The 72,089-nt window shown below is 44.4% G+C and overlaps 1 non-coding gene and 1 pseudogene across 1 annotated transcript; both read right to left on the bottom strand.

The window, feature by feature from the left end:
• Nucleotides 1-27,152: 27,152 nt before the first annotated feature.
• Nucleotides 27,153-27,252, bottom strand: LOC116633479. The gene has a single exon (XR_004299742.1). It is a non-coding gene; the product is annotated as a U6 spliceosomal RNA (small nuclear RNA).
• A 10,150-nt stretch (nt 27,253-37,402) lies between these two features.
• On the bottom strand, nt 37,403-37,860 carry LOC116632580 (annotated as a pseudogene).
• Between the last annotated feature and the right edge of the window lie 34,229 nt (nt 37,861-72,089).

Raw genomic sequence — 72,089 nt, 5'->3', positions numbered from 1 at the left:
GGCTGACGGTCTCTCTTCCAGGCGAAGGGCAGACAAGCTATTCGTTGTAAGCTGGTGGTTCCTATCTAGCAGAATCACAGAAGCGCCCTCCGAGCTGCCACAAGTAGAGACTAGTGTCCGTCGCTTCCCCGCCTTGGCATTCAGCAGGACAGCTCAGTGCATGAACTCCAAGGTCGGTTTGCCTGATGATGGTGCCGCCGCTGCCGAGACCACCGAGGGTGCGACGACTGTCCAGAAGGAGGTGCCCAGATAGCCCTCCGCACACGTTTTTGACTTCCTGCCAGCTTCAATTCCCTGCCTCTCTTAATGACCAGCGTTTCTAGGGCCTTCAATTATGTCCAGCTATTCTCAGGTGTCAGGGACCAGGGAGGATTTTATTTGTCTTAAGCAGGCAGCAGACCCACATCCCTCCAGGTGTTCCTAAAGAAAGCTGTTTATCTCAAAAGATCCAGCTTGGGGGATGGGGAGACATTTCTCCTGGCAGGGACTCCTATAAACTTCCCTGCAGTAGACTCTCCTCCTCTCCTTATTCACTCACTCACTCATTTATTCATTGAGTTAATAAATATTTATTGAGCAGCCACTTCTTTCCAGGCATTAGGAACTACAGTCCTGGAGATACAGTGCTGAATAAGATCAATACTGGCCCAGGCTTCATGACGATCACACTCTACCATCTTTGCTTCATCTCATGGTACCCCTACTCACAAGTACCCCTTGATTAGGAGAGAGAACACAGGGTTCTAGAGAGTTTATGTTTTGTTTTTTCTTAAGATTATTTACTTATTTGAGAAAGAGAGAGAGAAGGAGCACAAGTTGGGGGGAGGGGCATAGAGAGAGAGGGAGAAGCAGACTCCCCACGGAGCAGGGAGCCCGATGTGGGGCTCGATCCCAGGACCCTGAGATCATGACCTGCACCGAAGGCAGACACTTAACCGACTGAGCCACCCAGGTGCCCCTCTAGAGAGTTTTGATTTGAAATAGCCGTGCTCAAAATTTGGGGATCATTCCTCCCATTGTTTGAACACCAGTGGAAGCGAAGATGCTGGAGTTCAGGAAAAGGGATGGTGACATTGAGATGGTAGGGAGATTTGCACAGTGTCAGAGCATGAGGGAAACTGAGAAGCCTACACTTACCTGCCAGTCAAGTGGATTGTAGAAGAACATAAAATGATAAAAGAACTGAAGATGAGTTACATTTAGAACTTAAAAGTACAAAATCGCTCTCATAATCTTTCTTTGTATTTTTCTATCCTCACGAAGATGTGATTTATTTACACTGTCATAGAATAAATAGAACCTTGACTTTTATTTCACACATCATCTGATTTTAGGTACCTTTGACTGTTGCATCGGGTTTTCAGCAGAACATTCTTCTGGGGGACTGGGGCAACATATCTGCCCTTCTCCCCAACCCCATTCACCTGTCTCAACTCTGATGCCGCACACAAGCAACAGTACTTTCATTGGGGGTACTCAGTCCCTGATTTGAAGCACGTCTACACCAATTAGCCAACACAGGTCCAGAGCAGCCCCTTATCTGCCAGTCTCCTTTGATCTTCTGACCTGTTTTACAAGGCCTTTCCTTTCCATGCCTAACACAGAGAGGGAAGATGCACAATAAATATTTATTGAACGAGTAAATTTTGTTTCTATTTTCATACTCTTCCTCGGGTAAGAGATGGCTTATTATTTTCATGGAAGGAGCATCCAAATAAATGAAAAGGAAGAGCATGTCAAAGTCTCCATTCAAATGTTCCCAGCTAGGAGTGAAAAAAAAAAAAAAAAAAAAAGTTGATTTTCCACCCCTGTTCCTTTATTCTAGGTACTGACTGGTTCCTAATCTGAAAAGGCACATTGACTTGTGGGCTCGGGTTATCTTCAGTGCACCCCGAGAGAAGAGCAGATGGCTTGCTAGGTCCAGGAATTCCCCGGAGCTCATCTCCATTACTCAACAGATCATTAATCTGGAACTTCAAAACCACAACAGAGCACTAAGGCAGCTAAACCAAGAGCTACTTGATCCTTTGTGCCTTCGAAGACATGGGTAATGATTAGGTTTCTCACCATCAGTAAACTTAAACAATGAAAGCTCAAGAACAAAAGCTGCCTTTCACTATTCCGGAGATCCCTGGCAATAGAACGCGAGTAGGATGATGAGATGGGGATGCCCCCCCTACCCCCACACTCCTAGAGGATAAGACACAAGGAAACCTCTCTAGCCCAGGCCTGTTCTTCTCAGATTCCAGGTAGGACTTACAATCCCAGTCGGAGGGTGGTGCAGTGTGGAGCATCCATTGGCTGGAACGAATTCTAGTAATCGTCTTGGCAATTCTTCTTCAGAAATCTGTGATTTTAAAACCATTGAACAAATCATACAAAACACCTGAAAATACAGCATAAAATACAGCAAGTATTTTTTAAATGCATGGTTGAATTCAGAAGAAAGTAGGGAAATTCCAAGAGGGTGCAGCCGGCCAACCTGGACACCAAAATAGAAGCCCCATTTCAAGAACCAAGAGGCTTGGGTGTGAATGACAGTGCTGGGGGCAGGAGACCACCCCAGAGGCATACGCAAAGCAGGGAGTGGGAGGCTCCGTAAATATTCAGGTCCCTCAAAGGCCTACCCCTAGAGAAGAGGCACAACAGAAAGGGGAGTGTCACCTACAAAGGGAAATAAGGAAGCTGGCCCATCTTGACATGGATTCTGGTCGGAAATTTTACAAAAGGTCTCCTATGATGATCTGTAACTTCGGCCTGCCCTCGTGCCGGTTTGGCATTCTAATTTACTACCTGCGAGATCCAGGCAACCCCTACAAAAATATTTCCCTATCCATTTGGGGGCAAGTGTATACTCATACCGGAGTTAGCATAATAACCTGAGTTTGTGGTTAATGCTTGGGTTAGAGAGAAATGGTAGTTGATGAACACATTGTAATTTTATTTGTAGAGTGCTTTCTTGTGTATCTGTGAGTCTTGATCTAGCTACTTACCTAAGCAGGCTTGTACAAAATGTATCCATAATGTAACTGAGCACCTTCTTTTATTGTCATTCTAAAGCCTGAGGTAGAGAAAATTTCTGTGATTGAGAGATACTTGAGTTGGGGTGGCTGCAGTCAATTCGGTAGGCTTGTCCCTGTCGTGGCGCTTTGACAAGGAGTAGTCCTGATTATACAGACCAGCTTACAAGACATTCTAACAAGTGAGAACCCTTTCAACCTCTGGAAACCACATGCCCCTGCTTCAAGCCAACACAACTGAGTGCTTCAAATGAGCATTGCTTCAGCCCTCATGGTGAAATAAAGCCAGTTTTATCTTCCCAGAAATGAACTTGTTCAGATCACCCAACTTGTCCGTGACCTGTCCCTTCCGTATCATGACCTGGTCCCTCTCTCCCTCTCCCTTCTCCCCCTGCCCTCTCCCACCCTGCATGGTCACCTAAAATCTCAGCTCCAAACCAGGTCGTTCCAGTCGTGACTACTCTGCCTGTAGGCTAGTTCGTTCTGTGCCACCTCCACTACATTGTGTGCTAAAAATCCCATTCTTACATAGTTCTGGTTGAGAGTTGGCCAAAAGAGGAACTTGCGTGGGATTTGAAAGATGGAAATGAAGTACCATCTGTTACCTGCTGAAGGTCATCAAGATCAGATGGGGCACCAGTGGGTTCCAGCTCGTCCCCGCCCTCCTGCCCTCTGCGTGGAGCTCTTCCTCCTGACGGCTGATCCTGTGGACCAGGGATCAGTCCAGGTTCCTCCCCATATACTTGCTGGCAGACCCGTAGAAGCACAGCTACCCACAGACCTCCCATGATCTCCTCGTTTGCTAAGCTCCGTTTTCAAGGCCAGATGTGCTTGGCATCTCATACAGCCAGGATATGGACTCCTCTGATCCTCCAACTTTGCTCCTGGACCTTCACTCCCCCAGATCCGCCCAGTAGTTAAGTTAGGTCTCGTTTCTACAGTAAACCCTGTATCCGGTGATGAACAGTGGTTCTGTCTCTGCGCTTGAACCCTGACCGATTCACCCTGTTACCTGGTGCCCAAGAGAGGCCCGCCATATAGAACTGGGCGATAAGTATTTGATGTGTCAGCATTTCACCTGAGCATCTTTCTCCTCCACTCTGGAGTGAGGAAATCAGACGGGAAAGATGGGATGCACTTCTCCAAAAGGACGAGTATTGGCTTCCACAGTCTGCGCAGCTCCTTACTGGTGCGTTTTACCGGCTCAAACCATCATCTTCATCTGCCGCTGCTTCTGTCCCACCCCTCACACCAGGGCATGTCCAGGCTCGCAGGCTCCAGGGCCAGGCAGGGCTGCCAAGCCGCCGTCCTCCGCGGTCCCTGCGCCCTCGTCCTTGCGTCCTTCCACTCCGGCCCAGCCGCATCTGTGCGCGTGTGCTCTACGTGCCTCTCTCTAACCCCCTCCCCCGACCCCCGACCCCCGCCCCCGGCGCGGGGCCCGCAGAGACTGCGCCGCTCCTCGCGTGCTCTGAGAAGAACTGGCAGCGCTCACACAGTTCACACAGCTAAAACTCTCTCGCTGGCAGCGTTCACACAGTTCACACAGCTAAAACTCTCTCGCTGAGTACACGCCGGCAATTCCCATTTAGACTTTTCTACAGAACAGTTTTGTAGCATTTCCATTTATTACACATTTAATTGCCTTTTAATTGGTGCCCCTGTTTTCAGCATGTTTGAGGCATATTGAAAGTCTCTGCCTTAGCACCCATTTCAGGCTTGCTTCCTGCCCTGGATTACGTTACTGTTGGCCAAAACTCTGTGCTGGAGCCTTCAAGTTTAATCAAAGATTTACCGTCTGGTATAAAGGCTTGTGAAAGTCATAATTCCTACAGGCAGAGGGGGAGAGAACAATACAGAATTTCAGAGGTAATCTCAGGAGTTAAAATTACCATTGCAATACACCAAGTTCATGGTAACTTGTCCCGTAACTATCAGTGGGTCTTAGAGTCCAGACACTTAAATTTGAGTTCCACATCCATTATTTTCAATTTCTATGCCTGAGGCTTGAGGTGGGGCTTTCCTGGAGTAGGGTGGTTGAGCTATGAAGTCCTGTTGGCATTTAATATTCTGTCTGTCTGATTGTAACTTGACAGAAGACCCTTATGATTGTATATTTGAAACACTTAAACATGAATAATGTAGTTTTTAAATTTTGTGTTTGGATTATTTTAATCTTTGGTACAAATAGGCTCTCTGGCTGCTTGCTTGCTTGCTTTTTTTCTTTAATTTAGATATTTAACTTATTCATTTCTTTATTTACATTAAGGAATATTGTGGTTGGGCAGGTTCTGAAGAGCAAGCTCAGGAGGTCTTGGCTGGGAGACCCTCTGAGCCTGAATTTTCACACTTCTGACCTTGGAGTAACCCATATCTACCCCAACAGGGTTGTAGTGAGGGTGAAAATGAAGATAATGATCATGGCAGTTCTTCACAACCTGAAAACTGCTGTAGAAATACAATCATTATTTTCACAAGAAATCTATCCCCAGGTCATGAGCAGAGTCCTTTTTGGAAAAGTCTAGACAGATTACATCAAAACCTGTTTTTCCAGGATTACTCACTTGGCTACTACCTACGTTTTTGTGTTTTGTTTTGTTTTTGTCTCTGAACTCTTTCTTTGCTCATTAGTATCTCTTGCAGAGTAGAAATAAGATGAGAAAATCGAACCCGTTCAGTTTGCTTCTTAAGAGGAACTCTGGTTAAAACTTTGGTGTGGATGCACACAAAGCCCTGGAACTACATGTCCCAGAATCCTCTGCCCTCTATGGTTCCTGGCTGGGGTCAACAACCCTGAGGGGCTCTCATCTATGACCGCAGGTGGGAGAGAAGGTGAGGCCTTACTCTCTGCAGGCCGGGCAACCAGACGTGGCAGCAAGCTCTTGATGTGTTATACTTTCATCATGACCTAGATCATTAGTGGGGATGCTGCAGGATTGTTGAGAATCGCCATGATTTCTGGTGAGCTCATGAGAAGCACCCACTTGAGTTCTTCAGGCTGAGATGGGGGGTGGGGAGGGTGTTGACTTTTCTGACCAACAGTTCGTGGTTAATTGGCCCTAATTCTCTATATTAAGACTTGTAAGTCCCAAAACATGTAGCATGACTTCTATTTTCCCAGTCTGACCCTATCTGATACAAACCTTTCCCTTTTCACCAATGCCACGTGTGACAAAATTTATTAAGCACTTACTATAAGCTACCAGGAGCCAGTCACTTTGCTAGGTGCTTTACGTGTATGATCTCATTTAATCCTCATTATAACCCTTCAAAATCAATCTGATTACTTCCTCCACTTTATAGGCAAGGTAACTGAGGCTTGAAGGGGTTAAGTAATTTGCCCAAGATCACACAATAAGATATACAGAGTCCTAGACTTTCAGGGCTACAGAGTCCTTATGAAATTGGCCAGGTGGGTAGCATTTTTCTATGATAATACATTTTAAAAGTCTAGTGGGATATTAGAATGAGTCAGCATCTCCCAAATAACATGGCCATTGTGACCGAGCAGGACTCTAAAACACCACTGTCAGAATTCGACCGATCAGAGATCTAGTGACTGGTGAAATTAGGAACACAGCGAGGAGCATTTGGTGCTGATGGGCTTTGTGAAAAAATCAGAGCTGGTTTTTGAAGCAGACACAGAGCCAGGAGAATGGTGTCGGTGCTGGCCGTGATGACGGTCACCTCTTCGAGAAGGTCTGTAAGAGGATCCTAAATTCTGATCACCATCCCTTTTCCTACTGAATTGAGACCTAAGATATCCCCTTATCTGACTTCCAAGTTAAGCTTCAGAAAGATCTCTTCACCAGAGACACTAGCTTGAGCCTCAGGACACTAGCTGAGCAGGGGCCCATGAGGATGCTGATGGGATTAAAAGGTTCAGCTATGGTCACAGATCTTTTGAATAATTAACACCATTTCCTGAATCCAGTCAAAATAGTATTCCTCCCCACAGATGACTTTAATTATGGCTACTACAGGGTTGGGTTAGAGGAAGAAGAAGGAATGTTGAAGACAGGGAAACTAAAGAATTGCTTTTGTAGTAGACAGCTGAGTCGGGCTGCATAGAGTAGAGCGTGCAAGACACGTCACGTTTTCTTTAACGAAGCTGACTTGAGGCTCCCATGCACCTCACCTGGTGGGAACTTCAATTTTAGTCATCGTTAGGGTGCGCTCTCCCCCTGCCCTCCCCCCAGGGATGTGTGACCTGAAGTTCCTTTGCAGAGCAGGCTCCATGTGGGGCTCGATCCCAGGACCCCAGGATCATGACCTGAGCTGAAGGCAGACGCTTAACCCACTGAGCCACCCAGGTGTCCCACCATTCGAGTTATTGTCTTCAGAGTGCTTATTGCTCTCTAAATTAACGTGCTTCATTTGGTCCATGTATTTTAATTCTCTATTTCTCACTTCCCTTTAGCCTCCTCCCCATATTAATAACAACATCAAACATTTATTGAAAGCTTACTACAAGCCAGGTGCAAATTCAAGGGTTTTAAAACTAGGTCTTTTAATTCTCAAAATAATCCTATCATATGGGTTCTGTTTCATCAATCTTAGTTTATAACCGAGGCCCAGAGAGATTAAGTAACTCATCTAAGGTCACACAGCTGAAACGGCCAAGGCAGGATTTAGACCCAAAGCATCTGGCTCAAGAGTCCTACTGCTTAATTATGATGACATTCAGTTTTTTCCTATTGCTATCATCGACAATGTTACTTCTGGGTTATTAAGAATATGCCTACTCCTCCCTCTCTCCTTTTCTTGCTTCCTTTCAGACAAAACTTAAATTTCCTGATTTATTTTCTCACCTTTATATCCATAGTGTTTGGTTTTAATGTCTCTTCTTACTGAAAGAATTCTTTTAATGATCTTTTTCAAGCAGTTTTTGTATGTTAAATCTCTGAGGTCTGGTATGTCTGAGAATACCTTTATTTGAACCATCATATTTAAATGATTGAGTAGATCTAAAATTCTGGATGGGAAGTTCTTTTTTTTCTAATACTTCAAAAATACTGTCCGTTTTGTTATATTCAGGATTGTTGAGAATTCTGATAACCATCTGATTCTTTTTCCTTTGATCTGCTTTTTTCTCTCCAAAAGATTTTAGAATTTTTCCCTTTGCCTTTTATGTTCTTGTTCTAGGGGTGTGTGTGTGTGTGTAAATCTGTCCTTCTAACCCACTATGAGCTTTTTCAGTCTGAGTTATTAAATATGCCATATCAGCTTTCTGTTGTTGTATAATAAACACACCAAAATGTAGTGGCTTAAAGTATACCTTTATCAACCTGTATTCCACAGGCTGGCAATTTGGGCTGGATTCTGCTGGTGGTTCCTCTGGAGTCAGCTGCTAATCAGCTAAATGGTTGTGCTTCTGTGTGTCAGCTGGATGCCAGCCGGAAGAACGGGACAAAACTGGGCCACTTGTCTTTCATCATCCATCTGGCTGGCCTGGGCTCGTTCGTACTGTAGCTCGGCTTCTAAAAGCAACACAGGGGGCGTCTGGGTGGCTCAGTCGTTAAGTGTCTGCCTTCGGCTCAGCTCATGATCTCAGGGGCCTGGGATGGAGCCCCAGGTCAGGCTCTCTGCTTGGCGGGGAGCCTGCTTCTCCCTCATCTCTGCTCCTCCCTCTCCCTCTGCTCCTCCCTGCCCAGCTCATTCTTTCTCTCTCTCTCAAATAAATAAAATCTTTAAAATGTAAATAAATAAAATAAAAGCAACACAAGATGGCAAGCCCCAATGGGCAGCACTTTTAAAGTCTCTGCTTGCATCAGTTCTTCTCGTATTCTATCAGCTAACACAAGTCACTCGGCCAAGCCTAGAATCAGGGTGGAGGGGACCACCAAAGGTCATGGGTGTAAGGAGATGAAACAACTTGTGGGCTGTTAACCATTAAATCTCCCACATCCTCCTTTAGTTCTGGAAAATTCTTGACTGCTTTTTTCCAAGAATTTCCTCTCCTTCACTTATTTTTGCTCTGTGCCTCTGAGATGCCTCATACACAGATGTTAACTGCTTTATTTGTCCTCCATCGCTCTTAGCCTTTACTTTTATAGTTTCAACTGTCTTTATCTTTCTTAAAATCCTCCGGGAGAGTTCTTGACCTGATCTTTCATTTCATTTGTTCATTTTTGTGGCTATACCCATTCTGCTTCCAAAAGACCCGCTGAGTCCCTCATTTTATCAATTATCATTCCCAGCATCTTTAGTCCGTTTTTCTTTGACTGTTCCTAGTTCGTGTTTCCAAAAGCTTCCCTTATGCTATTGAGGGTTTTTTCCAATGCTTTTTTTAAATCTGTCTGGTCTATTAAGTCTGCATCCTTTGCCATACATTTGTCCTTTGTTGCTTTTTTTTGAGAGTATAGATTTATTGTCACCTTTCCTCTATAACTCATATTACGCTGGGAGTTTCAGTTGCCTTGGCTGATAGTGGATACCTGGAAGAAAGGGCGGAAGCTCAGATCCTCGCTTGTGCCTCTCCTGGTGAGTTCAGGGAACAGGCAGTGTGTGAAAAATATACCTATGGACTCCCAAGCTCAAGCCAGCCGGATGAATTCTAGAAGGCCCAGTTGACTCATTCTTCTGGCTGGCATCCAGCGAACACCCAGAAGCACAACCATTTAGCTGATTAGCAGCTGACTCCAGAGGAACCACCAGCAGAACCCAGCCCAAATTCCCAAATTGCCAGCCTGTAGAATACAGGTTGATAGAGGTATGCTTTAAGCCACTATTAAACACCTTTTTGGAGCAACAGAAAACTGATAGAGAGTATTTAATAACTCAGACTGAAAAAGCTTATAGTGGGTTAGGCAGGACAGAATCACACACACACACACACACCCTAGAACATACCATTCCCTAAATACTCCCCAACTCCCAAAACAGCAACACTGCCCCTCGAGGCAACTTCCTCTGGTTTTCAAAATAACAGCCAACATTTCTTAAGCGCTTAGTATGTATCGAACCAGTCTTAAGTACTTTTACATGAATTGCATTGTTTTAACCCACCCTAAGGGTTGGTAATATTATTATGTCCATTTTAGAGATGAGAAAACAAAGAGAGAAAGCAAAGTAAATTTCCCAAAGTCACAGAGCAGTAAGTGGTGGAGGCAGAAATAAAATTTGGTCTGTTTGGCTTTAGAATCCACACTCTTAACTTTTATACTATGGGCCAAGAAGGCCTGGAAAAGAGGGAGCCTCAGGAACCAGGCCTTTGGCCCCAATTTACTGTCTGCTCTCGGCCCAGGTGAGTTCCAGCATTTCCCTGATACCATCCTGATACTTCTAGCTGGTGCTGGGCCAGTGAGGTTGTTTTTCTGCCTGGCAAGCAAACTTCTGTCCCGGCAACGTAAGTGAATGAGCAGGAAACAACTAGAAAACTCTCATGTGTTCTGTTCCAGGGTTTGCCTCAGATCCTCTCTGGGAGAAGTGGAAATCCTCTTCACACTCGATCCCCCTCGTCCCCCACACCCCCTAGGACACAATCACATTCCGCCTCCCTAGGATCTCCTTTTTTTTTTTTTTTTTGCCACATTATTAGACACATCAAACTTGTTTATGTGACATCTTTGGGGTTGGTTCAGGGGAGGCAGCCAGCATCTCATATTAGGTCATATTAGGCAGGAAACATCTGCATATGGGATTTCCGAAGTCACTTACTCACTAACCCAAGCCCCAAAGAAAATCTAGCTCTGGGAGTGCTAACCTCTGTTCTTCACCAGATACTTCCTTCCAGCTCATAGTCAGTCCCCAAAACCAACACAGGAATTCTATTATTATATCATTCTTTAAATGTCTTGGTCTCCTGCAGAAATGAATCTCAACATACAGTTGCCTGCCGACATATACACGCTCAGATTCAGGGCAAAACTTAACTTCTTAACAGGCAACATTTGTGACTCTTTCCTACCTTCACCTCGGATAACTGACTTCCTCATTGTCCATCCTGATATTTAACCCCTGATGCTTTGAGCACCTCTAATGTTTTTCGTGAATACTGCAGGCACTGAGCTCTCTCTCTCCAGCCACATTTAAAAGGGCGCCAGATCCATACTAACTACTGTTCAGAACTGCAACTTTTGGCCCCGGCCAGGCCAGCTGCTCCCACTCTTGCCCTAATTCTGCACCACAGCCGTCCTTCAAAGTTCAGTTCAAATGTTCCTACCTCCAGGAAGCCTGCCCTCCGTGCTCAGCCCAAAGTGATCTCTCTGCACTTACACAGCAAAGAGGTTGTAAGGACCACACACGTGTAGGGCTCGCTCTCCTTTTCTGAGAGTGCCCGCATTCCGGTTCTCCAAACTGTCCACAGTCCTTCACGAGGCAAACCACAGAGATTAGAGTTCGAGACATTTGAGTCCTGACCTTCCTCCTACCCTCACATCCCCCCTCCTTTTCCAGCTGATTCTAGCATGCGTGCCTAGTTTCGATTTGCATGGTAACTATATGGATAGGAGTCATATGTTGGATGCCTCCTGACTCATTCACCAATTTGTAACAAAGTAAACCAGTCACTTTACTTACCTGATTCTTATTTTCCTCATCTACACAAAGAGGAGGCTGGGCTAGGTGGTTTCTGAGGCTCAGTCTGTGATTCAGGCTGTCGACAACTCTAGGTCAGGGACCTCATGTCCTGATGACTTTTTTCTCCTACAACACTGTGAGCAAATATTGGTGTTTAACATTGTCAGATGAATCGAGAAATCAGTGATTATCTTAGGTGTGTTTGTAGTCCTGATTCTTTAGTAGGTGGCCCTAATCTAGTGGGTTGCCATCATGGGCATATTTTCAGAAATGGTCTCTGGAAAACAGAGGTTACATTGATCAGCTGGCCTTATTTTTTCAGGGCAGTCTAAATTTCTCATGACTTTCATTCTGAGGAACTTCCCTGGGAAAATGCCCTCTAAGTAGCATAGAGAAATTGAAAGTCCTGCAGGTGGCTTATTCCCATGCCAAAATGATGCAGTCTTCACTACTCCAAAAATTGGAGTCAGGACCCAGAGGAAAACCCAATTCCACCCAAAATATCTTATATTTTATGGCAGGGAACTTCCTGGGAGTCACCGTATGCTCAGATACGGTCTAAGGGTGGTGGGAACGAGAGAAAGTAGTCAAGTCATCGGTTCCAGAAGACTGCTGCCCACTGGGGACTGCAGAGAAGAGAGAAGAGCGGGCCTCCGTGCAGAAGCCCAGCCTCCCTTGGGGATTTCTGAAACTACAAGGAGCAGATCATCCTCTAGCGTCAACCCAGAAAGAGAAGGCTGGAGCCCACTCGGCCACGCCGACCGGTACCTGTGGCTCCTCCCCGAGCCCAGGTTTTAGAGGGAGCTTACCAGGCCAGCCTTCACAGCTCAGTCCCCGCGCGGGCACGTGTTAGAGGGGCTGGCTCTCTGCTGTCACATCAGTTAAAACCCAGCCAAGCAGTGGGAATTCTCTGTATTTTGTTCTATTATTAGAATCCAATTACCATCTGGTGGTATGCTATAGGGAAGTGCTATTCTTCTGCGTCAGCAGACACAAAATGCAGCAGTTTGGTGAGCAAGCTGGCAGCTTCCAGAACTTGGAGCAGAAAGGTGGAGAAATAATTTTATTTCTGCCCAAAGAATCTCATGCCCATTGGGATTCCCCTGGCTTCGGGATATAGCTGGTTGTGCTCAGCCCCATAAAGGCAGAGACCGAACTCTGGTGTCATGCTGGCCTTTAAGATGGAAAACCCTTTGCCCGGGCCTGAACCTGTGTATTCTGGTCTATCTTATTTACGGTGCCCACCTGTTTCCATCCCGCCTGAATGCAGCCCCGGCAGCCACTAGATATCTTTCCTCGCGAGGTAAGAAGCTGCCGCTCCTTCGAGAACTGCTATCTTGGAGGCAAGACTAAATAGCCCCTGACCCGGACGCTCATCCCTCTTCCCTCTTCCTGACTGAGGTCCCCCTGGTGAGGGAAGCTACAGGCTGCTTCATGGTAAATGGTCTGATGGATGTGGAAATAGTCTGATGCATTTTTGATGGCTATAAATAGTTTGATGGAGATTCAGCCCAAATGTTCTCTCGGTAAACTCCCAAGATGATTCGTTCCACCGAGGTCAGAAAATTACACCTCAAATCTCTCTTAGGCAACCTGAAACTTCCTTGAGTGCTTAAAGGGAGTAGAAAAAAGGGAAGTGTTGCTACAGTGATGGAAAAGGAGGAGCCAGGAAGGGAGAGCAGGGGCAGAGTATGGGACAGCATATATTGATCTCCTCTTCGGGATGCCTCTGAATTAAAAAACTTTGTTTCTGCCCCTTTCAGCTGTGGAAATTCCTAATTTGACTCTTCGATTCACTCCATTCTGTCTTTTCCTTCACACAGGTGCACCAGATGTTGCAAATGGAAAGACATGGAACAAGGGGGAAAGGTCAGCATACAGCCTCTGGGTCTTTAAGTCCTATGCTCCGTGGGCTGCCTCCAAGCTGTCCCTTTGTGGCCAGGGAATTCCTTTTTCTAGATTAGAGACAGACTTAAGGCCCCAAACAAAGCAGTACAAGGGGCTACCTGTTCCCCTCCCCCAAGGCTTGCACCCCAGATCTCAGCCCCCTTTATCCTACCTCTCCTGCCCCGAACAAGGAGCAAATGCAGGAGCTAAAGAGCGCAGAGCTTCCGTTCCCGGCGTCTGGGGCAGAGATGGTAGCAGGCCACCCACACAGGTGTCCTAGACCAGGGCAGCGGTCTGAAGCCATCTGATTTCACCTTGGACTTTGTGAATTATCCTTGAGAGCTCTTGATTTTTTCCTTTTACTTGCAGCCAAATCGTCCTATCTAATATAGCCAGAAATTGCAAGAGACCAAAACGTAATTCAAAAGAATCGTAAATTCTCTTCTATCTGAAGGTTTACGACTGGGCCAAGCAAAACTCGGTAAGATTTTTCCTTGGAATGCTCTATCCTCCTGTTTTTGTTCTTGTCTACTTTTCCAAGTCACCATCTTTCTTTGGGTGCACAGGGTCCTCTGGTACATATTCTTTCGATGTTAAATTCTGCTCCCAGAAAATATGATCAACCCATAATGCTGTGTTTTATAATCCATGATGTCTTATAATCAGTGAAATAGAGTATTAAGCATGGGCTCTATATTAGGAATATCACATATTATCAATCATCACAAAATTCTACAAGGTTGGTAATATTCCCACTTAAGAGATTTGAGAAGCGAGGGCCATAAACATAAATCAAATTGTTCAAAGTCATTTCAGGTGAGCAACAGAACTGAGATTTGAACTTGGCTCTTCCCCGATTCCAAATTCCATGCTCCTTACAAACAGCATGCTTCTCCTTGAAAACAAATAGCATTTGCCTCCATGCAGAGAGTCGGCTCAACCATAGGATTGCAGGAACAGTTCTGCTACAAATGCACAGACAAAAGCAGCCTGGGGGGTGGGGGGGGCTGCACAATGCAGAGCACTCTGCACAAGCTCAAGGCAGACAGTGAAAGTGAGGGGAAGGCAGCATGGGTATTACAATGTCGGGGCGGGGGGCGGTCTTATGAGAATTTGTAGCAAGCATAGCAAATCTCCCTTAACCGAAAAGTTGTACATTGAATACCTTGAGGAAGGAATCTTCTGAGTCCCCTGCAACATAAGTTTTAAAAGGACAATGTATTAGTACAAAACAATAGAGAGGTAGCACAGGGACCCTTTACCAGACACTCCGGATAAATGGCTACTGTCAGCTCTCTGAGGGGAAGAATTGGTGGTCAAAATTAAGCTCCAAATTGTTGAAATGCTGATTTGAGGAGTCCAGCAAATCTATTTAAGATTATCCATTTTAATATTTCACTCTTGGAAAATCCCTCTGGGTTACATTATATTTTAAGAATCCTAACACAACAGAGTTAGTGTTGTGAACACGTGTCCCGGGAGAGTTTACCAATCAGGCGTTCTGGGCTGATGCTCAAGCCAGGAAAGAGATCCTCTGCACTCCCACACACCTCCAAGGGAAGGCCATTAGGAGGTGGGACAGCGAAGAAGACTTGCAGGACTCTTGCCCTAATTTGAGCCTATGTTAAAAGAATAATGATGACACGTTTTCCTGTTCTTGACAGGGATATTGTGAGGACAAAAGGAATAAGGCCTATGCCTTCCCATTTGTGGATTAGCATTCTTTATAACAAGGAAGTTAGTCAAGACAATTCCTTTATAGTCAACCCATGGGTAGTATTTATTTTAGAAAAAAATTGTATAAATATGATGTAGGTCACCCGTGTTAAGTGAATGGGGCAATAAAGGATTTGTTAAATACTTTTCTCTGCTGGGCACTGTACTATGTGCTGTTTTTATTAAAGACTAATTGGGCACTCAGTTGCTGGGGAATAGTAATTGCTCTGAAATGTGAGCTGTTTTGAATAATAGCTATCAGTTTAATAAGGATTTACTCTGCAGACCTTATGGACACAGAGGGAAAGGGCTTCAGAAAAGGACTTGAGCTTTTAAGGCTCATGCAATTCCATTAAACACTGTTTTCCCACAAGTCTCTGGAAATGGATACTGCTTTTCCCTATGGACTCATAGGGCCTGGGCTTGTTATTAACCAGGAAGAAATAAAATGTTCTGAAAACCCAACAGTTGGCTAATGTGATCCTTCCAGGATGGAGGGAGCTTAAGATCTGGCCTCTCAGACTTTCAGTGAGAGAGAAGCTAGTTCTCAAGGAAACAGAGCTAAACCCATTTTCCGTAGAGAAGAAGAAATGTTTTTGTTCATCCTTTACTCTCATCTGTTCTTGTTAGATCTGTATGCTTGATCAAATTCAGATTCATTATTTTGCAAAGACCACGTCATCAGTGCTTTTATCTATTTCTACTGAGGAGGCAAATAATGCGTGTTTGTCTCCCTTTTTGTGATGTTAGCAGCCACTGATTATCAGGATCCAGATTCACTATACCACTGGGGCTTCCAGAAGGTGATATTCAGATTCTATCATTCCTTTTCTATTTATTAGATGAAATACTTCCACAAATAAAAATCTCCCCTCAGTAACTACTTGGTTACCCTGAGGACCCTGAGTTCATAAAAGAAAGGCAAGATTCGAACTTTAGAAGTCATAATGAAAATATTGATGAATTCAACTATGTGTACACACTGAAAACACACACGATTACACAAACTTCTGCATGATCAAGAGCACCACAAGCAAGATGAAAATGCAAATGATAAACTGGATGAACAGTTGCAATATGTGGCACAAGGGGCCAATCTCCCTAATGTGGAAAGAAGTCCTAGAAAAGAAGAATCAGCCGATAGAAAAATGAGCAAAGCAAATGGACAGAGAGTTCACAGAAAGAGAAAGAGAATAAAATGTCACTTTAAAAAAATGAAACGAGGGGCGCCTGGGTGGCTCAGCCGATTAAGCGTCTGCCTTCGGCTCAGGTCATGATCTCAGGGGCCTGGGATGGAGCCCTGAGTCGTTGGGCTTCCTGCTCAGCAGGGAGCCTGCTTCTCCCTCTCCCTCTGCTGCTCCCTCTGCTTGTGCTCTCTCTCTCAAATAAATAAATAAAATCTTTAAAAAATAAAAATAAAAAATGAAATGATGCCCAACCTCACTCACAATAAAAATCTACATTAAAAACACACCAAGAGAGGGCGCCTGGGTGGCTCAGTCGGTTAAGCGACTGCCTTCGGCTCAGGTCATGATCCTGGAGTCCCAGGATCGAGTCCCGCATCGGGCTCCCTGCTCAGCAGGGAGTCTGCTTCTCCCTCTGACCCTCCCCCTCTCATGCTCTCTCTCTCTCTCATTCTCTCTCTCAAATAAATAAATAAAATCTTAAAAAAAAAAAAAAGGAAAAAAAAAACACACTGAGAGACATGTTTTTTGCACCTATCAGGTTAGCAAATTCAGAACTATTTTGATAACGCTCTCTCGGCAGAGCTTGGAGAGACAAGCAGCCTCACATATTGCTGGTGAGCGTGTAAATTTGCTCTCTCCTATGGAAAGAAAGTTGCCCATTTCTATCAAAATTACAAATGCCTACACCCTTTGCCCCAGCATCCCATACCGGGAAATTTATCCCACAGATAATTGCATATATGCAAAATTACATACGTATGAGTCATTCACTGCGGCATAGTCTAAAAAGCAAAAGATTGGAAGCAACCCTAAAAGACCATCCACTGTGGACAATGAACTAGGTAAAGAAGCTGTTGCTCCTCTGCACAATGGAATATTTTGCAGCTGTAAAAACAGAGAAGTTCTCTCTTTACTAATATGGAAAGATCTATAAAATATTGAGAAAAGTGTCACACGAAGACCAGACTGGTGGGAGCATTATGTCCCTGATGCAGGTAATCAGAGCTTCATTGTCTGCAAAAATTTAAAAGCAGTTTTTAAAAGGGACTAGAAATTGGTCTGCTTTTCTTTTTTAATAACCATGTGCCAATAATTCTCAACAGCATAGGTCAATAGTCCTTCCTCCAAACTCTTATATGGGCATAAGTTCTAGACAATTGCTGACATGGATATTACCGTCCTGCTTTTGACGTGCTGGTGGTACACACCAGTGCTTAGTGTGTGTGCTTTTGGGTAAAAATAAGAATATATATTAGTATCAGCTTGAAGCTGAAGAAAGATATGCCGGATAGATAAATAAGCAGTTAATAATACTGACGCCATTTGTGGTACTGATCTCAGCAGATGGGAAACGGGCGCTGGAGAGAGACATTTCCCTGTGCACACATGTGCGTGCACACGTGGAAACACATGTACACATCTATATATGATTTATTACCACGTGGATGTATTACCTATTAAAACAATAATGAAAAAAGAATGGGACAAATACGGGTAACTCAAGGGGAACCCCTCCCAATAATCTGTTTTGGGAATGTTCACCAATTTTCTTAGGTATTTTTATGAATTGGCAATTTTCCTTATATCTACAGAAGGGAGAAATAAAAATGCATGAACTTTAACATCAGCACATAAGGTTATCTAAAAGTACTTTCTTCACTTTCTTCAGGCTTGAAACAAATCACATGTGCGTTAGCTGCACTTTATCGTTAGAGATTCTGATGATTCTGAATAGAGCATCTATTTGCCTCATTTGTCTCAGTTCCAGTCAGACTACATGCTGCATAATGCATCAAAGTTATATTTATTTATAGCCTATTAGTCACACAAGCTCTTTACGGAGATGCTGGAAGAACTTTTTTGAAAATTGAGAAATAGATTTTATGGTCTAATTTTCATCCCCTCTGTATATGCCTATGACAGCAGGATGTTTCAAGGTCATTTTCAACCATTGTGTCTATAATCAAGACTCTGAATGCCCTAGTTCTAAGAGCAGAGGCCTAATGGTGACATTTTACATAAAAATCTGTGGGGAAAGAGGGTCTGAGCAACCCCCAGCCAGAGACCAGGAATCCTCCTGAGGCACCTGTCTTTAAATCTACCACCTCTATTGTAGGGCAGAAATGGCTGAGGACCGGGAAGTAGCTGCTCGATCACATTGGACACTGCTGTACATAAACTATATCAAGAAAAAGGATCAAATCAGTTATAGAAATAACCACCTAAGCCACCACCCCCTCCCAAATATAGAGTGAGGAGTAGCCCCAATGTTCCAGAATGAGAAATAACCACACAACACTGCCTGTGGTGGGACTGACCCTTACCTCCTGAATTCCAGGAGGGAGGGAGTCATGCCTGAGCCTGTTTTGGCTCAGAGGAGGTAGAGGGAAGGGAAAGAAAGTGGCCTTGCTAAGGTCTGGGAGGGACAGAGGCCGACAGAATACCTGTATTAATCTCATCCAGTAATTTTTTTTGACATTTGAGATACCGTATTTTTCATCTCTAGAAGTTCCATTTGGTTCTTTTTTTCCCCAGAACTTCCTTGTTTCTCCTCATGATATTCAGGTTTTCTTTAAAATCCTTGAGAATGTATGATAGCTAAGTCCTCATCTGCTTACTGAATCACCTTTATTATCTCTGGGTCTGTTTCTATTGACTGATCCTTCTACTGGTTATGTGGTACATTTCCTCGCTTCTTTGGATAGCTAATAACTTTTTTTTTTTAAGATTTTATTTATTATTTGAGAGAGAGAGCACCAGCAGGGTGAGGGGCAGAGGGAGAAGCAGGCTCCCTGCTAAGCAGAGAGCCTGACATGGGACTCGATCCCAGGACTCCAGGATCAGGACCTGAGTCGAAGGCAGACGCTTAACCGACTGAGCCACCCAGGCGCCCCTGGATAGCTAATAACTTCTCATTGTCTGCTGAACATTGGGAAGGTTATGTCGTTGAGCACTGGATTGCTTGCATTCCTTTAAAGAGTGTTTGCCTTTTTCTGGCAGACAGTTAAATAAAACGGTCTTGATTCGCAGATGACATGATCATTATAGAAAATACTACAGAAGCTATGAAAAAACTACTAGAACTACTGAGTCTAGCAAGTTTACAGGACACAAATTCAATATAAAAAATTAATTGCTCCAGCTAATATTAGATGCAACTTATTTTGTGTAATGGCTACTACCAAAACTCGGACAGAAATGATATCATTTAGATAGTCTTTGTGTTGTTTGGTTGAATGTACAGTACACAAAATATACAGTAAATACCCCAAGCTAAGAGGATTCTCTCTTTCAACATGAACTGTTGAAAATCAGTTATAAATCTAACTTCAAGAAAAACTGTCATCTATAGAAATAATTTTTCTGAAAAGAGGATAAAAATTAAACAGTTATCCCCCAACACTTTTACACTGTTGACAAGTATTTGAGTTCTTGAGGACAAAAGCGTGTATTGAAGTCCACTTTATGCACCAAAACTTCTATATTAAATCAATAGGGGAACTATTTTTTCCTGGTTTCCCAAATTTTTAATGTATCCATTCATTCAACCAGTATTTGTTGAATACCAGCTGTATATAAGAATAGATAGTTATTTGGGGCTAGGGGGATAGATAAATAAGTCAGACACCATTGTGGCCCTTAAGAAGCTTACACATAAAACAGGAGGTGAACAAGTATAAAAGCAACTTTAATATAGGATGGAGGATATCATCATTTCTGCCCTGCCCCTGTCTCCCTCACTGCAATCTGTCTTCACTCCTCCCCGAATTTCTCCTCAAATATGGCACAGAGGAAGAAAATAGGCAGCTGTGGGTGACTGCTAGGGCCGCTCCTGGGACCTTCTCTGGTCACTTCTTGGTCCCTCTGGCCCAGTGTTCTGATTTTAGCTCTGGTCATCCTCGTTGGGATGAACTGTTTAGGCTTTGTTCATTCACTCATTAAAGACTATTGAATGTCCACTCTCTGCCAGGTCCAGGTCTGGTGCTGGGGACTGAGGAAGCAGTGCAGAGGACAGGATAAGATGCTGTACTTTAGACCTCACCCCGTGCTCTGTGTTAGCTTGACTGTGCACTCTCTTCATCTGGATCACCGGCACTTCCAGAAACTGACATATACCCTGAAACCTTCTACCTGAGGCAGTAAAACTAGTATAAGGAAAGGTGGCAAGTGAGGGTGGGGAGAAGGATTTAGTCTGTAAAGAACACAATCCCTAGAGAGATATATGCATGTGGGCATATATACACACATCTGTCCATACACAGACATATGATTAAAGGCCATGTCTGTCTTATTCTTCCCTTTCTTTCTTTCCTTTCTCTAGTCCCCCTTTTCCCCTAGAGCCAAGAGGGTAATCTGAAATGTGTTTGTAATTTCTTTGGTTTGGGGGGTCATCTGTTCAGTCAAATCTCTATGTCCTGTGTGTCTATCCCTACCTCCCGGCAGGGATGGACCCCTGTAGTCCTTGGTTATCCATAATCCCTTCTTCGGTGTAGCTGATCAAATCTGGGTGACCATCTGACCCAAGTAACATCAGTGAGCTCCTGCATCCTGAGAATTTGGAATTGGTGCACAAAGGCCATTATTACTGTCTGTTGGGGACTTTTAAAGCTAAGGCTGGGGGCCAGACTTAGCCTGAGTTCAAATGGAGCAGAGAAAGCAGGTAGCAAAGAGAGGGATGAAAGGAGCATTTGCCCAGAGGCATGCAGAGGTGAGAGCCAAGGTGGCCCCAAAGGAACAGAGATGGCAGCCCCTGCCTGGCCCACTGGTCCTGCTCTGTATCATTTGAGAGCCCTGGCTACACTTCCAGACCATGGGTTCTGTAGCTCTCCCTTTATCTTTCCAACAACGCTCCTTCTTTTTTTTTTTTTTTTTTTTCATTTCTTTGTTTAAATTAGTTGATTGGGTTTCTTTTCCCCACAAATATTCTCTAAGATATGATATTTCACTCTTCTAGCTAATGTGCTTTTCAAGTAATTTCTGCTGCCTCCCAATGACTAATCAATCTGAGAATTCAGGCTTAAACACAGGATAAAAGCCAGAGAAAATGCTACTCAAGAGAATTTAGCTGATATCTGTGCAAATAAAAAAACCTGTGGTATGTTTGTGTCTCCCCCCTACTATCCCTCCATCCCTGCCAGAATTCATGTGTTAAAACCCTAACTTTCAGTAGGATAGTATTAGGAGGTAGGGCCTTAGGGAGGTACTGGGTTTAAATGAGGTCGCAAATATGGAGTCCCCATGATGGGACCAGTGTCCTTGTAAGAAAGAAGAGAAAGAGGGACACCTGGGTGGCTCAGTCGTTGGGCATCTGCCTTCGGCTCAGGTCATGATCTCAGGGTCCTGGGATTGAGCCCCGAATCAGGTTCCCTGCTTGGCGGGAAGCCTGCTTCTCCCTCTCACACTCCTCCCCCTGCTTGTGTTCCCTCTCTTGCTCGAGTCTCTCTGTCGAATAAATAAATAAAATCTTAAAAAAAAAAGAAAGAAGAGAAAGAGAAATGTCTCCTCATTTGAAGACATATCTGCAAACCAAGAAGAGAGCCCTCAGCAAGAAACTGATCACGTTGGCACCTTCACCTTGGATTTCCAGCCTCTTGAACTGTGCAAAATAAATGTTTGTTGTTTGAGCCAGCCAGTCGCTGGTCCTTTGTTATAGCAGCTGGAGCTGACCATGACTCAGGATGTCATGTCCATATCACTTGAGAGGAGAACATAGGCCCAGCTCAGGAAGGCCTGGAGGAACAGCAGACCAAGTTGTTAGCACAGACAAGTCACAGTGGGCTAGGATTTATTGCTCACCAGAAGCTGTGAGACTCTGGGGAAAATTCTGAACTCCTGTGAGCTTTATACTTTTCCACTTTACAAATGGGGAGGCTCAAAATCAAATAACAGTGCATATTTCTCATGCTTACAATCAGTAATCTATTACTTTTCTACAAGAAAATACTATCAGAGCCTCTTCCTTATTGTTTTTAAATGGAAAACTTAGCAGTATACCCGAAACCAAAATGCCCATTCGTTTTCCTAAAGCAGAACTAAAACACCCGTATTATAAGTAACAAACTCTCACGTTAGAATGGAAATGCTTAAAACATCACCCCCCATCACCGAACAATTAATAAGGCTGCTGACGAGTTGCAGTTTTATGAAGCTGGTGGCTTGGCCTCTCGATGACAACAAGGCTACTCCAAATATCTACACACGGAATTCTGGTGATCTACCAATTACATTCTGAATGTTAACTCCAGACTTCTCCTTCATGACATTTTATTGAACATGATGTACTGACTTAGGGGGATGTAATATAAATTTTTAAAATGTAAGCAGCTGAAAATGTTTTAAGAAATATGTGTGTCTTGTGACATTTGGGTTATCCAAGCGAGGAGGGAAATTTCTCCTGGGAGATCGGTAACGGGGCAGATGGGGTGGGACTATGTTCGTGAAAGCACTGTTAACTGAAACAGCTCACCGATGCTCTCTTTACTTTGTATCTAAAAATCAGCTCGGGTCTATGAAAGAAGGAAAGGCAGGCAAAGCAAACAGAAGCTGAGAATATTAATGGAAGAACAAGAGCGAAAGTCTCCAATATCTGATTAGTGATTTTCAATTTACAAAGCACTTCCAGGCACATTATCTCCTGATTGCCGTAACATTCCCATGAGGCAGAAGGGATGCTTTCCTAATCTTTATTTATGAGGAAGCCAAGCTTTAGCCAGGCTAAGTGACCGGCCCAGAGTCACACACACCTGGCATCCTCAGCAAGAACGGAATTCTCTGGCCTCCCCCGCCGGCTCTTGACACTAGTTTTCAAGTCACACTTGGAAGTTGACCCATCTGGATCACCGGCACTTCCAGAAACTGACATAGACCCTGAAACCTTCTACCTGAGGCAGTAAAACTAGTATAAGGAAAGGTGGCAAGTGAGGGTGGGGAGAAAGATTTAGTCTGTAAAGGACACAATCCCTTTCTCACTAGCTCCACAGCAGCAGGGAAGGCCCAATCAACTTGGCCAGCCTGGAACCTGCACCTTCATCCACCTCTAGCTGATGGCCTTTGTCTGGCGCCTTGCTGAATATGGTCTGGTGGTCTCAAGTTCACAAAGAGATCTCTGACCATAACTTTCCTGAGACAGCAAAATTTCCTTGTCAACCCACAGGCCTGGGCCAAGACCCAACGGCGAGAACCTACAATCTGTCTTCGCCTCCCTCTCCACGGTGTTCCCCTGTGGCCTAGCGCAACAAAATTGATTTCTCACTCCCACGATGTGCCTAACACAGGTCCGCAGAGGGGCCCTGCTCCCTGGGTTCACTCAGGGCCTTGGGCTAACAGAAGCGACACCTCGATATTGCTTCTGTGGTGACTAAAGCAGTGGGAATTGGCTTGGAGGTGACCCACATCACTTCTGCTCATGTTTATTTGGCCAAAACCAATCACACATCGGTGCCTGACTTCGGAGATGGCAGGAAGCACGATTCTCTGTGTGCCTGACGGGAGAAGGGAACATTGGTGGCCAGCACGATGACAACCACACGGTCCAGTCCTCATCTGATGCTGAGTCTCCCAGTAACAGCGCCACGGGCTTCAATCCAGCCTTTACCTAACTTCCCCCATAACCAGAAGCACCCCATCTCAGAAACAGCTGGTTTAATTTGAAGAGAGCTCTGTTTGTTAGAAACAAAATTCTTAAAAATAACCAAAAATTGGTCTCTCTGTAACTTTGGTTCCTCAGTATTTATTCTTTCCTCAGGGTCTAAGGATAAATCATTACATATTTCAATTAACCATGCTAGATCCCTGCCCCCCAAGAGATCTTGGGTGTAAGATGCATAACCAAGATCACAGCACCTTATGGCACTGGATATGGCATAGATAATCCCCTAATGTCACTGAAGGGGAAATCAGGGGTCTCAAAGTTGAGGAAGGTGGATCAAAGGGAGGCTGCAGAGAAGCTTTCTGGAGAAAGACAACTGATGGTGTTGTTAACGCAGCAAGGGAGGAGTTAGCTCAGAAGGTAAGACTAACACAACACCAGGCAGGCAGAGGAAACAATCCGTATTAGGTGACCAAGGTACAAAACTGCATGATGCATTCAGGGAAATATCAAAATCACCGAACAGAGGATGTCCTCTGGGGAGGATCTTGAGGTGAGATAAGCATCCAATCATGGAGGGCCCTGGGGCTAAGCTGACAGTCTGGAATCCTGGAAGCTACTGAAGAAGTTTAAGCCTAACATTGACATTCACTAATTTCTCACTTTAGCAGCGTTATCCTGGCAGCAGGGGGCAGAATGGAGCAGAGAGACCCGCCTGAGTCTGGGAGCCAGATGAGGCCGGAGCTAAGGCTGTGATTCCACAAAGGAGGCAGATTGGAGAAAAGAAGATGAGATGCAATGAGCAGCACCTGGCAGTTAATTCCAAAAGGGGAAGCAGGATGTGACAGAGGCGTAGGGTGCCTCTCACGCTCTGGCTTGGGCAACCACATGGTATAATCCCCTGAAACAGAGACATCCCAAGAGATGGGTGGAGAAACGTTTTTGTGGAGTTCCCCTTGGGGCACGTTGAGTTTAAGTTGCGTGTGTGATTTAGTGATGGTGCGTTGGGCACTGTGCTGTCTCTATAAAGAGGAGGCTAGCCAGACATCGTAGACTCAGGAGGCAGCAGTCCGTAAGTAGTTATTGAAGCCAGGCGTGTGGCTGACATGCAAACCATCATTTTTCTACATATGAAGGAAAATGAAAATATATTAACTCACCAATTTGACCTATCCCTCTCCAGGGGCCAAATGATCCACATCTGTCTGTGGTGCATTTTTCTTAGAATCAAGGAACCTAAACAACGGACTCACAATCAGTGCCTTGCTTGGGAAGCATGGAAGCAGACCACAGTGAATGGAGACTCATGAGAAAGATTTCATCCAACCATACAGAGGTCTGATGAGTCATCCCTGCTCCACAATGGAGAACACCTCTAGGATAAATCAAATGCGCATTTCAGATCCAGGGTTTTTTCTCTCCCGTACCTGTGCTGAACAAACTCGGCCATACACACATACATGCTTTTTGTCTCATAGGATAACTATATTCATTCTTTTAAAGCAAGGGTCTTTGGGGTTTTTTCAATCCAGTCATATACATTGATAAGGTTACAGGTTTAGGCCAGCAATTGTTGACATATATTCCAGGGACCAAACCCAGGTTAACATTTTTTGAGCTCAAGTGCTTGGAAAATACCCATCACACATTCTCAGATTATTCATTAAAGGTTGGGAACCAATCTGATTCACTGCATGTTTGGCTTTCCTAATTTCATTTTCAAAGGGATACCTTAAAGTCAAGATTACAGGCTACCTTGCTGTAGTGTAATAAAAAATATATTGGGTATTTGTCCCTGGTTCTTGACACAGAGCTCCTAAACCCTTGGAATTTCCTGAGTGATAGAGGAGTGTCTTTTGTCATTTACAATGAGCCCCTTTTCATTACACCTGAGTTCATACCAATGCGGTGACTCAGGGTTAGGGCCTGTCGATAGTTTCAGAATGGGGACTGGTCACTAGAAAGCCCAAACACAGTGATTAGAGCACAGGAACTTTCAGCCCCAGCCCCAGCCCTATCTCTGGGGAGCCGTGGGAAGCTGGAGATTGGGTTATAACAACCCTTAAACAGAGATTCAGAGAGCTTCGGGGTTGGTGAACATATTAATATGCTGGGAGGTAGGCGTGCCCAGAGAGGGCTTGGAAGCTCAGCACCTTTCCACCCCCATATTTTGCCCTGTGTATCTCTTCCATTTGGCTGTTCTCCAGTTGTATCCTTCATAATAAACTGTCAAACACTAAGTAAAGTATGTTCCTGAGTTCTATGAGTCATTATAGCAAATTAGCAAACCTGGGGGGCAGTCACGAGAACCCCCAAATTTGTTGTCAGCCAGACAGAAGGGTGAGTAGTCTGGGCACCCCATTTGGAGCTTATGTTTGAGGTGGGCAGTCTTGTGGGGCTGAGCCCTTGACCTGTGAGGTCTGTGCTAATTTTGGAGAGTTTCAAAATTGGATTGAATTGTTGGACACCCAGTTGGTGTCAAAGAACCGGAGAAGTGGCGTGGGAAAACCCCATACATTTGGTATCAGGAGTGATGTCAGCAAAGTCACCGTGCACACCCCTCTGCGTGACAGAAAAAATCCACAAAATCTTTCCTGAGCTCAACAAATATCTCACCGTAAAAAGCAAACCTTTATCACCAGGTTTCTATCATGATGACAAAGGAGAGAAAAAAACTTCGTGCCATGTGAGACATTATTAAAGATCTTGAGATGTTGAGTCTTCAAGAAAGAGAAAATTAGAGGGAAAATTGGATAGTGGTTTTCAAATATTTAGACAATGGAGAACTTGCATCTATGATGAATTGTTGGACAAGTCAAAGAAACAGATTTCTATTTAACATCACATGACCAGAAATTCTTCCCTGTGAGTTACAGCACCCTCCCCCACGCCATCATTGGAAGTATTCACATGTAAGGAAGATCTCTATGGTTAGGGATGCCATAGACGCGGTTACGGACTACCTCCAAGGGGCTTGCCCACTCTGGTTCTCTTATGCGGACTCAGAACTTGAGGGTTACAATTCCAATCACAGAGTACTTATTTTAAAAAGTCACATTTTTTTTGGACACCGGCTGAAAGAGAACTTTTTATTACTTTTATGTACAGAAAATTCAACAGCGCCCACTTAGCCCAGTTTGGTGGCCAGTTCTTCAGCCTTCGCTTTTTCCAACTTGGCAATGCAAGCCACCGACTTTGGACCCAGGACATTGCCTCCCCAGTGGCGGCATATCTCATAAAAATATGGAACACTTCATGAATCTGCATATCATCCTTGCACAGGGGCCACGCTAATCTCTGTAACGTTCCAGTTTTAGTATATCTGCTGCCAAAGCAAGCCCAAAAGTCACACTTTTAGAAGTTCAAATAAATATAATCAGTTTGGAAGTCAAGTATCCTGCTGGAGTAAACAAATTTGAACACTGTAGGAACATCTAAAATGTGAAGAAATGATGAGTATGAGAATTCTTATAATTAAGCAGGTTAACTGCCCAAATAAAATTCAGTGTGAATGTGTAGAATAGTAATCAGTAGAATGTGGAGGTATGAAAAGCAGTGAGATGAGATTACCCATGCTAGTTCCTCCAGAAAGAGATAACCAGTCACTTAGAGGAAACGGAACGATGGAGTCCAGACTACCCTGACCGCACTGTTTGAGGCAGAGCCTCCTTCAGGATGGAAGAGCAGGCTGCACCTTCCTTCTACGTTGTGGGCAGGAAGTAGTGGGAGATTTATAAGCCCCAACCAAAAAGAACCTCCCTCTCCTACTCAGTAATGCCTGAAATAATTCCACCAGGGTCACCCTTGGAAGAAGAGTAAGGAGAGGGGGAGGAATGAAGACCAGAAATGCCAAGATAACTTCACTGTTTTAACATGTTCGGACCTCTGCTCCCTTTGATGACAATGACACTTCAGGAGGTCGGAGGTGGGCTTATCCACTGAGCTATGCCCTAAATGGACAGACACTGGGGATGGTCTGTTTCTGAACAATTGTGGGCAAATACAGACCATAGCAAAAACAGAACTGCCACCAAAATACTGTTCTTTCCTTGTTGCGTGTTACGTTTCCTATTGCTGAAAAGCTCTCCCGTGAAGATGACTTGCCATCCCCGGGTGGTCACTCTCCCATCTGCAGAGGCCCTCCTCCTCTGTCCTGGTCCTGGTCTTCCTCTCCTTTGTTCCTCGTGCCCTTGAAACAAGAATGGCTCAAGAGGGAATAATTTAATTCCAGCGCCCTCTGCTGGCCCTGCAGAAGGCCAAGACATCTTAAACTAGATCAGTAGTTGCCAAATTTCTCACTACCAGGAAGACATTTTATTATTTTATTAACCCCAGAGGAACCCCCCACACACACACACACACACATTTTGAAGCTGATCTTTTAGGAAAACTCCACCTGTTTAGTAATTATTGATTTATTTACCAATTTTCATGTATCAAAGTCATGGGAAACTGTCAATCAGAACCTGTAATCAACATGTAATCACTAAGTATACGACACAAAGGTTATTTCTTTTTTTTATTTATTAACCTATAATGTGTTATTTGTTTCAGAGGTACAGGTCTGTGAGTCATCAGTCTTACACAATTCACAGAGGTCACCATAGAAGGTTATTTATTTCTAATCACACATAAACATTCACCTTTTAACTAGCCTGTAAACCTTACTGCGGGTAAGTGTGCAATTTCTGTGAGGCTTTTTAACACACTGCAAATAACTTAAGGATCTGGTTCCTACCTGGAGATCCAAGGGCCCCAGTCTTGGAACCACCAAGTTAGAATAACTCAGCATCTAACAATAGGCATATCTCTGAGAAATTCTTAATTTACTAGTGAGCACTTCTGGATGATGGCTGAATGTTTTCTGCCACTTGGATATAATTCTTCAAATTACTTTGGTCTGTTAACTGGTCGTATAGTGACCTGAAAGGTTAATAGAGCATTCAGAGTTGTACATATCCAAACTGAGCTTTCGGGTACCAATTAGTGTTAGCAATGAGTAGCTGGACAGGAGTAGCAATGATGGAGATCCATACATCTGGGAAACAGGAGGTACATGACTAGGGACATCTGAAATCCAGTTCTCAGCTGGCTTCTTGCCTCAGTGCCCCAGTAATTCCAACCCCATCAAAGTATGGTTCCATGAATAGAAAGCTGATATATTCACAGGAGAAAAGAGAGGTAGAGAAACATGGTAGGCTCAGCACAGTGTGTGGGATGTGGCCTGAGTGGAGTAAGGCAGGAGAGTAGGGAAGTCTAGAAATAGAATAGACAAGGGGTTCTCTGAGGGCAGAACTGCGTTTTGTCCATTGTTTTAACCCCCGTATCTGACACAATGCCTGACACACAAGAGGCTCTCAACTATTTGTTGGACTTTTGTAGGTATTACACTTACCAATTCTAGAAATGCTTTTAGCTAGGTACAAAGCCCCACCAGTGACTACTAAGATAGTAGCCAAGGGGAGCTGGTTCTGTGGTAGAACTGAGCTTGCTGTTTGGTTGCAAAGTTTTGCACAGAAAAGGTTACATTTTTTTTAAAAAAAACATGAATGTGGGCGCCTGGGTGGCTCAGTTGGTTGGGCGACTGCCTTCAGCTCAGGTCATGATCCTGGAGTCCCTGGATCGAGTCCCGCATCGGGCTCCCTGCTCGGCGGGGAGTCTGCTTCTCCCTCTGACCCTCCCCCCTCTCATGTGCTCTCTCTCATTCTCTCTCTCTCAAATAAATAAATAAAATCTTTAAAAAAAAAATTAAAAAAAACATGAATGTATCTCAGAATGATTTTCAGTATTTGACTTCTTTTCTTTTAAAGTAAAAGATAGTTTATTGTAATATAACATACAAATGGAAAAGTATACAATGTGAACACAATTATATAACCAGCACTTAGATCAAGGAAACGGACCATCTTAGTATCTTAGAAGCCCTGGTGCTGTCTCCTTCCTATCACTATCTGACCCCCATTCCTACTATCCTGACTTCTAACACCATAAATTCGTTTTGCCTATTTTTGAACTACATACAGTATATACTCTTTTGTGTGGATTCTTGGGTTCAACATTTTTGTGAAGGTAATTCGCCACCTTAGTTGCAGTTTGTTCATTCTCATTGCTGTATTTTATTTATAGAAATGCTACAATTTTTAGTTGACTACTTATGATGGGTTAGTTCTGGGTTTTTACTATTCTGAAGAGCGCGGACACGAGGGCTCACGCGCGTTTCTTCTGGCACGCATGCGCGTTTGGGTGGGGCGCACATGTGTGGTAGACCTGCTGGGCCACGGGGCATGCATGTGACCAGCTTTTGCAGGGATTCCAAAGAGTTTTACAAAGTGATTGTGCCGATTTTGTGTTAGCTCTTGTACAAAGCTAGATGCCGGAGATGTTCAGAGGGGAGAAAGGACGGGGAGCGGGGAGATTATCCCTAGGCCTATATTTGAAACCTAAGGGACTTGACGGGAAGGAAGAAGACAAAATAATCCTCGAAGGGACAGGCCCCATCAATCATCAGCTCATCATCGGAGTGACTAGAAGCCTGCTTCCCCAGGATGAGAAAGAAGGCAGAATAATAATACAAAAGGTAGAGGAGAAGAAGAAAAGGAAAAAGATCAGAATGGATGCTCACCCTGAATGCCAAGGCACTGCTAATGATTTTACCTTCATAAAAATGACACCCTGGTGTCCCAAAGCCCCCAAAATGCAGCAAAATGTGCTCTAGATTTATACATTTGTGTTTATCACAAAATTTCCTGAACTTGCTTGAGGCTTTGTACGTACATAAGGTTATTAATCAGGACGGTTCCTCTTTATTAATTGTGGGATAAGATCTTTCACCACTGCTGATATTCACAGGAATAAATATAAAACTTTATTGTTAGATTTTTGTTAAGATTTTTGTAGAAAGTTTTATTTGCAAGTAAGTAAGCCAAAGTAGAAATGCAAGATGCTATCAGGAGAATCCAATTTTCCACTTAAATATGTTTGTCCCTTTTGCAGCTGGATTTGGGGCTTTCCTCTGAAAGTCTCAGGAAGCTCATTTGAGTGACTCAGAACGAACCCAGTCTGCGAGACTTGGCTAGCAAAAGGCACAGCATTGCAAGGAGGAATGCAATGTTCTACGTACAAAAGGAATTTGATTGCTAATTATGAATCCCTATAAGCTCTATGCATTTCATACTTACTTCTTTGCAATTCAGAAATGAATCCTGTGGTCTCTTCTGGTCTCTTGTCAGCTGAGGTTCTCTCTGACACTTTGCAATGACAGCTCCTACCTGAGTGCTGACCCCTCCGTATCTACCTTTTCTCAAATTGATTTTCAGCTCCAGGACGATTTGCTCTGCGGTGGATGTCGTCACAGAACAGTCAGGGACTGCCTATCCTCGCAGAGAGAGGTCAGGCTTACACTTGCATTCATTTCCTTGGGGCTATTTTGTGAATTAAACTTGGCACAGCCCCACCTGTTTGCTTTTGATCTGACGTGCTGGACAAGGAGTTCAGTTCATTTACTGCCTCTCCAGCAACCGTGTCCAAGAGTATTATCCAGTAGGAGGTCTAAGGAAGCTGCCGCTATCAGCGGCCAACAGGCACACTTGAAAATTCATGAACAATTGGTAAAAAGACAGGAGTTCTTTCCCCCATGCTTTAACTGAGATGCTGGCTGAGCCCATACCAAGAGGGGGAAATCAATCCAGACCAAAACTTCAGGAGTGGCTGCAAAGCACCATAAGGATCTAGAAGTTTCTGATTTGCCTCCAAATTATACCCAAGGGCACAAAGAACTGGCATTGCAAAAACTTAGCTGGTCTAGCTGATCTACAAATCAATTTGGTTGCCTGCTCCTAGTTATGAACATTCACCTTATGAACTCTCATATCCATGAATGGGCATTTGCAAGGCACCTACTACCCAGCCTCCTGGAAACTTCTAGAATTGTCCCCCAAATCAAGAAGTGACACAGCTCTGAGTAAACACCATCTAAGGACAATTTAAGAAATTACGTATCTAGGGGCACCTGGGTGGTTCAGTTGGTTAGGCATCTGCCTTCAGCTTGGGTCATGGTCCTGGGGTCCTGGGATGGAGCCCTGCATTGGGCTCCCTGATCAGCAGAGAGTCTGCTTCTCCCTCTCCTTCTGCCCCTCCCCCTGCTTGTGCATGCTCTTTCTCTCTCTCTCTCTCTCTCTAATAAATAAATAAATAGTCTTTTTAAAAAAAATTTATTATCTATCTCACTCAATCAAATTTTCTTTCACTTCTTTTGTAAATTTCTTCTGGGGGACTGCCCTTGCCATTCTCCCCACCTTTCTTTGGACTTCCCAGCTTTCAGACTCAGTTAATTCTATCTAAGCAACTCTATTTGTCACATCAACACATACACGCGCGCGCACACACACACACACACACACACACACACACACCCTTATCCTAATCCCTCCTTCTGCTCTCTCCTTCAACCAGAGCCTGGTTACCTTAGGGAAACATTCTTCCCCCTTTTAAAAAGCACTTTATCTTGAAAAAAAAAAAAAAGAATCAATTACTTAAAATTCCCTTGAAACTGTAAGTAAAAGAAAACTACCCTGAAGGTATCATTGTCATCAAATTCTAGAACACTGGAAAGGGCATAGAAATCCTGTCCAGAATTTTATCTTTCCCTTCTATCCCTCATTCTTTCTTTTGTTTGGCTGAATTACAAGTGCTGTAATAATGAGTACTTTCATTGCAAATGTATATATAGTATTTCATTGTAAATGTGCAGACAAATTATGGATTAAATTCCCCTGTGAACTACATGGAGGCCCAATCTCTGTAGATAAGATGACCTTCTGTTTTATTTTTAGAAATTGTCTCCAGCGGCTAGCTCACACTGCCCCTTGAGAGACAGGACTCCAGGGTCTTCCCTGTAGTGGAGATTTGTTTTCTTGGGCCTCTCGTCATCCAGACTTTCCAGACTCATCTGCCCAGAGGCAAAGCCAGCGGTGCCTTCCCAGGACTGATCCTGTGGTGTGTTATTTTTAAAGATTCTGGATCAGTTTTGCTCTTTTTAGGTTTTCTAACGTTTTACATTGGTATTTTGATTGAAATAGGTGAATCCTAGAAATGATTTGGGAAAACTTGTTAACTTTATACAAATTTTGTTTCTCATCCAGACACATGCCTTTTCATTTATTAAAGTATTCTATTCCTGAGTAAATTTTTTTTATTTTCTTCATGTAAGTTCTATACAATTTTGCTATTGTAAATAGTTTTCTCACTGTATTTTTCTAATTGGTTATTGCTCTTCCATAGGAAAGTTATTTTTAATTATTTGTGAAACTAGCCACCTCACTGAATGTTCTTAATTTTCAATAATTTCTCGGTTGTATTATAATTTGTGGTTCAACATATCCCAACTACAAATTTAAAAAAGAAAAAATGACTTTCAAGATTTTTAAGTTCTCAACAACTGAGAATAAAGGAAATTTTGGAAATCTATCAGCATAACATGTTTATAAGCCAAGGATAGACTGTAAAAAATTTCTTTTTTTTTTTTTTTTGGACTGTAAAAAATTTCTGATCTTATTTTCTAAGTGTCAACCCTTGATGAATCTTGCATCACTTTTGGCCTTCTTACTTACCTTTATCCATCTTGAAGGTGGGCCTCAGTGCTGGGCCAGCTCTCACAGAATCCTAGTGGGCCATCCTGCTAGATTATTTCTGTTTCCAGGTTGTACATGTTAATGACTATAATGACTGATTCTGACCCAATCTTATTTTAGGGAAAAAGTTAGGGGACCAATCCACTGAGAAAAGATTCAATGATACGCAAAAGCCTGCACTTAACTCCTTTCATATTTTACCTTCTTCCCTAGGGCTGTGTCCTCACCTGAACTCCAACAGTTAATCTCAGGAAGTGGCACAGTTTGGTTGAAATAATGAGAATATAGAATTTATTGACATGTAGCAAATTTAATCTTAGAGACCCAAAGGCTAGAAAAGAAAAAAGAAAAAGAAAAGAAATTGCATAGTTAATCACAAAATATGGTCATAGGAGGGGAGATGTACATGTTTGCAATCATAAAACTTAGAAATCAGGTTGAAGACGTTTTCTAGCTGCTTGCCTCTATCCGGTTTGGGAAATGTCTTCCATTTTAGATCTCTCCCAAGCAAGGCTGACTCTTGATTATCTGTGATCATGAATGGGTAGTAGGATAGTCCATATATTTTCCATAAAGAATCCAAAAGTTGACATGAGCCACTACTTTTGGAAGCACATCTGAGTGTAACAGACAACGTCAGGAACTAACCTGAGTCTTTGTCGATTCTTGTTCTTTACTAATTTCTGCTGGAGAGCCTCCAGCTTATAAGGTGAATAATATTCTCTTCCTTGACTCTGTTTCAACAAATGAATTCATGGTAGCGGAGCCATGTAGGAACACGGTGATGGCATCCAGACAGCAGAAACTCAGAAATAATTTATTGGCTTCCCATCCCTTATTCATACACCCAAGCACCTTCACAGAGCAGGGGGCTAACTGAGGTTCAAAACAGCCTCATTAGCCTAATGCGAGGATGGCGAACGTGCCACAGCTCCCCTCTAGGTTAGGACTGAGGGGGCTCAATAAATACCGTCCCTCTTCCCTGCCCAAGTTCAGACCCCACCGAACAAGAGATACACACAGGAGTCAGAGAGATGGAAAACAACTATTAATGATACAGCTCTGGGGAACACAGGCATGAAAGGGGAATAAATGTATTACTGTTTCCTAAATTAAACGTCCCAGGCTTTGAGCTTCTCAGACTGGGGACAGCGCCTGCCCTTCAGGCTTGCCACATAGTAGGGATAATAAGCCAAAATAGCATATTTGCCACAGGCAGGCAGTTTCCAGAGAAGGAGAAGCCAGAAGGAGCTAAAGAAAGAAGTGCCAGAAACACCTCACATGCCCAGTTTCTTCTCTCAAACTCGTTAATCTGCCTGCCCCCCGCTCGCCAGGAATAGGGCAGCACCAACAGGCAAGGAACCAACAGATCCTCCATTGTTGCGCTTCTCAAACTTGAGCATGTGTCAGAATCCCCTGGAGGGCTTGTTATAAACACAGATTACTGGGCCCATTTAAGAGTTTCTGCTTTGGTAAGTCTGAGGCCTAAGGATCTGCATTTCTTTTTGTTTTTTTTTTAATTTTATTTATTTGTCAGAGAGAGAGAGCACAAGCAGCGGGAGGGGCAGGCAGAGGGAGAAACAGGCTCCCCACAGAGCAGGGAGCCCGATGCGGGACTCGATCCCAGGACCCTGGGATCATGACCTGGGCTGAAGGCAGACGCTTAACAGATGAGCCACCCAGGCGTCCCAGGACCTGCATTTCTAACAGGTTCCCAAGTGATGAATCACTGCTCTCATGCAATGGTCCTCAACCTAGACAAGCATTGGAATCAAGAAGAGAAAGGAGTGCTTCCTCCTATCATTCCTCAGCCTTTTGTTTTCCTTCTTAACCCATTGGGTTTAACCCCCAAGTCTGTGGTCTAGCAGAGCTGTGGCACTGCATCCAGGAGAAGCAATCAGCAGCCTATCAGAATAGTGTAGCTCCCACTGCATGAGGCTTCTCCCTCCATATTGAGCACTATTCTTTCCTGGGACTGTTAATTCACAGTAATGATTTTTGTCCCCAGAAAGCTACGTAGTGGGTCATAATATAAATTTAAAAACTCAAAAGCCATACTGGACTAGAGCACTCCTTATTCTATTTCCCATCCTAAATTAGGTCCAGCCACATTGCCCGAAAGAGCTCATTAGAGATTCTTCGGTGAAACTAAATGACAACATTAAGCTATTCCAATAATTTGTTAATAATAAAAAATATTCCAAATTTAGGTATAAACTTTCTCCCATCATAAATTTCCCAGGTTCAAATTACAACCACAAAATGAAATCCCCTGAATATTAAAGCCTAAAATCAAATTATCTCACCTTTGTGTTAAAAGTCAAGAGAAATTAAAGTCCTAAATTCCACCCTCCTTAATTTCTTATTCTTCTGGGTCCATCTAGAGGAATCCCCATATTTAGGTGAGACCGTGGTTGTTTTAGTAGCTGCAGGGGGGCGTTCTCTTCCACCAGAACAGGGGTCATTCTCTTTGGACCTTAAATGTTCGGCTGTCCCCATATGTGCCTCACTTTTGAGGAGATCAAAGAGCACACTAATGATTATCAAAGTACCAGACTTGAACCCACTTACTGTAAAGATTTATTTATTTATTTTAGAGAGAGCAGGAGGGGCAGAGGGAGAGGGAGAGAGAATCTCAGGCGGACTCCCCACTGAGCACAGAACCCATTGCAGGACTCGATCTCATGACCCTGAGATCACCACCTGAGCCGAAATCAAGAGTTCCACTCTTAACCGACTCTGCCACCCAGGCGCCCCTCAAACCCACTTATTTTAGAAAGCATGTCAATCCCTAGCCGTTAGCAAGTATCTCAGACAAAATTGTATTCCCAGAACCCTCTACTTATATTGCCAAAGGCTACAGCCAAGATTCAGTGAAATCTGAGAGGGAACAAATACACAGAAATGGGGCAAAATCCTTGACTGCAGCCCTGCCATGATGTTGGTCATTCTATGTCTTTGTTGGAAGAACGTGGCCTTTATGGCACCATTTTTCTCCATATTAGGGGCAGGGGATGGGAAGGCCATGCGTACTGTCTCAGCACTTGGAGGGTGAACTTGAGACCTGGCTCCCTTCTCAGAAAGTCTAGAAATCTTCAGCGGTGGCAGTCCTAGGCACTGGCCCTTACTTTATGGCCCCTTCATTTCCAATCCGACATATTGAAAACGTCTTGATTTCCATTTGCCTCAAAGCCCTGTGTTTCCGGCATCGCACTGCTGAAGTGCATGTGGGTTCCGCCTGGCAACCCGGTCCCCACTAGCCCTTGTGTTGACGCATTTTCAGTGCCATGTCCCAGTGGTGGTTGTCACACTGTTTCTCGTTATGAAATTACTCAGACGCAGGAAGCCTGCCTCCTCCGGAAGGCTTCTCCCTTATCTCACATTACTTTCAGCTGGAAAATCACTCTCAGCAGATTCCTGAACGGAGGCTGCTGTCGCCACTTCCAACCTGTGTCCCGGGGCCCAGTGAGAAACAAGTCTCCACCATGTCCTCCTCAAGACCCCAGCTTCTGATGGTTCGGGCTCCCAGTGGCCCTTCTCCCAGCTACGTCTTGTTCTGCAGCAGTGGCGTATGATTTGAATGCTCTCTTGCCCCAGTTCTCTTCAGAAAAAGCAAATTTTCTTTTAATCAACCTTATTGAGGCATAACTCATATACAATAAAATTCACCATTTTTTAAATTCAAAGTTTATTTTTCTGTTGAATCAACTATTAGCTCCCAGTATACAGTTTGATTTTTTTATGCCTTCCAAACATTAGCACAGTTATTATCACTTTATCAATAAGCAAATAAAAAATCAATTTAGTCCCAGTGGTTATGTCTAGAACAATCTAGATTGTTCTGGCGGTCAGGAACTCTTAACTGTTTGCTTTAGCTTTTAGTTCTTTGTTCTATCTCCAAATACGAAAGAGCTGTCCCCACAAAGAGGTTAACAGCAAACAGACTCCAGGTTTTTGGAATAATTACAAGTGAGTATCTTAACTAAATAAACCCTGTGGCCCTCCCAACAGCAGGTTGAGTTGAGTTTCTCTGCAGGCCTGGCTGTGTCCGCCAATCCCACACACACCAGTCCCCGTTTCATAATAGGAGCCCAGGGGGAAAAAGCTTTTTGGGGACCTGCCCGGTGATTGTATAAGGACCTCAATTTCTCAGGCACCAGGAGCTCCATTTTGTCGAGGACCCAGTGGTAGGTGGCCCGAAGGCCCCAGGGGGCCAGCTGACGTCTCTTCAGATGGGTGACCTCGGGCGGGTGGGAGAGTGGCCACGTGCTCGTGGCTGACAAAGAAGGGCACTCCTCACCTCCTCCTGCCACCATGCCTCTCGTCCTCCTCTCCCCTAGGGTGCCCTTTGCACCACTCAGCCTGCCCTCCTGTGAACCCACCAGGCGGCCAGGGCCCAGAAAAGAAAAAAAAAGATTCACCATTTTTAAGGAGACAGTTTGATGCGTTTTTTGTTTGTTTTTTTAAAGATTTTTTAAATTTAATTTTATTGTGTTATGTTAATCACCATACATTACATCATTAGTTTTTGATGTAGTGTTCCATGATTCATTGTTTGCGTATAACACCCAGTGCTCCATGCAGAATGTGCCCTCTTTAATACCCATCACCAGGCTAACCCATCCCCCCACCCCCTCCCCTCTAGAACCCTCAGTTTGTTTCTCAGAGTCCATAGTCTCTCATGGTTCGTCTCCCCCTTCAATTTCCCCCACCTTCATTTTTCCCTTCCTACTATCTTCTTTTTATTTTTTTTTAACATACAATGTATTATTTGTTTCAGAGGTACAGGTCTGTGATTCGTTAATCTTACACAATTCACAGCGCCCTGATGCGTTTTGACAAATGTATCACCATGACCATCAAGATATAGAACATTTCCATCATCACTCAAAACTTTCCTTTGGGGGCGCCTGGGTGGCTCAGTTGTTAAGCGTCTGCCTTCGGCTCAGGTCATGATCCCAGGGTCCTGGGATCGAGCCCCGCATCGGGCTCCCTGCTCGGCGGGAAGCCTGCTTCTCCCTCTCCCTCTGCCCCTGCTTGTGTTCCCTCTCTCACTGTCTCTCTCTGTCAAATAAATAAATAAAATCTTTAAAAAACAAACAAAAAAAAAAAAACTTTCCTTTGTGTCTCTTTGAAGTCAATACCCTCCTCCCACCCACAACCCATGGGATTCACTGATCTGCTCTCTGTCTTCTAGAGTTTTAGATAAATGAATCATAGAGTATGTGGTCTTCTAGGTCCGGCTTTTGAGATTCATCCAGGTTGTTGCATGTATCAATAGCAGCTTGTTTTTATCCCTGAGTAATATTATAGTATGAATGTGCCAAAATTTGTCCCCAACTACCAATAGTTAATGGCTATTTGGGTAGTTTCAAGATTGAGACAATTTTGAATATATACATACAAGTCTTTCTATGAACACATTTTTTAATTCTCTTGGATAAACACCTAGCAATGGGATTTCTGGGCCATATTATAAGTATATATTTAACTATTTAAGAAACTGCCAGACTGTCGTTTAAAGAGGCTGTTCTCTTTTTTTTTTTTCTTTTCAGAGAGAGAGAGAGAGAGAGAGAGAGTGCAATTGGAGAGGGGAAAGGGAGAAGGAGAGAGAGAATCTTAAGCAGGCTCCACACTCAGCGAGGAGCCTGACATAGGGCTTGATTATAGAGCTCACGACCTGAGGCAAAATCAATAGTCAGATGTTTAACCGACTGAGCCACCCAGGCGCCCCAGAGGCTGTTCTCATTTTTGCATTACCCCCAGCACTGTGTGAGGGTTTTAGTTGTTCCATGATCTCTTGTCATTTGATTTTGACAGTCTTTTTAATATTAGCCACCCTAGTGGAAATGTTGTATTATCTCAATTTGGTTTTAATTTATATTTTCCTAATGACTAATGATGTCAAGCATCTCTTCATGTGCTTATTTCCCAAACATCTGTCTTATTCTGTGAAGGGTCTCTTTAAAACTTCTGCCTATTTTTAAAAAATCAGGTTGTCTCATCTTGTTATTGAATTATAAGAGTTCTTTATATATTCTGAAAACAAATAATTTTCCTGAACATATGTTTTGCAAATATCTTCTCCCAGGCTATGTTTTCCCTTTGCATCATCTTAACAATGTCCTTTCAAGAGCAGAAGTTGTTAATTTTGATGTTCAAGTTTCAAATTCCTATCTAAAGAATTTTTGCTTATCCAAAGGTCACACAAATTTTTTCCTAAGTGTTTTCCTAGAAATTTTGTGGTTTAGCTCTTATATTTTGGTCTATAATTTATTTCAGGTTAAATTTTTTATATGGTGTGAGAGAAAAGTCAAAGTATTTTTCCCCCATATAGTTTGTTCTGACACCATTTGTGTAAAAAACTGTGCCTTCTCCATTGAATTACCTTGGTACTTTTGTCAAAAATCAATTGCTCAGGGATGCCTGAGTGGCTCAGTCAGTTGAGCATCCGACTCTTGGTTTTGCTCAGGTCATGATCTCAGGTCATGAGATCAAGCCTCATGTTGGGCTCCACGCTCAGTGCAGAGTCTGCTTGAGATTCTCTCTTTCCATTTCCCTCTGCCCCTCCCCCGTGCTCACTCACACACGTGCTCTCTCGCTCTCTCTCTCAAATAAATAAATAAAGTCTTTTAAGAAATCAATTGCTGGGGCACCTGGGTGGCTCAGTTGGTTAAGGGACTGCCTTTGGCTCAGGTCATGATCTCAGGGTCCTGGGATCGAACCCCGCATTGGGCTCCCTGCTCCGCGGGAAGCCTGCTTCTCCCTCTCCCACTCCCCCTGCTTGTGTTCCCTCTCTCGCTGTCTCTCTCTCTCTCTGTCAAATAAATAATTAAAATATTTTAAAAAATAAAAATAAAAATAAATAATAAATAATAAATAAATAAATAAATAAATTGCTCATGTATGTGTGGGTCTCTTTCTGAACTCTATTCTGGTCCACTAATATGCATGTCTGTTCTTATGCCAACACCCCACTGTCGTTATTAGATGTAGCTTTATGGAAAGTCTTAAAATTAGCATGAGTCCTCCAACTTTATTCTTCTTTTTCGAAATTGTTTTGTCTATTCTAGGCCTTAGCATTTCATATACATTTTTATATCACCTTGTCAATTTCTACAAAATCCCTGTGGGAATTCCTACCAGTATTGCTTGGGAGGTACAAATCAATTTCGAGGGAAACAATATTGAGTCTTCCAACCTATGAACGTTGTATATCTCTCTACTAATATAGGCCTTTAAATTTTTTTTTCTCGGCAGTATTTTTCAGTTTTCAGTGTACAGACCTTTCACGTATTTTGTTAAATTCATTTTAAGTATTTCATGTTTTTCAATGCTATTGTAAATTATATTTTAAAATATCAGTTTCCAGGGTGTCTGGGTTGCTCAGTCAGTTAAGCACCCAACTCTTGATCTCAGCTCAGGTCTTGATCTCAGGATCATGAATTCAAGCCCTGTGTTGGGCTCCATGCTGGGCATGGAGTCTACTTAAAAAAAAACATAAAATAAAATTTCAGTTTCCAATTGTTCATCTGCATCTATGAGAGTCTTTTTTATGTTAATATGATGTCTGATATTAATTGATTTCTAATATTGAATCAACCTTGCATTTCTGGGATAAACCCTACTCAGTCATTATGTATTATCCTTTTTATATATAATTGGATTCAGTTTGCTAAAATTGTGTTGATAATTTTGTGCACCTACACTCATGAGCAATATCGGCCTATAGTTTTCTTCTTTGGTAATATTTTTGACTAATTTTGGCATCAGGGTAGTGCTGAGCCCATAAAATAAGCTGAGAAGTATTATCTTGTGTTCCATTTTATGGACGAATTTCTGTAAATCTGGTATTATTTCTTCTTTACATGTTTGGAAAAATTCACAGTGGAGCCATCTGGGCCTGGAATTTTTTGGCAGTTGCTGTTTTTGTTCTAAGATTTGCAATTAGGAATTCAATTTCTTTCATAAATACCGTTTATTTCTCTATCGTTTTCGGTCATCTATTTCTTCTTGACTGAACTACAGTAATTTATATCTTTCAAAGATATTGTCCATTTCACTTAAGCTGTAGAATTTACTGACATATGTCATTCATTATTTTAATATCCTTTTAATATGTGGAGTAATCCCTTTCCATCCCTGATACTGATCATTTGTATTTTCTCTTATTTCCCTAGTAAGTCGGACTAGAAATTTATCTATTTTATTGCTCTTTCAAAGGATGATTGTATTAGTTTCCTATTACTGCTGTTATAAATTACCACAAACTTTGTGTCTTCAAACAACACAGATATATTCTGGAATTCAAAAGTCCAAAGTCAGTCTCACCGGGCTGAAGCCAAGGTGTCAGCCGGGCCGATTGTTTCTGGAGGTTCTGAGGGAAACATGCACTTTCTTGCCTTTTTCAGTTTCTAGAAGCTACCTGCATTCTTTGGCCCATGACCAGTCCCTGCATGTTGCACCTTCTTGCTTCTACCATCATTAGTCTAACCCTGACCCTCCCACCCCTCTAATTAGGATGCTTGTGATTACAGTGGGTCTGCCCCAATAGTCCAGGATCATCTCTCTGGTTCAAGATCCTTAAGAAATCACATCTGCAAAGTCCCTCTTGCCATGTAAAGTACAGATTCCCAGTCATGGGCGTCTTTGGGCAACCATTATTCAGCCTACTGCAGCATTTGATTTCATTGTTTTTCTCTATTGTTTGTTCATTTCCTATTTTATGGATTTCCAGTGTTCTCTCTAGTGTTTCCTTCCCTCTTTTTGCCTTAGGTTTATTTTGCTCTTTTTCTAGTTCCTCAAGGTAGAAGTTTAGATTTTTTTTATTTACAATATTTCTTCTTTTATATTAAAAGCATTTAATGCCATAAAGTTCCCTGGAAATACTGCTTTTAAATACACCCCCAGGGGCGCCTGGGTAGCTCAGTCGTTAAGCATCTGCCTTCCGCTCAGGTCATGATCCCAGGGTCCTGGGATCGAGTCCCACATCGGGCTCCCTGCTCAGCGGGAAGCCTGCTTCTCCCTCTCCCACTCCCCCTGCTTGTGCTCCTGCTCTCGCTCTCTCTCTGTCAAATAAATAAAATCTTTAAAAAAATAAAAATAAAAATAAATAAATACACCCCCAAATATTTGATATGTTGTGCTTTCAATTTCATTCACTTCAAAAACATTCATCTTCTGTGAGATCTTCTTTGCCCCATGCGTTATTTTAAAAATATGCTTGTAACTTGGAGTCTTTTAGATATATTTCTCTTGTTGATTTCTTTCTCTCTCTCTTGTTGATTTCTAATTAATTCCTAATTAGAACGTGTATGCTAATTTACTTCTCTTGTGTAAATTTGAGCTTTTAAATTTATGGAGACTTATGACTCAGAATCTTGATGACTATTTCATGTTTGAAAACATGTGTTCTGCCGTTTTGAAAAGGGTGTGTATTCTGCTGTTTTGGAATGATGTAGTCTATAAACATCAATTAGGTCAACTTGACTGATAATGTTGTTTAAGACTTGTATATCTTCACTCATTTTCTGTCTGTTTTTTCTATTACTGGGAGAAGTGTGTTGAAATCTGCAACTATAATTGTGGATTTGCATCTTCTTTTAGCTCCGTGAGTGTGTGCTTCATGGATTTTGAATCTCTGTTGTTAGGTTCATATCCGTTTAGAATAGTTACATCCTCTTGGTGGACTGACCACTTTATCATTGTATTATGCCCCTCTCTTTCCCTGGAAATGGTCCTCGTTGAGTTTTCAAAATAGTATAAGAGAGGACCCGAGGTTGTGTGGCTGATCTAACGCTGCCTATTTATGCCTGGCACATCATTTTAAAGCTAGAACCTCACACATAAATGATCTTTAGAACTCATGAAATGTAGCTTCTTCTGCTTTTGAAAGTCTTGTACTGTAGATTTGCAGCCAAGCGATAAGGAAATTGTTCCATTCCCTATACCTAAAAGCTGACATAAGAAAACATTTTCTTTTCCCTCTAATCAAAGCCTGGCCTCAGCTCCCTCTGTTTACCGAGCCCAACGCAACGCTTTCATGCTGGTATGGCCAGCACTTGCTACCTCTTGCCTATATACAAGCAGCGGCTTGCCTGTGGCTAAAGCTGCCCTTAGGTGCCGTTAGCTGCGAGGTCAAAATCGCCTTGGGCTACGCTTCCTGAAAAATCAAAGGCCTAAAGCTGCCAGCCCAGCCCCACCCGTCAGAAGACAGTCGCATAACTGTAAAAACTAGTCGCGCGGTGCACCAAAGCCCTGTGAACCCCCAGAGTTAAAGAAAAAAAAAAATCACATGACCCGCATTTATCCCACCAAAGCCCTAAAGTCACTCAGTCAAAGCTTCATGTTTTGGGCTCCCCAGATCGGACTGCGTCTCTATCTCCCAGCGTTCCTGGATTGTGCTCCAAATGCTGGGGGAAAGGATGCTATAAATTGGACTCCCTCAGACTCAGTCCCCCTCCTGTGCTGATGCTAACTAACCATAACTGGTTACATAACGTGTGTAATAAGGTTCATTTTCCCCACTGTCCAGCAACACACTGGGCTCAGTTTTGGGTGGGGTTGTTTTTTTTTCTACAACACTCACCCCTGTGTAAGTTCAGGCCCCTCGCTACTTTATGAGGGAAGAGGTTCCTAGTGTCCCGGAATGGTGACAAGGTGGGAGACGTCCCACACAGGTGGTGTGGCTGGAGGCTCAGCCACATCTGGGAGCCTGATGCGCGTTTCTCTGCTGCAGGAGCCACGGGGCGGGGGGGGGGGGGGGGGGTGGGAGGCGGGGTGGTGCTCTGCCTCTCTCTGTCACCTCTGCTCTCATTCATGCCCCCGCCCCTCACCCAAGTCAATCCCTTGTTCATGCAGCTTCTGGCTGCCTCCACAGTTGTGTCCAGGCTCACCCTCTGCTTCCCATCCCCACATCCCAGATGGCCCTCCTACTCCCTCCTGGGAAGGCAGGCGGGGTGTCAGCTTCTCTCCCCAGCTCCTATTAATCTTTGTGATGCCATATCCTATGGTTTGCTCTCCTCAGGGTCTTCCTTTTTGATTCCTAATAACCTAGTTTGGAAGTCAGACAAAAGAAAACAGAAAGGAATATTAACCTCTTCCTCTTTCCATCTGGATGTTCGGACAACCAGGGAGAAGGCCGCAGACATATAGGAAAGTAGGAAGAGCACAGAGATTAAGATTCAGGACTCGAGGTCAGCGCCCGGGTTTGCCCACACTGCACCAGAGGGGTCTCACGATCCCTCCAAGCGCCCATCCTGGTACAGGGCTTGCACACGAGGAGAACCACTAACCATCCAAGTCTAGTCCAATGACAGTGCTAGTAGTTAAAAGTAGGTCCGGAGGTTTTACAAATGAATGCCCTATGGCTGGAAGAGGTTAAGCTGCGTGTCCAAGACACACTGCTTGTCAGAAGCACGGCTGGGATTCAACCCCAGGCTGCTGGACCCACCCACCCCCCACCTTGGGGTCACCTGGCAGGACTGGTGGGCAGCCGGCTCAGAGCAAGACGGGGACACAGGGCAGAGGCCAGAGCAAGGGGGACACTTACTTCTAAAATGAAACTACCACCATGGAAGATGGGAGAGGAAAGGCAGGAGTAGTCTGGGCCTGATTTTGCTCCACGTATGAGGGAGCCAGTCACTGGTATCTGAAGACCCTTCTCCAGATGCACCAGCCCCAGTGGGACTCTCTTTAAATGTCTTCTGATTGTTTCCATTCAAAGCTATCTTCCAAAACTCAGAATTTTCCACCTACCTTTACGAATAGGATATAAGTGTAATATGGAGAAGTGGGAGGAGAAAACCACCTGTCCTGAGGGGGGCGGGGGGGGCATGGAGCTGTGTGTGGCAGAGTTCAAGGCTGCCCCAGGCACTAACATCCCAGCCATTGATGTCATTCCCCTTCTGGGCTGTTCTTGAGTTAGCCGTATAACAGGATGCTTTAAAATGGTTCAGAGCAGCAAAGAGTGCTGTTTTGATGGGACTCTGAGGAAAACCCTCATATGGGTTTCAGAGATATAATGGGAAAAATCCCTGGTGGCCTTGCATTACAATCCTTGAGGGGCTTCAGAGTTGATGAAGGACAAAGGTGGGGTCTTTTCCCCCAACTGACTTTTCAGATTCAAGGCTCCCATGTGAGGGATCCTTCTGAGGGAATGTGGGGGGATTCCTGCCAACAGTAATTATAGCTGGATCCTCATGATACCCTGAAAGGTTGAAATCAAGCAGCAGCTGTGGCTGTCCAGAAATGCCCTTTCTCCACAGGACTGGGGCTGGGTCTACACAGTGCCACGAGCAGTCAGGATTCAACCACTGTCCCTCTGACCTCACCTCACATCACAGTCTTCCACACGCACCACCCAACAGCCCCACTGGCCCTCTTTATGTTTCTCAAGCACACCAAGGTTTTCTCCTTTTGGTCTCGGAACTGCTGTTTCCTGGGCCTGGAACGTTCTTGCCCAGACTTGTGCCTGGCTGGCTTCTTGGCATCACTCAGGCCACTCCTCCAGGAGGCCTCCCTCACCAGCGATTCTAAAGAAGTACGGGACCTCACTTTCCCACCTCCGTGTTTTATTTTCTTCACAGCAATTACGACTAGTATTTTCTAATGTATTCATTCTGTTACTGTCTTTCTCCTCCCCTGGAATATAAGCTCGATGAGAGCAGGAAACTTCTCTCCCTCGTCCTCACTGCTGCATCCCGAGGACCTTGCCTGGCACATAGCAGACACTCAAGAAAGTTTGGTTAAACAGGTGAGGGAGAGGATGCTGCTCTATGTGGGGCCAGCTGCCCCCCTCACCCAGACGCGACCACCAACTGGCAGGGGTCTGCAGGCCTCCGGGGAGCACGTTGGCGTGTATCAGCCTCACCATGCCCTTGCTACAGGGACGGCATTTGGGCTCACGGTGGACAGAAAGAATTATAGGATTTGAGCTGATGAAATTGCATCTGTCATGTACCAGCTGGTTTTCGAGATAGGAAGGAAAGCCATAGAGCTTTCTCGTTTTAGGTACAACTACTGTGTCCTAACCCATTTCTCTCAGCAGTGCCCCATTTTGAATGATTGTGGTTTTCTCTCATTTTTCTTTGAAGTATTTATTCACAGCTTGGTTTGCGGGAGTTGGAAAGCGGGTCTGGGGAAGGTTGCTGAGCCCTCCGCTGACACAGAAGAGGAGGTCACCCACTGGTCACTGGTCCTGGCTCTTCGCAAGACAATATGGCGAACTTTATTAAGATTAAAGGCAATCACCATTCATGGGCTTCATTTACAAGGATTTTGTAAGGAGTCCGTGGAACCTTCCCCAGGGGGTCCTCTGGTTCAACTTTCCACCAAGTGCAACACCTTCCATGACATGGCTAACATAATTGTCCGACCTTTGCGTGAACAGTCAGCTACCTCACTGAGCAGGCAGCCCATATTTTACCCCCGACAAACCTTTTCTGAGGAAATTTCCCAATAAAATCGATTATTTTTCTTTTAAAACCTTTTTCTATGGGCAGTTGGTAGATATTTTAAAGTTTGGGATTTGGGCCATATGGAGTGAAATATTTAGAAATGTTTAGAGCTATTTTGTTCCTTAGGAAAATGAGATTGAGAATAACCTAAGAGAAAATACTGCACCATTGGCTTTTCCCATTCATAAACACATGCTGCTTGGCACTTACTTCTCTGACATTCTGTGAGGTGAGGGAGCCTGGAGTTGAAATTTCATTCGCATGTTATCCCACTGGTGATAGGAAATTATTTCTCCTTGGCCAACTCTTATCACGCAGATTGCTCTAAAATCAGATTACAGATGTTTGTTTTGATTGATTAGTTAGTCCTGCCTTTAAAAAAAATCGCTCATATCTTATCAGTGAGAATAAAGCTGAGAAAGCAATTACAAGACTTACTTGTCAGTTTCTGAGAGTGTTTTAACCAGAAGCTCCACAGAAATAACTCCTAGATAAAGGTGAGACAGAAACAAACTTCTTTAAAATCATGAGTAAGGGACGCCTGGGTGGCTCAGTCGGTTAAGCGTCTGCCTTCGGCTCGGGTCGTGATCCCAGGGTCCTGGGATCGAGTCCCGCATCGGGCTCCCTGCTCCGCGGGGAGCCTGCTTCTCCCTCTGCCTCTGTCTCTCTCTCTCTCTCTCTCTGTCTCTCATGAATAAATAAATAAAATCTTAAAAAAATAAAAAAATAAAAAAATAAAATAAATAAAATCATGAGTAAATCTGTCAAATCTGTCAAATAACCCGAGGGGCCACGAATTTAATGAAATCCAATTAAGTTGTCCTGTGCATCAGTGAGCACCCATTAAATGCCAGGTTATTCCAGTAGCTGCACAGGATAGAGGATAAAAAGAACGTGAAGTTCACACTCGAGGTGCCCAGAGGAGCCTGATCTCCGTCCTCCCGTCCCCACCAGGAAGTCATTTAATGGGTCCACTTCATGTTCTGGCCAAGTGTCATGGGTTTCTTACAGGGATAAGAGAAATGGGGCTTAGCTTTGGGGAGATGATATGTACACACTCCAGGTTTGGGGACCAGACCTCCTGGTGTGAGTCTCAGTTCAGCACCTCCTAGTTTCATGACCTTGGGCACGTTTTTTAACCTCCCTGTTTGTTTTCTCACCTACCACACAACAATACTGTTTCTCTTGCAAGGCTGTCGGGAATCAGAGATAATCTATGTAAAGCTCCTAGAAGAGTGAGTCGTCCTCGGTAGCCTGCGCCAGCTGCGGGCTCTGGGTTTGTATATTTCTCCCAGCTGCCGACCCGCTAGCCCGGCACGCAACTTCCAGAGGTTCCTAAGTTGATCCTGCTGGAAGGTGACCTTGGAGGATCTGAGCCAAGACAAGCGGCGGAGGCCTTTGCTGGCCCTCGGCTTTTTAGCAAGGGCTGGTGCTCTGCAGAGGGGCTGATCCGGGGCCCCGGGGCGGAGGCCCACGCGGCGCAGACGGACGCCGCGGAGAAGGCGGGTGAGAGCAGGCGAGGGAAGAAAATCCGGGATAATGTGTTTAATTTGATCCGTTCCCTGGAGTCATTAAAATGCATCCTCCCCTGGACTCTAAAATTCTTGAGCTGAAATAATCAGTCCAACAGGCTTTTTGCTGGAGATAATGCGAGCTCACCTCGCAAGGCGCTGGAAAGCTCAGGCCTGTTGAAATACTGCCCTCTTGTGTCGCGGGATGGGAACCGCCTCTTCGGGAACCCGCTCAGCGGGCCAGCCTCTCAGCAGGGAGCTCTGGTAAAGCTAAACTCCAGGGCGACCCCCAAACGCTCCCGCTAATGTGTGGGGTAGGAACGGGGGTGCCAGGAGTCCAGTTCCTTCTTCACGTGATGGAGAATGTCTGTCGTTCATTTTCAAGGGGTCCCCAAACGAATTCTGAAGGAATTATTGACCTCTACTATATCCTCTCAACGAGGGACAAAAAAAATACAGACCAGACCAAACTCCACACAGGAACTCCCTGTTTCCCTCTCTCTCTTCCTCTCTCCTCCTTTTGCTCCATTCCTCCCTTCCACTTATTGACTGGCTTCTAAGACACTAGAGCCCTAATGTTCTCACCAAAAAGAAAAAGGGTAAGAAAACAAAGTTGTGGGGTTTTTTTTAAGTAGGCTCCAGGTTGGGGGAATTCACTCAAGCCAAGGACTTGAACTCAATGACCCTGAGATCAAGAGTCAGATGCTCAACCAACTGAGCCACACAGGCGCCCCCAAAAGCAAAGTATTTAGAACAAGAGCTGTGACATTATAAACACTTAATAACAGTAGCTATGCTTAGTCCTTATTATTTTTTTCTAAGTCTCAGGCTTTGCCCCGAGTACAGCTGGGAAACATAAAAATGGCCCCTGCTCCCATGAAGCTTACAGCCACAAATTCTGGGCTTCGAGCTATTTGGGGTTTTGGCCATACCAGCGAGCAAAAAAAGAATAATGTTGTCAGTGTCTAATAAAAAATTCCAAAACAACAATTCGTGATAGCTCAAGACCCACTAGGAAATATTAGCGCCATTTCTCTCAAACACAGCCCGAATTTTCACAGGTAAGTGTCTGGATGCCTTGGGGAGCTCTTCTTCTTTTCTCAAACATCTCCATGAACTATAACTCCCCTCCTTCCAATTCCAATGCTTAGCCACATTTTTAGCTAAAGGAGAAAATTATCTTCAGGCCGGTAGAATATGGAGCTGCTTGGTTTGAATGGTGTTTTTCTCACTCTGGTTGAAATTATATTCCTCTGTCTTATAGAATTAGAGTCTCCAGGAGCCCCCTGCCAAAATCCACATGTCCTTGCACACGTCACCTCATTCATTATTAGTTTATGAGATTGATTTGTTAAATGCTTCCCAACTTGATGGCTACAACCAGGGAGGCTCAGAATGAGCACACTTTTCAAAATAGAATTTTCTCATTTTAAAAATCATAAATACTCACTGTAGAAAACTCTGAAGAGGAAAATTACCCCCAGCATGAGATTCTCCTTTCCAGCGAAATCATTATAGATCTCAAGATCTAGATAAAAGGATGCAAACCCCATTCCACGACTTGAAGAAGTCCCCCCAAATTTCTGCAGACAGATGAGGAGTCTACTCGTTCATAGTCAGTCCTTAGTTCCAGATTCTACCTCCACAAAGGCTATGTCCACTCTACCGGATCTACCCCAGCCCTAACACACACAAGTGCACCGTACAACGCCACCCACATAAAACATGCCTGTGGTAAGCTGAAGATGGGGAATGAGAAGAATGCACTGTAGCAAGCAGCTTCAAATAAGACATTTTCCAGGCCTTTCTTACAATGTCCTTTGGCCATTCCCTCTGCCAGAGAACTTCCACCCACTATGTGCTCTGCTGTCCTTGGTCCGGTATCCTCTTTCCCTAGCCACCGTAGCCACTTCCTGCTCTTGTTAGGCTCCTGCCCGCTCTCCTACCCCTGGGCCTTCCCTTCTAACTCAAGGGCTTACATCAAGTTATTTTCTAAAACAAGAATAGTTTGCACCCGAAGAGAAACATGACTGCCAATCGTTAAAATAATGAAATGTCCAGCCCTATTACATTTTTTCAATACTGTGGGTAGCGTATGGTTCTGTAGCCTTTTAAAAGTCAATGATATTGTGAACATTTCACCATGTCAATAAAAATTACTCCAAAATGTATATATCACATCCCATGTCACCATGAGGATGAGTCAGTGTTCTTGAGGAAGGGGTTGCGTCAGGAGCGTGAAGGATCTGAGAGGGAGCGCACCTCAGTGGGCAAAGGAAGGCTGGTGCTAGTTCTTGGGGGATGTGATGTTCCTGTCTCCCTTGGGGAAAGGAGCAACACATTATCAAGAGGGGTGCAGTTACAGGAAATGCCCCTGGAACACTGATGATTTAGCTCAGGCTCGGGTCTGTGAAGGAGTGAAGCAGACATCCTCAGATAGCCTTTGCTGAGACACTAGAAATGTGCCACGTTCCTAAGGAATACAGCAATGCCAACAGGTGATACTTAAACATGGGTAACTGTGTGATTGCAACAAGAGGTGGGTAGACTAATAAATCCAACTTCTTTAAGTATTAGCTAGGCTAATGTACCGCATAACACACACAGTTAGAAATAAACACAATTAAAATAAACTTCTGGAAAAGCTTACCTGGCTTTTTACAAATTTTGAGTATTAGAAACCACCTGAGTAGGGCGCCTCCCGAGTATGTATTTATGTAATAATACCTCGAGGGGTACTTTAACTGACATCTTTATGAAGAGAACACAAAGATTGGATTAGAATATGTGGGCCCTTGCAAGAAATTCGGCCCACTTATAATTTACTGTATAAGTCACTACAGTGTGTCCTGATCATCCGTTGTGCTTCTTTCTCTAAGACTTCGTGGGAACCCTCCCCAGCATGGGCAAGGCTGTTCAGATGTTGACCTCCCTTTGTTGTATCTCAGACAGCTCTTGCCCCCACCACTGAGGCTGGGGAGGTACACTTGTTTCAAGGCTCTGGTAGAATCACAGATACTTCAGAAATGTTTGCTTTTGTACTTGCTTTAGTTGTATTCTTTGAACAATTTCTATGAAAGGGTCAAAAAAAAAAAAAACCCTTAAAAATTCTTCTTGGTCTGACCCTTAAAAAAAAACCCAGACTCACTTCATTCCCCATTCTCGGGCATCCTTTCCTTGGCCTGCCCCCCCCCACCCCATTCTTCCACTTTGCCTAATTTCTTTTTTTTTAAATATTTATTTATTTATTTTTAAAGAGAGAGAGAGCACAAGAGCATGCAAGCAGGGGGAGGCGCAGATGGAGAAAGAGAATCCTGAAGCAGACTCCACGCTGAGCACAGAGCCTGATGTGGGGCTCAATCCCAGGACCCTGAGATCATGACCCAAGCTGAAACCCCAAGAGTCGGTTGCTTAACCAACTGAGTCACCCAGGTGCCCCTCACTTTGCCTAATTTCTGATGCAGACTCTCCACTGACAATCTGATTTGTCAGATCTTGGCCACCCCTTCTGAATTCTATCCCTGAATTCCTAAGCCTTTGCCCTGGAACTTGCTTTTAGACCCCCTTGCTCCACATCTTCAAGCCACAGGCCAGCCCTTTGCCTTTGCCCTACTATTTTGGTTACCTATCTCCACATAACAAGCCACCTCAAGACCTCGTGGCCTAAGACAGCACTGCCATTTCTTTGTTCAAGATTCTGTGATTTAGGCAGGTTGTATAGGCATAGCTCGCCTTCATTCCATGGGGACCCAGTTGGGGTAGCTTGACTGGAGCTGGCCTGTCCACTTCCAAGATGGCCTTATTCACATAGTTGGCAAGTTGGTCTCGGTGAACAGCTGGGACTCAGCTGGGACTGTCAGCCAGAGACTTGAATTATCCTCTCTGTGGCCTCTCCAGATGACAAGGTTGAGCTTCTCATGGCATGGCCATCCTAGGGTAGTTGGACTTCTTTTATGCAAGTTGGTTTCCTCCAGAAAGCAAAGTGGAAGCTGCACCGTGAGATGCTTGGAGGCAGCAATTTGGAGCAGAGAGCACTGGACTGAAGAGTCATGACCCAGCGCCCCCACCCATGAGCTGAGTTACCCTAGACAATTCACAACTATTGCTGTTTTCTCATTTTCACAATACTGGGAAGTGGGTTTGGGAGAGAAGATAAAACCATCTTCAGCACCAATTCTAATGTTCCTAAGTCTAATCTGAATTAAAGAGTAAATGGATAGCCATAAAAGATCACTATTGAACCCAACTAAAAATATTTACTTAGCATCTATCTTGGACAATTCTGGGTCACTACAAAAGAGAGGAGTTTGAATGTTTGTTGGCAGGCACAAATAGGTAAAAAGTTAGCAAAAATATGCAGAATGGATGGATCCATGGTTCATTGCAAATAAATAGTCTGGGAAATATATTGAGTTCCTTCAGTAATGCAAGAGTTCACTGAATGTTAAGATGATTTTGGAGGGGGGGCACCTGGGTGGCTCAGTCAGTTAAGCATCTGCCTTCGGCTCCAGTACTAATCCTGGGACCTGTTGGCTTTGGACACTGAACAACAGAAGGAATTGCAATGGACAGGGTAGCTGGAGGTTTACCTGTCGGAACCCCCCCCCCCCCCCCCCGCCGCTACCACCACCATCTCTTCTATTACCTGATCATTGAAATCATGTCAGTGGGTGAAGACAGCCCAGATCTCCAATCTCCTGACAGGATTGACTGTGGCACCCTGAGTTTCATCTCAGAAGGAACATCTAGAGGGCCAACTAAGTTGGGGTTTTCTCGAATGTGAGTGACATGCAGAGGCATAAAGATCACATGAGAAAGCACAGGTGGGTCATCAGGCCTAACCTGGTGCCTGGCACATAAGCAAATGCTCAGTGATGGTTTTGCAACCATGTGCTAAAGTTCCACACTTTCTCAAGTGGCTCTGTATGACCCAACTTCAATTAGATAAAAATGGGGTGGGAGAAAGTCAAACCTAAGCTGAATCTAGAAAGTCAAGCTATTAAGAAGAAGGAACTAGGGGCGCCTGGGTGGCTCAGTCGTTAAGCGTCTGCCTTCGGCTCGGGTCATGGTCCCAGGGTCCTGGGATCGAGCCCTACATCGGGCTCCCTACTCCGCGGGAGGCCTGATTCTCCCTCTCCCACTCCCCCTGCTTGTGTTCCCTCTCGCGCTGTGTCTGTCTCTGTCAAATAAATCTTTAAAAAAAAAGAAGAAGAAGAAGAAGAAGGAACTAGTGTCACTGTCCAGAGCCAGGTCCACTGGAGAAACGCCCATCTCTTCAGGTTACTCTGACCGTCCACTCGTACTGCAAGCTCACACAGCCCTGGGGCCCCATGGGCTATCGATGGACCTTCATGGGCTCTGAGACAAGGCAGCACCGCAGGAGAAGCTTCGGTTCCCCCACAAGGACTTAGACACATGGGAGGGGACGAAACACCACAGAAAGGACTCAGAGCCCAGCTCTGACATCACCCAACTGTAAGGCCAAGTGAGCACATTCCCGTTACTTTGCTGGGCCTCATTTCCCTTGCCTCTAACAGTGAAGTTGGAGGTGAAAGAGGAGGAGGGTGTTGGACCACATGATCTCTAGGGGTCCTTCAGCTGTATTCATCCTCTACTAAAATTAAGTAGACTCCAGGTTTCCAAACTTTCCAGTTTTAGTTTGGCCTAAATGCCAAGTGAATGTCAATCATGCTTCTCCATTTGAAATAAAAGACACACCTGTGTCTTCATTCTCGTGGACAAATGCCTGGTTGACAAGTTTGTTCTTGTGATCTTTTTAAATGGAAGATTAAAAACCTTGACTAAAGTCACACCAAAAGCAGGTGAGAGAATTCAGTTCTTCTGACTATAAATGTTCTTTCTAATCCTATGTCTATGATTTCTATAATCAAAGGGGGCAATATTGCAAGGGCTCATGAAACTGAATGTGGAAAGGGAAAGTATTGAGGAATGCTGAATAAAGTATCTGATGTCTTCTGATCTCCCATCTTAATTTTATCAGAATCTAAGGAAGATGGAGGAGCCCCCACCTCACTGACTACCCTCCACTACACAGACATAGGGGCGGACCAGGTGAAGAGATGGGGTGGTGGACAGGAAGAGTGGGCTGACCCTTCAAAAGACACCCGCTACAGGGCTTTTAAAGAAATGACTCCAGAAGTGTCTTTCTTATTTTTTTTAAAGATTTTTTTTATTTATTTGTCAGAGAGAGAGAGAGAGAACCCAAGCAAGGGAAGCAGCAGGCAGAGGGAGAAGCAGACTCCCCACTGAGCAAGGAGCCCAGGACTCAGTCCCAGGACCCTGAGATCATGACCTGAGCCGAAGGCAGACACTTAACTGACTGAGCCACCCAGGCATCCCAGAAGTGTCTTTCTTATTGTGAACCTTTTCTCATTGTCGCTTCTCCAAAGCAAACATAAGTATTTCCAGCCAAGGTTCTGGTTTTTCTGTTGTTTCAGCTAAAGATCCTTTTGAACATGCCCCCAGCACCACTAGCTCATGTATGTGTTTTCTCCCCAAAATTTGCCGTAGTGACGCGGTTGGCTCCCTAGAGCCTATGCCTTCAAATCTCTGTATTTCAAGTGTTTGGCTGCCAAAATCTATTATGTGAATAATCTGTTTTGTTCCTGTTTTGTTTTTCTTTTTCTAGTAATTTCAGGGGTTATTGATGTGTAAAAGGATGAAGGGCTTAAAAGAATAAAATAAATTTTAAAGAATACTTTCTAAATGGCTTTTTATCTTTTTGTTTACAAGTTATACATGCTTATTGTAGAAGATTTAGAAAATATAATAAGGCATATGGAGAAGAATTACTTGGCTATCAACCCCACCACCGTGAGAGACATCACTATTGACATTGTAATTTTTTTCTGTGGGATCAATCTGTACTCTTTGGAAACATAATTTTTTTTCCACTCAGCTGCATATGATGAAGCACATTCTCTGACAAAACTAAAGTATATCTTGTTCTCAGACTTAAGTCAGAATGCCACCTTTTGGGGCACTTTTTTTTTTTTAATTCTTTTTGCATAACAGACAATTCAAAAAGGAACAACCCAGGGGCCCCTGGGTGGCTCAGTCTGTTAAGCTTCTGCCTTCAGCTCAGGTCATGATCTCAGGGTCCTGGGATCGTCGAGCCCCACGTCAGGAGCTCTACTCACTCTCCCTCTGTGTGCTCTCTCTCTCTCTCTCAAATAAATAAAATCTTTAAAAAAAAAAAAAACCCAACCCAGCAATATATTAATTTTTTGTCAAGTTAAATATGGCTTGTACATTTTGTTAATAAAATTGGTTGTTATTAAGCATGGCTTTTGAAAGTTTTGGGTGTGAACATGTTTGTTATCTTTACATTTTTTTGCATTCAAATAGTTCCAGTTGGCCAGTTTGTAAGTAAACATAATTACAGCTATTTTTTACAATATTACCCAAATCTCTGAGACTTACAATGAAAATTTATTCTTGCTCGTGTGACGTTCAGTAAAGTTTAGGCAACTCCCTTCCTTGGCTCTATTACAAGCAGTGACTTAGGGATACATGTTCTTTCCATTTAATAGTTTTGCCATCTGGAACATGTGACTATGGAAGAAGAAGAAAGTGGAGAGAGAAGGGAATCATACAGTCAGCTTTTTGTTCAACTTGAAAGTGGAGTACATCCCCCCTCCCACATCTTATTGGCCAGAAACCTGTCACATGATCTGGACCTACCTGTGAGGGCATCTGGGAAATGTAGTTTTCCTTTGTGCCTAGTGAAAAAAAAAAATGGTAAGCTCATAATGACTTACAGGACCACTTACAAATGAAGTGTTCCTTGTGTTTCCATCTTAACACCATTTGTTGTTTGGCCATTTAAAGAACTATTCATTGTACAACCAATTGGATTCCATAATCCAACTCTCTCCTTGATGGCTAAAATAGCAGAGCACAGTATATGGAAGCATACACACACGTTTTCTCTCTCTCTCTCTCTCTCTCACTCTCTCTCGTTGCTATCGGCAACTGTGCTAACAGCATAGTTGATTTGGGTATATTAATAATAGATCCTTATAATAAGCGTAGCTCTATGTCAGACACTGTGCTGTGTGCTTTACTTTCATGCATTATCTCAATCGATCTTCACAAAATTATATGATGCAGTTACTAATTATTATTTTCACTTTACAGATAAAGGAATGAAGCTTACAAGTGAGATAGCTTACTCAAAGTCATACCACGACAAGGTGGCAGGGCTGGGGCTCATGTCCGAGTCCATCTGGCTCTGGAGCCTGTGTTCCTAACTCCCGCGCTGTACCACCACCACCCCCCATCAGAAAGACGCTGCCAGAGTGAGGAGAAAGGAAGCCCCGTGCCGAAGGAGCCTCAGGCTTTCCTGACCTTACTGTCACCATGGTTCTAAGCTGGATGATCTGTCCTCAGATCCTGAGCCAGTTCTGCCATACACGACCTAGACTGAAGATGTGGGTGGCCAGCTCTATGCTGTACCCCAGGAGGATACTCTCACCATTCTGCTCTGCTTCAGCCCTCACTCCATTTCCAACCGGACCACCAGACTGACTATGATGTGCAGCATGGCGGGAAAGCACACCTGTTACATTAGTCTGGGCCATCCTTGCTTACATTTGATATATTGCCATATGCTATCTTTAAATGTTTACACCTGCCAGCTTGCATTCCCCAGCTAGAGGGTAAGCCGGAAACCAAAGCCACGTGTTTCCCCAGCACTTAGCACAGTACAAGGCACAGCAGAGGTATCTGAGAAACTCAGGCTGATCTGGGGAGGGTAGCCCTGATGTCACCTCTGTACCTCAGGGTCCTCTTCTACAGCATTAGGGATTTGGGCAGGAAAAAATCGTAGGTCTCCCCCAGCTCTGTAGTTCTGTGTATCCCTGGGCACTACTCGTCAAGGACACACCGTCAAAAAGTTTTGTAAATTTTTCCTGCAAACCCAAAGTCACCAGATGATCACACGGTGAGTAGAGTCACATACTCACCAGCTAACCTTGCCAAACACACGGGACCATAACTGAGTTATAAAGAAAATTGCATTTTAAAGTGACAAAAAGCCATTATTACAAAATGACTAATAATGCAGCAAAGAGCCGTGAAGTGATTCTTGTCCAAGTCATTAATCAATTGATGCACTTTGAAGAGAAGCTTCCTTATGCATGTTGCTAGTCATTTATTCAAATCAAGTAAATATTGTCCGCATTGTCCACTGAAAAAGTACAGGGTGATTTATTAAGAAATGGAGCAGATGAAATTTCTTGGAGAAGCTTCACAATGAAGGATTCTTTCAAAAAAAAGTGTTTTCAGGGGGCACCTGGGTGGTTTGGTCAGGTAAGTGTCTGACTCATGGTTTCAGCTCAGGTCATGATCTTGGGTCCTGGGATCGAGCCCCATGTTGGTCTCCGCACTGGACATAGAATCTACTTGAGATTCTCTCTCACCCTCTCCCTCTGCCCCTCCCTCCCTTAAAAAAAAAAAAAAAAAGTGTTTTCAGGGCATCAGGTGGGCTCTGCAGGCTTCGTGCTGTATATGCTCATCTTTGGGCCTCACTAGGTTCTATCCGATGTTATAATGCAGTGAAGGTCAAGGCAACCTTCAGTTGTCTCACGGGTTAGTTGCTCTCAGGCATGGGAACAATATCATTCAAGAGGCAAGAGCTCGGTGACAAAGACCCTGATACCCATTGTTACTTTTTTTTAAGTCAAATGGCTTACCTCCCTTTCTGGTTTGTCAAATAGGTAGTTACTTTCCTGAATCAAAGGCCTCCAACTTGGGTGGGTTTTGTTTGAACATGGTGGCATCTCCTAGCAGGGTGTGTTACGTCAGGCTTACTCTACAGCTGTTATTGCTGCCACAGGGAGAGAAGGGGGAGGGGAAGGAAAGTTCTAGGACCTGCAACCAGTCATCTTTTACCACTCGGAAGGAAGTGCTCAAAACCACCGCAAACATGAAGCCATGGGAAAATTCGACATAATGACCCCCTTTATCATCAGCCAGGATATAATCATAGCCAGAGGGCAGAGTAATCCGTCGGTGCCAAGTTGGGACAAAACTTAGACCAGGTTCTAGCTACCCAATGGCAAGCCTCTAGTAAATTGAGGTAAATTTTTTAAAGCTCATTCTTTGAGTTCAAGGAAGCATTTTTTTTTCCCCTTTCATATGGACTATCCTAGAAACCCTGCCTGGGACTTCTCACACGAGTTTTGTGATCCAATTTTGCAAGGTGGCTTCAAACACGCACTCGGAAACACACACACCAACACACAGTTAGACGTCTTCCCTTTCTGCTGTGTCCTGCGAACACCTCCAGGATCCCCTGGCCCCTCAGGAGGAACATCTGTAAGGCCTCTACAAGTGTGGAAGAATTTGTCTCCTTCCTTTGGAAGAAATGACAGCAACCAGAAGGGAGCATCCCATGGGCAATATCTGACCCCATCCCACTTTCATTCCCGCCGTAATTGAATATCTTTCTCAAATAAAAAATGAATGACTTGAGGACTGGATTCATTGTTGAAGGAGTGCTTCGTATAAATGTTCCAGTACAATCCGTCCTTCTTGCTGGCATTCACGGAGAGTCCTGGGTGTGTCAGCACAAATTCTACCTCCTAAAGGTCACCCGGCCCACCCATTTCTCCCCATCTCCACTCCTTCCCCCGCAGGACTGTAATAGTCTCCCAAGCACGGTCCGCACCCTGTGCTGTCCCTCCATCCTCCCGCCCCCAGCCCCAGTGTGCTCTGATAAGCTCTCAGTAAAGAGTAAGAAGAAAACGTTAGTAAGTACCCAAAACTTGTTTGCTGAAAGAATGATGCTTTTCTTATCAAATGGGGTAACAGCGTTTGTCCTGCCAACCACTCAAGATGGATTTGCAACGAAGTGAAGGACTGAGTGCCGAGAGGCCTTTTCCCTCGTGTTCAGCGCGGCACTCGTCCAGTCCCTCGTCCAGTCCTACCGCTCCTGTCTACACTCTCCTGTCTTAAACCTTATCTTGCTTGACCAAAAAAATCTCAGTGACCTGATTTTTTTTTTTTTTAAACAAGAGTAAGGTTGGAAGAGATTTGGGTGTCCTCTTATCCTCTACGTAAAAACTTTTTGCCAGAAAAGCCATGCCCATATCACCTCCCTTCCCACCAAAGAGAGACAGCTTTGGGAGCACAAGACATCTCCCCGGGAGGACACAAGGCTTGTCCTGTGCAAACACGGTCTCCCCGGGTCCGGGGCTCACAGTCTAGCACGTCATCCCCTGGGGAAAATATTAGCCCTTCGTGAATCAACGGGCCTTGAAGTTTCCCTGCAGGGGGACGGGTACTATTTAAAGCTCGCCCCCGCTGACTGCTAACACCCAGCAACAGCAGGGGCAGTGAAGCATGCCGCGGTGCAGGAGCTAGGCCTTAATTAATCAAGCTACTCCCAACCCTGTCCACAGTCAATGCATTTTCTCTAACTTAGTTCAGTGCCGCATGGAAGTGTATATTCCAGCTATGAATAGAGTTCTAGAGGTAGATGGCTTCTGAGGGTTGGAAGGCATCTGAGGACCCGTGACGCCCAAAGCCTGTTCCGTGCACATCCATGATGCTTTCTCCTCGATGCGTGGCCAAGCTGCAGGCCCCAACCTTCCCGGCTGGGTCCCTTAGCACAAGGATGGGCAGGGCCCAGGCCGCGCCAACGTGGAGACGGCTCCCGGTTGATCTGCCCAGTGGGGCTCTGGGGCAAGGTAGGACAGCCCAATGCAACAGCAGCGATGCAGCCAAGTTCATGTTTGGAACCGAGAAAGGACGGTGGGGCCAAGGAGAAACGGGTGAGGAGTCTAACCAGGAGCCAGGGACTGAGAAGAGATGACATGGCAGAGTCCTCCAACCACATCGGGCAAGCACTCTTCCTAGACACCTGTGGGTCCTGGGGTGAAGTCGCAAGGCAGGTTGAAGTCTTCAGGGGAGCAGACCACCCCAAACAGTGAGAAAGGAAGGAGGAAATGAAATATCATCCAGAGATACTGAATGATGCCTGGGCTGGGAGTCAAGAGCTCTGCTGTCCAGTTCTGCCCCTGCCCCTTGAGCCCTTGGGTAAATGACACGATCAGAATGGAGTGCTCTCAGGGTCGCCACAGCACCCTCAACGGAATAGGCACGTGGTAGAAACGGTGCGAGGGAGTGTCTGCAGAGGCTGGTGTCGTTGCAACCTCCCATCCTGATCAAGAAGGTTCACACCCAGCTGCCCCCAGGCAACAGGCATCTTAGAAGATGGGCAGTTGCCAAGCCGGCTGTGGTAAGTCCGTGTTCTCCAGCACGAATGTCCAGGAGGGAGGACCTCTGACAGGAAATGGCAAAAAACCCTCCTCGCCAAGTGTGTTTCTCACAAATCTCCAAGGAACCATTCTATACGTGCACTCCCGGAAACCCGTTCGATCCTCTGGCCACCACCGTGCCTCTCAGAGCTCCAGCCACAGCCCAGCGGCTGCTCAGTGGCCCTCCGCCTACTGTGCTGAGGCCACGCCTGCCCTGGGCTGCCCTCGGCCAAAGACAGGGCAGAGCAGGGACACTGAGGCAGGTCCATTCCAGGGAGATGCGGGCCCCTCTGACTTTGACCAATGACTCCCAACAGCCCCGCCAGACTTCCTTCAGCTGCACAGGGGTCTAGGATGCTTCTACCCCATTTTCCTTTCCCCTCCCTCCCTGGAGTGAGACCTGCACCTCCCGCTGCCTCTCACAGCCTCCCCTGGCCCCCTGCCACCTTCCCCTCGGCCGCGTCCCTAATAAATCTTGCTCATTTCACCCCATCTCAGTGCCCACCCCAACACCGCTAGTGATCATCTCCTAACTAGTTGTTTCTCACTGAATTGTTCTGCCTATTCAGTTAGAGCCGTCGGGCCGATCTGCGTGAAAAATGTTTTTAGAAGGTTTTCCCAGCTGAACCCAAGTAGAGATTTGTGTGCAGAGCTAGCAGTAGGTCTCCTCTCCGAGTGTCTATGTTTATCAATTCATTTGCCTTCAGGCTTACGAGATGTCTGGACTAGAACTCAAACAGTATCAGTGACCGGGGGTCAGGCATAAATAGGCACGACCAGCAGACCGGTCTCGAGGGCTAAACAGAAGCCAGATTAGAATGGGGCTCTGGGCTCCTCTGAGCAGCCACCTGACAGGCAAGCAAGCACCCACAGACTAGAGACTGTCATTTGAAGTTGCCTCCTCCAGGCAGGCTTATCAGCGTTTGCCTACCTTGCGGGGAGAGCAACAGGGATTTACTGTCTGTATAAAAGTTAAAACAGGGCGCCTGGGTGGCTCAGTCGTTAAGCGTCTGCCTTCGGCTCAGGTCATGATCCCAGGGTCCTGGGATCGAGCCCCACATCGGGCTCCCTGCTCAGCGGGAGGTCTGCTTCTCCCCCTCCCACTCCCCCTGCTTGTGTTCCCTCTCTCGCTGTGTCTCTCTCTGTCAAATAAATAAATAAAAATCTTTAAAAAAAAATAAATAAATAAATAAATAAATAAAAGTTAAAACACTGGCCTTCATGCATTGCTGATGGGAATGCACCATGGTGCGGCCTGTGCAAAACCGTGCCTCTGAGTCATACGCTTAAAAATTGTTTAAGCGCACTTTCCAACCAGGGCCCAGCAGCACGGCTCCCACAAAGAAGAGTGGCAAGAAGAAGGGCCGTTCTGCCATCAACGAGGTAGTGGCCACAGAACACGCCATCAACATTCACAAGCACATCCATGGAGTGGGTTTCAAGAGGTGTGCCCCTCGGGCACTCTGAGAGATCTGGAAATCTGCCATGAAGGAGACGAGAACTCCCCATGGGCGCATTGACACCAGGCTCAACAAAGTTGTCTGGGCCAAAGGAATAAGGAATGTTCCATACTGTATCCGTGTGCGGTTGTCCACAAAATGGAACAAGGAGGAAGATTCACCAAACAAGCTCTATACGTTGGTTACCTATGTATCTGTCACCACTTTCTAAAACCTACAGACAGTAAATGTGGATGAGAACTAACCGCTGATTGTCAAATAAAGAAGAAACTATCTAACTTGAAGACAGGGAATGTTTATAAAAGATATGGGCCGGGGTAGCCCTCACCACACATCCTGCTTCTTAGGAACGAGGGCTGCCAGGACTCTACTAAGCCAACAGCCATCTCAGTGAGTGCAGGGAAACATGCCAGCACCGATGTGTGCAGGATGCAGACAACATCTGATGCTCTGCTTAGAAGTCCCCGCAGTACTAAGGGCGCCAGGGTGGCGCAGTCGGTGAAGCGTCCGACTCTTGGTTTTGGTTACATAAAATAGAAGCTCTCTATGTAGCACACCTAACAGGCCTTCGTACTGGGGGAAACTGATTATTTGGGATTACTGTTACTGACAAGAGTTTTTGTTTTTAATTTTTGGAGAAGATTATATGTGCAGTTACCCACGTATAAATGGGTATTCTAGGGGCGCCTGGGTGGCTCAGTCAATAAGCGTCTGCCTTCGGCTCAGGTCATGATCCCGGGGTCCTGGGATCGAGCCCCGAATCGGGTTCCCTGCTTGGCGGGAAGCCTGCTTCTCCCTCTCCCACTCCCCCTGCTTGTGTTCCCTCTCTCACTGTGTCTCTCTCTGTCAAATAAATAAATAAAATCTTTTAAATAAATAAATAAAAATGGGTATTCTAGAAAGAAGTTTCCCTCCCAGTGCCCTTTCTTGGAAGCAACCATTGCTATCTGTTCCTTCCAGAGACTCAACAGGACTTTCAATAATGCTAAAAGTTTCTCAGCACTGGGTATGGATCAATAGCCATTCCTAGGGAGACCCGCCTCTTTTCAGGTGGATATTTTGTCCCCAGATGCAAATATGTGTATTTGCAAACACATAAACACACACAGGTTAGTCAAAAGTCTCTAACAGATTAGAAGAAAAACAAAAACAGTGGATTTATCCTTGTTTATAAATAGAAAAAAAAATCTCGAAGTTTATGGGACTTAAAACACTTAAACAAGTTATGCTTGAATATTAATAATTGAAGGGATTTTTCTGGCTGAGTTCCATTTTTAAAAAGTAGAGTTGTCCTACAGAAATAAATGTGCTAATCTAGTGACTTGCACTCCACATTCTGTGCACTTGTATAAAAATGCAAAATAGCTACACCTTTTAAACCATTTTTCTCCTGGTCCATTACTCTGCAGGAGTAATTTGAGTAGGCATTGATGATGATAAACACCACAGTTTAGAAGATATTAAACCAAGCTTATCAGAGCTCACATAGAGAAACAAATTAGGCAAACTGAAGTAATTTGAGCTAATGAAGTTTGATTCCAAACATCCAGATCAATTAAGCTTCCAGTACTTGCTTGGGCTCCTGCCCTGGAAGGCAGCAAGGAGCTGCCGCCTGGAGGGCCGGGCAGGGAGAACCGATGAGAAGGTATGGAAGTAAAGGCCACGGAGCCATTTGGCGTTTCTGAGACCTATTTCACACATTTGAGGATCACATCATATTGAAATGAAGGGAAAGTGGACAATGCACCTATAGGCATCCTGCTTATTGAGGGTCTCTGGGGTTCCAATATTCCAAAGACCCAGTATTGTGAGAATGGGACCAGCCCTCGGGGTAAAAGCTGCCCTGTAAGAAAATGGGCCTAAGTGAGGCTTCCCTGGAAGTCTGGGAAGCCCTGGGGCTGGAAGTCAGATCAGGAAGACCTAGTCCCAGTCCTGCCACAAATGAGCTGTGCTTCCCTGCTCTAACCTACAGAATGAAAGAACTAGGCTAGATCATTTCTTTAATCTCTCACATTCTGGAAGTGTGGCAGTGTGTATCTGTGTGTGCGTGTACTCTGCATGTGTGAGCATGAGTGAAAGATCGAGGGTAGGCGGGAGGAACTAGGAAGTCCTTCCCAGCCTGGCCCTCTCCTGAATTTGGAGGAGAAGCACTTCCTTAGAGGTTTTCGCCTCCATCGGTGATGTGTCCAATGCTGCTCAGAAACTAATTCACTCTGCCGTTTGCTGTGGGGATGGTGAATGGGGCTGTCTCACCAGGCACACAGCTGAGAACACTGACCCTTCCGTGTTAGTCCCACCCCCAGACTCCAGCTGCAGGTGTCAACAGGTGTCAACAGTTAACACCCTTCCACTTCCTTCCGTGTTCCTCACCGCCATGGACACCCCGTACCCCCATCCTGCTCAGGACCTCTCAGAAATGGACAGCAATCTAGTTAAGTGGCCTCCAAACATTTTTGGAGCACACATGCCATATCTGTGAATATTTATTTAGTAATAAAATATGTGTGAACCAGTGGTACACTGTATAATTGAATACATTACAAAACCTACACAAAACGGAAATTAAAGTCACGTAAGTTTATAAAAGAGCAGAAATAGGCATTTTAATGCTCCTGCCAGACCCCAGAGTTTCATCTCATCCTCCCCTGGGATACACACACCCCCATTTCAGAAACCACTGCTTTAGTATATTGGAGGCAACACGACAGGGCTTAAATGTGTGGCCTTGCGTCTTGAGGCCACTTTCAGGACTTTGGGTTTTATTTGGAGGATGACGGGGGACTGCAGGAGAGGACTTAGAGCCACATTGAAGGCCAATTAGCATAACTCCCAGGGACTCCCGGGTAACAGACCCTAGTTACACACCATCAAGTTCAGGAGTCACTTGGATCAGCTGTGTTAGTGGGGGGAAGGTTGGCGGTTCTACATGAGCGCTGTATTCATGCCTGAATGTACGGTATTTACTGCTCTCTGTGGTGATCTTGTATATTAAATGACTTTGAATGTACCTGGCTCAGATGAGGTTGGGCTCGCCCATGGTCTAGACCAGCAGATACTCTTGCAGCCTTATAGGGTAGATCTGGAATGTGAGGAGCTTCCAAAAGCTCTGATATGACCACCATTCACTCAGACATTGCTTTCTGCAAATGTTGGCCGGTTGATGAGGCATTTTGGGGTCTAAAAGCTTGCACTTGCCACCTGTCCAGGAACATATTGCTGATACCTTTGCCATGTGGCCTGAGTGTAGGGACTTCCTTCCTCTAATTTTTTTAGATAAGTAAATGTACTTTGATTTACACATGTGTCTGAGTATCTGAGACTGATCTTCCTGTCAATCTGAGCCAACTATTGACTTGGCCATGTAGAAAGCTGGTGGCTGTGTAGAAACTAGGGCCCTGAAGGGTTTGGGGTAGAGGACCAACGAGATATAATTTGTATTCTTCAAAGATCCCTCTGTCCGCTGTGTGAGGAATTTATTGTAGGGAGGCAAGAAGAAGCAGGGAAACCAGTTGGGAGACTGTTGGGATAATAGTGCTGGTGGCAGTTACACGCTGGGATATATATTGAAGGTAGAACCAGCAGAATCTGCTCTTGCATAGCCTATGAAGGGGGAAAAAAGGAATCAAAGAAAACTTGAAGGTTAGGACCTGATCACCTGGGAGAACAGTGATGGTGTTTACTGAAAAGACAGCACAACCAGGTTGGGGTGGGTGGAGGACTCAGGACTTTTGTTTGAGACATAATAAATCTGAGATGCTTACTGGACATCTCTACAGCAATGTTGACCAGACAGTTCACTAATTTTCTGTCATGTGAGTCATCTGTGCACCCTTTGGAGGGAAAATATGTGTCCACTTCACAAAATTACATAAGGATATGATTTGGTCAATGAGATGGGAGTTTTTATATTGATATTGTTTAATTGTACCATCACCAGGAATCCAAAGAAAAATATTAAAATCCTACAATGCCAATTGTTCTCTTCCCCCCAATTCTCTGAGGATCCTAAGGGAGCCACAGACAAGGAATAACAAATAATTAAATGTTATGAATCGTTGTTTGAGTGCTTAATGCTCCAGTTCAAAGTCCTAATAATGGTTGACTAAGACTCTACAGCTCAGGCTTCTTCTTCAAGTCTTGGATCCAGTTCTTAGAATCTTAACCTCTCTAGAAAACTTTAGGAAGAAAGTCAACTGAAGAGAGTGGTCTTGAATCCACTTACACATCCCCATAAAATGGAAGAGAGAGCAAAGGTTGAAGGGACTCTGTGTCTCTTATGTCACAACATTCCATCCATTACCTATTAAGTTCCAGTTAATGTATTGAGTTCCAATAATTCACAGTAGTGACTCTTCCTCCCTTAAAGGGGCAGCTAGCAAGAGTTCAGGCAGGTTGGTTATAGAATGGCAAGTTCTCTCCCACTGCACAGATGGATGATCATGTTTTCTCCAAGGGCAACGCATTCATATTTAACTGGGAACCTCTGAAATTGGTGTCCTAATCAAAAGGCATGGCCTTCAGGGTAGAAATTTCAGACATTGAGGTACAAGATTGGCAGAAAGACCTGGGGTAATGCTCCTAAGCCTTCTATCTTCCCTCATGGTAAAGCTGGTTCACGCCAAGTTCAGTCTCCTTTGGGACTCTTATACATGCATCATGTGCAGGTTCTTCACTATAAAACTTCTAGAAAGCTCTCTTATGTTGGCGCTCTCCCTCCCAAGATAAATGAACATTCTCTTTTCAAACAGCCCATAATTATCAAATCACTTGATTTTTATTGCAAGGAAGAATAATTGCACCAAAATCCAGTGACCATGCTTTTTGGGAAGCTCAAAGGGAATTTCATAATTCAGAATTAATTAGGCAATGAGAGAGAACAGGAGGCATATTTTAGTATATTAATTCATGCCAAGATCAAACTCATTCCATCTCAGTTGCCCAGTGTGAATAATTATGCCATTAATCCAAGGCTGGAGGAAAGCTATGGTGACTGCAATACATTTTTAAGCAAATAAAGAAAAATGAAACTTCTCCTTCAACTAATGCTCTGAATAGAGCTACATAATAATAATACCTTTATTTATTTATAGGGCAAAAATTCTCCAGAGCGCAATAAACTATAGGATAAGCAAAATGCTAGTTAAAGAGAAAAAAAAAAAAAAACAGAAGTCTTCAAGCTAATTCTGAAACAAAACATTAGAGAGGAAAAATGACTAAGGAGAGAAGCTGAAAATTTTAAAAGAGCTTGGGAAAGCACTACAGGGAAGAGGTGATGATGTGGCTTTTTCATCTCCCTCTCCCCTTCTATAGAACACTCTCCTGGTGACTCGGTGACTCAGAGGGCTAGCAGTCTGGGGGAGGAAAATTTCATACACATTTCATCAGCTCTGAGCGGGACCCCTTGTACCAATCATCCTTTGCTGTCAAGAGGCAGGGCAGCCTGCCCCCTTCCCCACAACCAGGTGCCCTTCCAGTTCATGTACAGTTTATTGAGAATAGAAGTACTGTGGGGATCAGATACCAGGATCCCTGATTTAGGAATTAAGGGATAGAGAAAAGGCAAGGAATCTGGGAACTCTCAATTGCTACCTTTTTGGTTTCCTGCGGGCACTGACTGTCTGCATGGCGCCCTCTGGTGTCCAGACTGGGTTCTCTTACTGTCCCAGCAAGGCTGTCCAGAGCAATTTTTTTTTCTCCCACAGGAGGGAGCAATACAGGGAAAATAAAATGATTAGTAGAAGACATAATTTAATTTTAAAATAATAGTTTAACTGAGTTTCAAGAGAAATGTACATTCTTAAAACTTGGATTATGCAATTTATTGAATAGAAGATCAATTAGAATATGAGAAGAGAGTTTTAGTTACTAAAATCGTAACAAGCATATTTGATACAGCAACCAAGAGGAAGCAGCTAGTCATTTACCCCTTGGGCACACACAGCCCTTTAGAGAGCCCCAAGTGTGTCCACGTGTCTTATCTCATTTCAGCCCCACATAGCTGGAGATGGCCATCTCGACCAAGGATGACCTTTCCTCAATGCTCCAACTGGCCCGCGCAAACTTTCCATATATGTCCAAAAGACATAACACATGCAACTGTGTGCAAAACAGAACTTTTGATTCATCTTCTCCCTCCCTTGCCTGTTCCTCCCTCCACTCTCCTCCTTTGGCAACACCATCTCTTAGTTACTCAGATCCAAACCCTGGGGAATCACTCTTGATTCCTCTCTTCCCCACATTTTACTTCCAATTCACTGGTAATTCCTGTTAGGTCCATCCTCAAAATAATGCTTGTAGGCAAGAACTGTCGCTACTAGTAGGTGAACATTTGAGGAGGAACAGAATATTATGCACTTTCAAAGGGTCTCCCCAGAGATACTTATTAATTACAGTAGTATTACTTATTAATTAAAATAGAAAAGTTACTATTTTACTTTGGCAGGTATGACTTTAACCTAAAGATCCAATGTGACATTACCAGTAATGGGACTGATTGACAACAAGTGCCTCCTGATGTGACACAGGAATACAGCTCAACATCGCTTCTATGATCTCCCTGCCCAAAGTCCATCACATGGATCCAATTGTGAGAACTCATCAAACCCAAATTGGGGGCCATTTTACAAAATAACTGACCTGTACTCTTAAAAATGTCAAGGTTATGAAATATAAAGACTCAGAAGTTGTTCTGGATTAAAGGAAACCAGGGGTGCCTGGGTGGTTCAGTTGGTTAAGCATCTGACTCTTGGTCTCAGCTTAGGTCTTGATCTTGCGATCATGAGTTCAAGCCCTGCATTGGGCTCCATGTTGGGTGTGGAGCCTACTTAAATAAATAAGTAAAGGAAATTAAAGAGTGGCAGGAGAAAATGTTACACATGACCTTGGTTTGTTATAAAGAACAGTATTGGAACAATTGGAGAAATATAAATAAGTTCTGTAGTTTATGTAACAGCATCATAGCCATATTAACTTCTGATTTTAATAATGGTACCGTGTCCTTAAAAGAGAATTTCTCCCTTTGGGAAAACACACCGAAGTATTTAGGTGTAAAAAAACAATATATCTACAAGTTCCACTTCAATGAGAGAGGCAGAGAAAAGCAAATGTAGTAACGTGTTGACATGTAGAACCTTGGCGAAGGCTATTTAGTAATTCTTTGTATCATTCTTGCAACTTTTCTGAAATCTTGAAATGATGTCAAAATAAAATATTTCTTTTTGAAATTGGCTCCTTCCGCTGCCTCAGCTTACAAGTGCAGTCAATCACCAGGTGCTTTTGATGCTATTTCCCAAACATAATCTAGTCACTTGTGTTCCTCTCCACTGCCACTATCCTAAAATAAACCACCCCTCCTGCAAGCACTAACAACTAACAAAAAACAGCAAATATCTTAATGCTGTAATCTTACCTTTCCAGCATCCCTTTAAATCAACATTGTATTTATGTTACCAGTCCTAACCTAGCAATAAGTTAGGAAAAGGGAGTAAATGCTATAAGGATTGGAAAAGGAGATGAAATAGTCGATTTTCACAGATGATGTGACTGTCTCTGTCAATACAGATGACCCAAGAGAATCTACAAAGTATTATAACTGGGTGCCGGGGTGGCTCAGTTGGTTGGGCGACTGCCTTTGGCTCAGGTCATGATCCTGGAGTCCCGGGATCGAGTCCCGCATCGGGCTCCCAGCTCAGCGGGGAGTCTGCTTCTCCCTCTGACCCTCCCCCCCTCACATTCTCCCTCTCCCTCTCTCATTCTCTCTCTCTCAAATAAATAAACAAAATCTTAAAAAAAAGTATTATAACTAATTAGACTCAATAAGATCAATACACAAAAAATCAATTCCTATACAACCAATCAGAATATGTATTTTTTAAGTGATAACAGCAATAAAAGTATAGGGTTCCTAGGAGTAAATCTAACATGTTAAACATGTGCACGTGAACATAATAAAAAGTTTATGAGGAACATAAAGGAAGACTGAATAAATTCAAGAAATACACAACATTGATGGATGGTGTAGTAGATCTACAAGTTCCCTTTATGAAATCTATTCTCCACCTTCTTGTTTTGCTAACAAAACCCAAAATTTGCGGAGAGGATGGAAATGTGTTTTGTTAAGTTTTCTTGCGGAAAGGCAATTTTTTTTTAATATTTTATTTATTTATTTGACAGAGAGAGAGAGAGCACAAGCAGGGGGAGTGGCAGACAGAGGGAGAAACAGGCTTTCCTCGGAGCAGGGAGTCCGATGTGGGGCTCGATCCCAGGACCCTGGGATCACAACCTGAGCCGAAGGCAGACGCTTAACTGACTGAGCCACCCAGGCATCCCAGAAAGGCATAAATTTTGAGGAAGTTCTGGCCAACAAGAGGTAAACAAATGTCTGGGATAGTTTTTGTTTGTTCGTTTGTTTGGCTTTCCCCTCTTCATTTTCCTTTTTCCTGAAAGAAAACAGATGTGATGCCCGGAGTAGCTACACTGTTTTGTAACAAGGAAGCAATAAGCATAAGGTTGAAAGCTCAACATGTACAGATAGAAGTCAAAGACACTTAACGAGAAGCACTGGGCAGTCACTGCAGCAGCCCTGGACCATTCTGCACCTCCAGACCGTTCGGCATAGGGAGACATAATCCTTCACTGTCTGCATGGCTCTAAGTCAGGTTTCTCTTCCTTGAATACAAAAATATTGCTCAATGTTGCAGGGTTTTAAAGATGGCGGTTCTCCCCCAGTTAATCTATAAATTAATTAACGGCAGACACTTGTGGCAGTCTTAACCTGCCTGGCAAACACAGCTGCTCTTTGCAGGGCTGTGTGAGACGTCAAACAGGAAGCCACCACATCCGGTTCTGGACTCTCTTGGGCTTTTTCTGGGACCAACCCAGATAGCTTAGAGGCTGTTTGCTTTCCTCACTGCACCTGTCCCCCTCCTTCCACCCCAAGTCACTCCATACGTTCATAAGCTCCCTTTACATTTCTTAATGCTACAGGGACACCCACCTCCTCAGCAGTGCCCTCAGCCCCAGATTCCCCTCCCCTCCCCCACATTCACACTCTGACCTGAAGCAGAAGCTCTAGGGAGTGGGCTTCACTAGAACTGATTCAACAGCAGGGGTAAGAATCCACCCTCAGTGTGCCCAGTGTGGGGAGCAGTGGGAATGGGAGTGGAGGGGAAAATTAGCTGCCCTCACCTCAAAATGAGATAAGAGGCTGCGTTTTCTTAGAAATAACCTCCGTATTCTGGTCCCCTTATGGGGGGCTTCTGATAAGTGATTCGGCAGGTGTCCTCTCCCCTGCTCACTTCTGTGGTCACACACACCACACAGAGATGAGCAATCCTTTCCAAGCACAGCCTCTACTCCCCGGCCTCGTAGCTGGGCCCTGCCTGTGTAGCTCTGGCCCATGAGTTACCCCATTTTGCTGGCTTCTGACGTCAAACTTTCAGGTTCCGAGTACCTGGCTCATGTCCTCACCCTTCCCCTCCTGCCCCATAGTTCCCTGGAAGCCCCTGAAAGGAAGTGCGTCGCAAATGCTCACAAACAAGTCCCTTGCTAATCCACGGAGCTCTGACCGTCCCCTTCCCTGGGGTTGTCTTCCTCCTCCCTGCGCAGCCTGAAAGAGCGTGCAAAACTGCAGCACCATCCGTAAGCATGACCTCCTCTACACCCTGGGACTGAACGCAGGCGCCTGAGACCAAAGGACGCTGGCTTTGCTTTGAAGTCACATGCCTCGGTGGTACCAAAACCTCTTGCCTCTTTCCTTGGTTCTAGTCTCAGGTTTTGACATCCCAGCAGCACAGCAATTTTGCTTGTGCCTCAGTGTCTCTCCAAGAGATTTA

Source organism: Phoca vitulina, unplaced genomic scaffold (genome assembly GCF_004348235.1).
Source record: "Phoca vitulina isolate PV1807 unplaced genomic scaffold, GSC_HSeal_1.0 scaffold7, whole genome shotgun sequence".
NCBI lineage: Eukaryota > Metazoa > Chordata > Mammalia > Carnivora > Phocidae > Phoca > Phoca vitulina.
The sequence above is the reverse complement of the archived record's forward strand: the minus strand, read 5'-3'. Positions and strand labels throughout refer to the sequence as shown.